The sequence below is a fragment of the Mangifera indica genome, unplaced genomic scaffold (assembly GCF_011075055.1).
Source record: "Mangifera indica cultivar Alphonso unplaced genomic scaffold, CATAS_Mindica_2.1 Un_0003, whole genome shotgun sequence".
NCBI classification, from domain to species: Eukaryota; Viridiplantae; Streptophyta; class Magnoliopsida; order Sapindales; family Anacardiaceae; genus Mangifera; species Mangifera indica.
Genome location: NW_025401095.1, coordinates 936,973 through 1,009,061, shown reverse-complemented (window position 1 = coordinate 1,009,061; position 72,089 = coordinate 936,973). Strand labels below are relative to the sequence as shown.

Below are 72,089 nucleotides of genomic sequence, written 5' to 3'. Positions count from 1 at the left end.
ATATTCAAACATACAAGGTTATCTTTGCAAAAATCAAACTCCTTGCATCAAATATGGTATCCACAAATCACCATATTCGGTTAAGGGGTCAACAACTATTGATTGCCTAGTCAGTGTGTTAGGATGTCAACCTCGGCATTGAGCAAATGCTACCATTGGAATGTGAGAGAGATAGCCCACTCATTTATCAACTATTTTTCATGATGGATGATCATAGGTCCTTAACATATAGCATATAGGACTCACAATTTTGCTACTCATTTTAATAGAAATTAATTGCTAGTCACTTTTTAGAATAAGGGTTCTTATGACATAACTAAATGGATTGAAGTCCTTGATTTCATCATTAAGGCAGTGTATATCTTCAACTTGTATGTCAAGGATAACACACTACGAATTAACATCACTAGTGTGCCACCTTATAGTGCAAGTTGTAAATTCTCCTTTGAAGTCACAATGGGGATAAACTCATGCATAGGAGATAGTGAGTGATAAAATAGAGCATGTTGCTAAAGGTTGAGGGACCTTATTCTAGCAAGTTGGAGGAACGCTGCCAATAGGCGTTCTTTGCACCAAGTGTTGCCTACCTTTGGTGGGTTTAAACTCTAGGTCATGGGAGGCACTTAGACCATAAATTTTGTCCTCTTTAAGGTGTGTATATTGTCAATAGGCTAAGTCTACACGTGTGTAGGACAATGATCATTTGGGGACTATCCTAAGATTCTCTCATGGTATATTTCAAAGGAGATTTTTTGCCTAAGGTTAACAAGTTAAGAGAGTTTGTTTGCTTTATGGTAAGCATTTAGGGAAATAGTATGCTAGAGATTGACAACAAGTTCGCATATTTGACCCCCCCCCCCCCCCCCCCCCCCCCCCCCCCCCCCCCCCCCCCGTTGACACCAAACAATTGATCAATTTTTTTGTCATCAACTAATGTATTCAAAGCCCCACCCAAGATAGACTATTGTAGCAATGTTAATGATCTAATAATGGACCATGATAGTCACTAAGGTGGTGCGAAATAAATGCAAAAAGAATATTGGATACTAGACTTTTAACTTAGTTTGGTCCACTATTCAAGAGTATATATTCATAATTATAATATTAGTAGCTGTAAGAGAATACTTCAATAAAGAAAGCACAAATATTACCAAAAAATGTCTTAAGAATAACTCATCTTTGGAAAGAAGCTTTTACGGAAACTACTAAGATGAAGTGAAACTAATCTTGAGTTTGAATGATATGTCTAATCTCCATTTGTGCTTTTGTTGTGTTTCCCCTTTTTAACTTAACAATCTTTCGAATTTATAAAATTCAGAAAAAAGATTACATTGTTATCAATCATAATTCAAAATTTAAATCCAAACATTAACTTCATAAATGGTTGCTTCAAAGAAAAGATTATGATTGAAGTTGATGAAGAAGACATTATTTTTCGTCGCGGGTCAATAATATGGAAAGGGTGTCAGTTGGTGAAATAAGTTCTATGGTCAATAGATGCTTATCCACTAGTAAAAGCACAAGTTGCTGCTTCAATAAATTAATGCTTTAGGAACGACTGCACAACTGTTAGGTTAATCATGAATTAGAAAGATTAATTAAAAAGTAAGGATAAGTGAGTAGTCCTGTTAGAACCTATTTGCAGATGAAGAAACCCACACGATAGGGGGTCTGTTTACAAGTTTTAAAACCGGTAGGTTTGTTGGGACTATTTGCAGGTTCATAAACCTGAAAGCTAGTGTTATTAGCTTAATTAATATTTTTCCTTTTACTTAGGCAACTGAAATTAACCTTAAAAGGGTTCAACACTTACATTGCAACTACCTTTATAGGAACATTTCAGAATTAACATGTAGTGGGGTAACCAAAGCTAGCTTCTTGAGCAAAGGGTGCAAATACAAGAATAATAATAACAATATCTAGAGAGAGAGAGAGCTCTTTCATATGTTTATCTGGAGCTCATCAATTGGACATGAAAATGAATTTTCAGGGAGAAAAAAGATGTAAAGGGTGAAATAAAACGGTATCAATCAAAAAGTTCCCAGGGAGGTGTGGTCGGAGGAGGGTCAAATGTCTCCCATTTTGTTGTCATAATAACTGGCTTTACTTTTTCGTTTGATATCTTCACAACATCTAGACTTTCAACACACTTCTGCACTCTCTTGCCCTGCATGAGCAAGTATTTATCAAAATTAATTGATTCAATAATATGTTTTCTTAAGAAATCAAACTTATATAAACCTGCGAAATTTTCTGAGAAGAAGCCTCTCCGTCTGCAGAAATGTTGTCCAGCTTGATAGCTTGTCTCATCAGCATCTCAATCAATGTTGTGATTTGAACTTCTGGTACCTTTATTCCATTTGAGACTGAGTTTTCAATGGCAGAAACCTATTACGTGCAAACACAATTTAATCACCAATCTAATTATACAAAAGAAAAGCTAAATGTATTTCCCACCTCTGATTAAAAGACAAATTTCATTAAGTTTTAAAAAACTGAAGGCACACCCATTATCAATTTCCATTTGTAAATTTTATTTATTTTTTTAATTAACTATTTTACTTTTTTATTAGAATTACCAAACTACCATTAATACTTAATATAAATATCAAATTATTGATATATCCTTATAAGTTAAAAATTTATCATTTAAACTTTTAAATATTATCAAAACTTTAATCAATCTTAAAATATTTTGTTTTGTTCAATACTACCAAAAAAAACCCTAAACTTATTTTGAATCTCCAAAACCCCCTAAAATTTTAAAAGGGAAAAGGACTATTTCCCACCCAACTTTTAGCCCAATTTCAAACTTACACCCATGGAAGACGAAAAACCCAAACTCTCATCTATGACCAAACTGCCATCTAAATTTTCAATTAGGGACACACTTTAAAACTTTAAAATTTTACCATTTTCCCACTCCAGGTTTTAAAAACTAACACTTTAACTCGTCCTCAAAGTTTGAAAAGTTTAGATTTTACCCTTAGGGTTTGCTTCCTTCTCTAGCCACCACCGACAGTCGACATATTTCACTGATCTCTCATCTCCAACTATAAAGGATGACCCTTCGTCGCCTAGATTTGGACGATGAAGCATCGTCCAAATCTAGAAGAACAGACGAAGGACGACACTTCGTCGTCTTGTCTGGATGATGCGACGAGCAACGAAGGATGACGAAGCGTCGTCTGGGTGGAGCGATGAAGAGAGACCTCTTCATCGCTCGATGGTACGATGAAGAGATCTCTGTCTCTTTATCACATCGTGCGACGAAGAGATCTCCGTCTCTTTGTCGCACCGTGTGACGAGGAGATGAAAATCTCTTCATCGCACCACCGTCGTCGCACCAGGAGAAGGAAGAGGTCGGAGATGACACCATAAATGACATCGAAAGATAAAGTTGAAGAATAAGGGTGAAACTGCTATTTTTGAAAGTTATGGAGGGCAGCTGCATTTTGAAAAATATGGAAACATTTGGTTTGAGGGTAAAAATGTTACTTTTCAAAGTTTAAAAACTTTAGATAAAGGTGAGATGTTAGTTTCTAAAACCTTAGGGGGGTGAAAAATAATAATCTTTATAACTTTTAATATAAATAGTAAAATAACTATTTTACCCCTTCCTTTAATAGAAAAAATTAATGAAAGTTTGTCTATGGGTGAAAATAGGGGTTTTTCATCTCCCGTGGGTGTAGGTTTGAGAATGATCTAAAAATTGGATGGGACATAGTCCTTTTCCCTTTTAAAAATTATAATTTACCTCATAATATACATTATATTACAAAAGAAAAATATAATAGAAAAAACTATTCAAAATAACATATGGGAATTTGTTATTTCTAACAAACCTGGGCGGGCAATAATCTTTTAGACTTAAAAACCAGAAAAAACTATATATTTAGTTATTTATTAAAAATAATATTATGTATTTTAGATATACATATGATATATTATTATATAATTAAATGTTATTTTATTTTTAATTTAAAATTATTTAATTATATAATAATATATTATTTATATATTTAAATTATATATAAAAATAAAAGCACCTATCATTTTATTCAATCACTAACAAACATAAGTTCATTGCATGGAGCAAATCCACGTCTAAATACTGAACGGTCAAGATTCTACACCCAATAGTGATATAATAAAGCAGCTCACATCAATTCCAGCTGTATCATCCACCCACTTTCGACTCCATCTTCATTATTCCTTTCTAAAGGCCGCCATTAATCCCTACTATTTCATCATTTATAGAAATATGAATATGGCATGTAACGATTTAGCCAATTTTATTGGCATTAAATAATTAATATAGGGTTTACCATTAACATATGTTACAAGCTTATCTGATTTGCAAATATTAAAACCTCATCAAAGACAAAAATATAGTTTAATAATTATTTCGAAAAATGAAACTAAATTATAAATTGTAGCGATAATTTGTAAAATAAGTTGCACGAAATTTAAAGTTAGCGTTGAGGGAGGCTGACCTGATCCGCCAGCTTATCAACCTCTATGGAGACATTTGAGATGGCACGATGAGCGTTTTGAATCTTTGCATTTCGACGCATCTCAATGAATCTTCTCTCAATGCTTGATGGATCCTCCATCAGTATGACTTTTGATCGGTCTTTGACCCCGCACGTGTCCAAGTACTCTCCATTTTCTCTTTCTTTCCCTCGAAAAATCACCTTCTGTTCACCCGGCTGTAATCCTGTCTCCGCCGTTAACAGCTTCTTCACATCTCCTACATTTGTCGTCGTTTTGTTTCACGGTAAAAGAAAAAGCCAGGAGTAAAAACCATGCAGAAGCAACGTAGTAAGTATCAATGAAAGAAAGCCTTACCGACTTATTTTTCTTCTTCAACATTATATAAACTTAATCACTACCACCAAATAATTATTCCTTTAAGTTCTAACCAACCAAACAGAAACTTAACCAGATCCAATCATCTTACCAAAAGTCGCCTGAGAATTCACCGAGATCTCGTACCGGGCAGCACCAAAAGCAATCCTAAGACGAAAATTCGGTGCCGCAACATCCTGTTTTTCGCTTCTCTTCTGGACCAGCATACCTCCTGGCCTCACTTCACAGTCAATCTCTCTTTCTATTGTTGTAGACGACGCCGTCGTCGTAGAACTCTTATGCATTTTACCATACACATTGGCCCTTCGCTTCATCAAGTTCATTATATAAAATATCCTCAAACTTTCCCCCCCAAAAAAAAGAAACAAGGTTCAAATATTTTCTCGGGAAAGAGAGGGAAAACTCACCTCAGGCCATGGACATATAGTTTGTTGTATTTTAATTTGCTGCCGACACAAAGAGAAGGTAACATGGGGTGTGGGGGTTTTATATGGTTTGTCATGGAAGGTTTTGCTTAAAAGACCTGAAAAACGACAGGAAATTCTTTTAACCAATAATTCATTGACACGTGTCTTTTGTCAAGTACATCGTAGTGACAGCTAAGTAGAGAGGTTGCCGACAGCTCAAGGAAGGAAGCATCCAAAGAAGGGTGAAAATAAGGGGTCTGATTTCTTTCTATGTTGGGTAAAACCAAGAACGTGGGCGCCTGGCATCTGCCGGATCAAAATAATCATATATGGGCTGGAGATTTGACGTGAGCTATGTGACGTCGTTTTATTATCGGCTCTCAAAGCTCAACCACAATCACTTTTGTCTTTTTCGTTTTTCCCCGTTAAACTATCACGCAATCGTATTACCACGCTAAAACGACAAATTTCATTTCTTATATCATTTTAAAAAATTTAATATTATTAATTAAAGAGGATGCAAAAACAAAAAATATTCAGGTAAAAATTTAGTTACTATGTTAAAATAATTTTATAATATTTATTAATTTATAATAATATAAATTTTATTATTTCAGAAGAATGTTACTAATTATATCTTAGCTCTCAAGCTCTAGGATGTATGTTTTAACCATTTATAAGATATGAAAAATCGATTATTCAACAAACTCATAATATAAAATTAAAATGAATAAAATAATATCTCATTTATTTGAAAAGATGATGAAGAGAATTAAGTCTTAAGAATCTGTAATCTCACTGTGATTACCCCAAACGTGGTAAGCTGAAATTTTGAGAGTGTATTTTACATTACATCTTGTTATTTTATTATTTACCCCTTGTTTTAAAGTAAAATTTTTTTAACCTTTTGTAAAAAAATCACAAATTAATTTTAATTGTCAAAATTCTTTCATCAATTTATAAAATATATAAGTATTATAGGATTAATATTATTTATATTCAAAAAATATAAACAAAATTTATTTCGTTTCACTAACTTTAAAAATTATCACTTTGACTCTTATATTTGATTAAAAAATTTAAAACTGCACCATTAACTTTGATCAATCCCAAACTTGTAATTGCATTAATTACGATTAAAGTAGGTTATTTTGTCTTTTTAGTATTCTAAAAAATTAACAAAATTTACTAATTGTACAAACAGAATGAGAAAAAAAAATCATTTTTCGACTTCAAGTTATATAATTCATAAAAAAGTTAGTAAAAATCATTTAAATATATAAAAAAATTATTTTAATGATTTCACATTAATAATCATTTATAATAAAATTATGTATATCTATTTTAAATATATAAATGAGTATATATTTTATGTGTATTATTATTTAATTGAATAATTTTAAATTACTGATAAAATAACACTTAATCACATTATAACATATATAAATATGTACTTATTTATATATTCAAAGTAGATACGCATAGTATTATTCAATTATTTACAGTTTAACTTTATATATATTTAAATTTTAATATTACTTTTGTTTTTAGGGGTGGATACTTTGAAATGCAAAATGACCAAAATAGGTATAATTTAAGTATTTTTTTTGTTTAAAAATATTAAAATTAATTTATTTTATAAAAAATAAAAACAAATTTAAATTTATAAAAAAAAAAATGAAATCAGGCTGTCGTTTGGCCGTAATAAGCCGATGATTATTATGATTTGTTGGTGGAGTTCACCGATTGGTTTTCGGGAAAATTTAAAAATAATGACCAATATTAAGGCATTTTGGTAAATGACCATTCCAAAAGTGATATTGAAATCTAAAGCTATAAATTACGACTTTTGAAATCTTTCAATAACATCGGTTAGATTGTTTCATAACCACTTTGGAAATATGTTTACCTTACCAAACACAGTTTGGTGATTGCTTAAAGAATGACTAATTATGGAAGAAACTAAGGGGCAGTTTAGTTCCAATTTTTTAAGATTACCTTAGTAATTTATCTTTTATTCTCTTGTTTAGTTCGTCAGTAATAAAATATTACAGTAATATTCTATTACCAATACTGACATGACATATAATATAGATAGTAATCTGATTATCATATTCACCTTAGATATTTACATATTATCAAGGTAATCTTGATTTTATTATAATTATATTATTATTTATTAATTTTTTGAGACAAAAATAAATTTATTTTTAATTAATATGACAAATAATATAAACAATATTTAAAAATAATTATATTTAAGGGCATTTAAGTAAAATAATTTACTAGTAATATTTTATTATCTTTAACCAAACATAATAATTATTTTTACCTATCAAATTTTATCAAACATAGTAATCATTTATACCTAATAATCTTTTAAGTAATTTATCTTCAAGGTAATTTTTCTATTTTGATAATAAAACATTACACAAACCAAACACCCCCTAAAGGTAGATTCAAGTTAAGTGGAACCCGAATAAATATTCAATTTGAATTTAGTTTGAATCTAGATTATTTAGCTCGAATAGGTGAACATTAACATTAACAAAATGAATAATACTATTAGAGAGATAAATAATAACGTCAAAAAGATATATAAAAATATCAAAGAAATAAATCATCAATGAATCTTTAAACATGAGCCAAATTAGAAATCTAGTTTGAGTTCAACTAGACTCACTTTAATATTGTCAACTTAATTAGCGTTTTCAACTAATTCTTAACATGATCATATTGGACTTGCATTTCTGTAAGCGCTGGCAATCCCTTTTGTACGCGCACTGATCTTCTAATGTTGTTCTTTATTTGTTCTTGCAGTGATAAGTAGACAAATAACATCTCAGGACTGTGGTGGCATTATTGAACATAGTTGTTGTTTGGGCCTTTGGGGTTGGCATCACAAATCAAGCTACTTTTGATGTCAAGTTACATGATCACGTATAATTACAAAAATTCAAATATATATCCGTAAGTTATTAAAATTAACAAAATTTATTAGTATTAAAGATAAAATCATAATTTAATTAATAATATTTAAAAAATAAAATTTTATCTCATTTCCTCAACTTAATTTTAAAAACTAACAATTTCCTCTAACCTAAGTTTTGAAAACTTAACCATTTCCACCTAGAGTTTCATTTCTTTCCTTCCTTCTTCAACGACCAAAATTCATCCGACAACCCATCTTCTCCGTTGGTGCTCTTTCTCTCCAACCACAAAGTCAACATTTTCTCTCTTTGAATCCAGTCAAATCATGAGATAAGGAGAAGACGACACACCTCCCTCCATCTATTAAAACTCTCTACCCATGTGCCCATTCATGTGTTCTCTTTGTAAGCCATCATCGGATCCTCTCCATTTCCACCTCCAAAAACCTTTCTTTGCCTATAAAATTGATTGCTTTTCCATGCTTGCGTTGTTAAAGAAGAGAGACTTAGAGTTTTAAAAGAATAGTCTTTACAGGAACTGGATGATGACACCCCTATATTAGTTGAGCTTCCTCCTATCAGTAATAAGACTCAATTCGATCAAGTCATTGTTGAGGCTCAACAACTTAAAGAATTTGTCATTACTGTTGGGTGATTTATTAGGATTTTTGGTTTATTTTTGTTACATTTGAAGCTTCTTTTTATTTTTCACTAAGTTTTTTTCTTTGTTTTGTTGATTATAATGAGAATTTGAATTCACTAGATTTATTTTGTTGAGGGTATTGAAATTTTGTTGAGTTTAGTTGTTGCACATAGAGTTTATGTGGAATCAAGAAAAGGGTGTAAGATTTAATATGCATGAATAGTTATAAAATCATGTAATCTTAATCCATAGGATCTACGCATGGGTTACAAAGTATTGAATTGAATTTAGGGTTTTAGGAATACTTGGATCATCATGCAATTTGAATCTATAAAGTTGTTGAGATTATCTATCAAGATCACCTATCCACATGCAATTTGAAGCCTCCATAAATGACGATTTTTAATGGGATAAACCATTCTACATTTTCATTGCATTAGATTTTGGAGAAAATGACCTATCTAATATATATAGTAGGTTAATTGACTCCCCCCCACCACCAAAAAAAAACAAAAATTAAGGTTCAATAAACTTCAAGACCTACATTTTTGTTGTCCACCCAAATCATAACCTTTAAGTGTATTAGGTTTATCTTTATGATCACTCAAACTCATTTGTAAACTAGCATTAGACTATTCAATTACCGATTTTATTAAACTAAAATTATAATTAATGTTAATCCATATTAGGAAATTTATAACATTCTCTCACTTGGGTAATATTAATTTTTTTTTATTTTAAGAAAACAAAAAACAATTTTTGACTCTCTGGTAATCAACATTTCAACTTTAAGTGGCAATTATTTAAGAAAACAAAATAGTCCAAAAATAAATTAGATTTTAATAAACAATTTAGTTAATATAATCACCAATAACGAACCAATACATTACTTGTATTTTCTATCAACATAAGATCGTCATTGACCATGATTACTAAAAATCAAATCAACATAGATCAAATATGGGAATGTGGTAGAAATAGCACATAACAAAGTGATCATAAACATGTGTTATGTTTTTGTTAGCCCTTTGTATGATTTCTCTTTAACATTTATGTTTTAAAAGAAACAAGAGAAATCTTTTTACTTCCTACAAAGCTTTTCTGTTTCAACTTTACTCAAGACTCATGAAACATACACATATAACTGTCATACTTAAGAGAAATTTTATCTTGAGACGCATGTTGTACCTTAACAGTATATATACGCATATATCCATATACAAATGAATGAACTAATATGATTATGAGCAATAATAAATAAGAACAAACAACAACAACAACAATAATAATAATAAACTCCCATTGACCCTTAAATATCAAAAGACCTAAACACTCTCATGTTTTCAAAATGACTTTATAGGTTAAAAGTCTTATTCCTTTGGTTAGGGTCTTAAACTTATATCAATTATGTATTTTTGTAATTTATCCTAATGTCTCATTTTTTTTATAAAGTTCTTAACTGTAAGATATTTTAATTTTGTGTGTCTCAATCTACTGAAAGTCTTTTATCTAATTGCACTGTTATCATAGTAATTAAAGTGGACACCAAGTAGTCCAAAATTGTAATCCTTCAACCACACAACCTAAGAAGCTACCCCCATAGCAAGCTTCAAAACCAATCTCCATGGTTGAGACTACTACTAACGACTACTTAATGTTTTTCTAAACAAGTATAACAATATGTTTGAAAAAAACTTGATTTTCTTTTTTTTTTGCAAGTATCTCATTATGTCTTAAACCAAAACCCAATAATCAAAACTTTGATTTGAGAAGTAAGAATTAAAAACTTTGAATATAAAAGTTATATCAAGTTTGTGCATACTTGTGCATTCATCAAGCTTTAAATAACACCATCATAAAGGATATTTCACAAGATTCCTCTTTTAACCTCATTCTTTACACAAAACTTGATGTCAAGCTTATCTCTTTTCACAACAGGCATATCACTTGCCCTACAATCTTGTATGTTGAGCCTTTTAAACACACGCTTCAAGTATGCATTTGAGATAAGCTACTCAATCTATGAGTCCTTTCATAGTGAATCTCAATAACAAGATCAAATGATAAATCATCGAGATCCTTCACATCATAAGTCTTGAGTAAAATTGATTTGATCTCATGAAACAAATTAATATCACTACTATCAACATATTGAACCATATCATAAAGACAAATTTGCTCTCATTGATCATCATATACTTATATTGGTCTAATTTGTTCCATATGAAGTCATGAACAAACGCACTTTGTTAAATCTGAGACACCACTATCAATACATCTTTTTCAATCATAAATTGACTCTTTTAGATTGCATACCAAAAGCTTTATTCCTTATGTTTTTGATAAAACTTATTGCACCATACAAACTTCCTTACTAAGACTTTCATTCATAAAGACAACTCCGACATTCATCTTAAATAGCTCTAATCCAAATAAGCTACCAATGTCATTAGGTTGTTACATGAGATCTCACACTTTATTATTAATTATAGATTTTATCTTTTACAACATGACTATAAATGCTTGTCGGATTGATAATTCATAGAAGCTTTATAAGGGTTTGATTCAACAGTATGACAAATAATATAATTTCCCTTACTGAGATACACATAATAATACTTAGAGAAAATAAATCATCCTTCTATAATAGATTTTATCATCAGAGTTTTCACAACCACGTTAATCGTATTTGACTCATCTACTATAAGATTAGTTATCAATTATTTAGTGGGAACATCCTCTAGAGTGATCTCATACTCTATTGAACTTTGTAAACCTTATTGATTCCCACTATTATTTTAGCTATAACATTATCAAACTATATATATATATATATATATATATATATATATATATATATATATATATATATATATAAGGGAAACATTAGATGGATCATTATCACATTCTCTTAAAATTGAAAAAATGTCACTTTTGATAGTGTTAAGATCCCATAACTTTGCTATATAGAAGTCAACTTTAGTATCTTGATTTAGGGCATTAAATGTCCTATCCTTTAGAGTGCTTCAATTGACTAATGAAGTGATAACAAATTTTTCTTGGATCTTGTCTTTTCTTCACAAAATTATAAATCTTTACTTAAATGGATCATTCCCAACTCAACTAAAACTTCAGGCTAGGTTCTCTTTATGTCCAAAGTGTAATACCTATAGGTACGTCTCAAGGGCAAAATAGTTTTTATTCATTAGTATATATGATAAGCATGATTATATATGATTTCTAAGTCAAAGTCCACGTTTTGGGGGATGCAGGACCATGTAGAGAGAAGTCATGCCTGTGTGTCATGCCATATTAATTGGATAAAATTGATTTCATGTAAATTTCAAATTTAAGTGACATACGGTCGTGTGCCTTAGATTCATGCTTGTGTGTGGGTAGAACATGGTTTCGGTTTATAAAAGGCATGTTGTTGTGTTTTAAGGATCATTATCTCAATCCCTAAACTCATGAAACAAAGAAAGAGAGATTTCAATTCTGATAATCCAACTTCATTTGATAGCTTCGGTGACATTCCTTAACATCCTAATAATTGGCAATTCTAGAGATAAGAAGGTCTACTTGTTATATTCATGCAATTCATGTTGGCATGATATTGATGATTTTTTTTAGTATGAGATGATATTAGTTTTAAGATTAAAGCATGATTTTTATGTGAAATTGATTTTGTCTTAGTAGCATGATATTTGGATGATCATATGATATTTGTTAAAGAACCAAGTTTTGATAGTTATTGATCGGGGCTCTATCATGTTGTGATGCATGTTGAATTTAATAATGTTGATAGATTCTTCTAATTCAAATGGCTTAAAGCTATAGTAATGCCCTTTTATTTTTTTTTTATGGCTTTTATGATTTCATGCTGGTTAGACATTAGACCTATGATGAGATGAAATTTGATTCGGTAATGAGAAGATTGCAAAACGCATTATGAATGAATTATAAACATGTTTGATGGGCCTAAAATTGAAAGGAATGTGTAGAAACCAATTAGCGTGTTATTTCAGGTCTGTTCTCCAAATTCCGAGATTCACTCTACAGTTATATTGTATGGGACACACATCCATCTGTATGGGTTCCAGTTTTTGAGTTAAGTTTTCTAATGATCTGATGAGCATTAGACATTATTGATTGATCAATGATCAACTAGAACATGTGGACTTCTCGTATGCAAGGAAGAAATAACCAAAATACCCTTACAAAGTGACACAATTGAAGAGTTTAAAAAGGAAAGTAAAATAAATATCTGAAGGGGTACACATTCGTGTTAGTTAAAATACATGCCTGTGTGTAAATAAATAGTAGCACAGAAGGAAAAACCATGAGAGGTGGGCATGTGTGAGTAAAGTAAAAAGACACACCACTGTGTGTTGAGGTATACATATTCGTGTATTTAGGATAGAAGCAAGAAAAAAGTAAAATAGCTAGACTAGAGATTGAAAGATCATCTTGAATAATATAGAGATCCTCGGTACATAGTAGTATCCTACATGCCTAAGAGTTAAGTCATAAAATAACTTGAGATACATTTTTAGGTGGAAGAGAGAACAAGCTATAGTTAGTTAAGGCTCGAGATGCACGCATGCTAGCCATAATAGGATTGTTACGAGGGGGCACCATGAGTATATATATATTCTTACTACATACCCACAGTAAGACATGTTTGTAGTAGGATATTAGACCTACAGTAGGGTACTTGCTCACAGTAGAGAGTCCAATTGAGATATAGTTTGGTGTAGTGGAATAAGGAGATAGCTTACATGGTTAAGATGTCAAATCCTTATATTCGATCTAGATCAACCAACCTAGTATATGGTTACAATTTCTAGATTGACATGCTTCCATCGAGTTTAGTAAGGTGACGTTAGATAAGAATCTGGAGAAATAGTTCTTTAGTGATCGAGTGAGATATAGTTTGACTCAAGAATTATGATATACAATCTAGACAGTCTCTAAAGTACAATATGAGTATAGAGACAATATAAATGACCCACTATCATCCACAAAGGAGTTTAATGTCAATTTTGGATAACAAAGTTAGCATAGGTCAAGTTTAAGGGCATTTTGAAAATTTCAGTGACAGTTATCAATAGAATCTTTTACTTACTGAGTGTTTTATTACTAACTTCCCTACTTTCATGTATATAGATACAAGTGATCATGATGGTTGTAGGATGAACATTAGTCAGCGGGCATAGAGCTATGAGGGCATTTTAGTCATTTCAATTTTATTAGTTTTAATTCATGTTGACTTTTATCTATCCTTGATTATATATACTATGGTTTCCAGTTTGTGGTTATGAGATTAAACATCTTTTGAACGCTTCCAATTTGGTTTTAATAAGGGCATTTTAGTAAATTTATAAAGTTTAATAATTGAGGTTTTATTCAAATGCTCTTGAGTTTATTAAATGTATGCTCAAAATAGATAATTTAGTGACACTTTCCTTTGGAGAGTAATACTTTTAGAGGGGATGTTACACAAAGACCCTAAAAAAATCCTTAGCATAGATTTACATGGAAATTTATTAAGAAAATACTATGTCATCTTGACTACTTCACACTATCGATATTCAATCACGCTTACTTCTTATCATAACTTTATTGTCTTGACTAAATTTTATAGTAACACCATTTTAGAGTCTCAAAATCTTGGAAACTTGGTAAAACATTCATTATACCCATATATAGAACTGGATTCGAATCAAGCTCGGTTTGAACGAGTCTGAAATGAGTTATATATGAGTAAGCTTGAGCTAGAGCTTGAGCTTTATATACTTGAAAAAACAAGCTTGAGCTTAAACTTGAGCTTGGAGAGAAGCAGCTTGACTCGGCTCGTGAGCCAAGGCAGACAACAAACCTTCTCTCTCACATTACAAGACAACATAATTTCTATATTCTTTCTCTTTGCTTTCTCTTAAATACCATAAAATAAGATGTGTGGCAGTGCCATTATTTTCGACTTCGTTGATTTGAAACATGGTCGAAAATTGACAGCGGAAGACTTCTGGTTGGAACTTGACACCAATTCAGACCTTTTGGGCTTAGATTATGCTAAATAGTTTGAAGCTCAAAAGCCTGACCAAGGCAACATTTCTTTTTCCATCTAGGTTTTGTTTGATCTTCTAAATTGTTTATTAAAGTTACAGTTGCTTTTTATTATGCTTCTCTTGTTAGTTGCCTTTCTTGGATATGGCAGATCCAAAATCAAATATGAAATCTTAATTAGCCCATAAATTTATAATTTCATTCATATTTTCTCAGAAAAAAGTTATATTTCTCTAAAAAGATTATTTTATTTTGTTTTTGTAATATAATATATAGTGAGGAATGAAAATGGTGAAAAGAAAAGGCAGATGAAGGATAAACCTAAGACTCAACCAGCTCAAAAGCACATGTATAGAGGAATAAGGTATAGGCCATAAGGGAAGCACACAATTGAAATCAGAGATCCTCACAAAGGAGCACGAGTCTGGCTTGGTACTACAACACAATTGAAGAAATTGCAAGAGCCTACAATGAAGCCGCCAAGCTTATACGTGGCAACAAGGCCAAGCTCCACTTTCCTAAACAACCACCACCTCAAGTTGAACCTCTGTTTAATTAATGAAAAGAAGGCAGAAACACATGAGCTTTGAACAGGCTCATTTGAGCTCGTCAAGCTCAACTCGTGATCAAGCTTGTTGAGCCTATTCGAGCCAAGCTCGTAAGCGACTCACAAGTAGCTCAACTAGTGAGTGAGCCAAATTTAAGCATTTTTAACAATAATCAAGCCGAGTTTGAGTTCAATTGAGCTCGAACTTGGCTTGGCTCAAATATAGCTCTGACCACATTAATAACTTTAATGTCCACATAATTTCCAAACCTAAATGTAGACTCCACTTACGTAGCTTTATCTATTGACCAACCTCACATCCAAAATTTATAACCTTATCTAGACAACAAGACTAACACTCTTATTATTGCTCTTTCTCCATAATCAACCATTAATTGAGCAACTAACCCTACCATTAAAGGCTCTTACTTTATGCTCCTCTTATTCAAGAACATTTAAATGTCAGATTAATAATTCTTATATCTAATTCTAAACCATACACTAGTATTGATTTGACTGAATTCAAATGAGTGTTATGATGCCTTTTAAACTCTAAGTAACACTCATTACTGTTTCAACTTCTTTAGTACTATCATACCTTGTCCAAGTTATATCACTCACTAAACTAGTAATTCCAACATTTTTGGATGTCTAGCTAATCTTAGTAAGAACCTTCTTAACACTTATGGTTTAAGGTGAACCTTAAATGAGGTAATCGACAATAGATTTTTTATGGTAAGCAATTTTAATGTAAAAGGTTTCTCCCCCTCACCATAGAATTCCTTTCATACAATTGAGTTATTATCTTAGGCTTGGGTAGTTTAACAACTCACTGGGCCAAAACAATATTTTTAATCAGTAGTGCAAATTCAAATTTTATCTCTAATTCTTTAAAGTTAGAATTAATCAGAACCTCTATTGTGATATTATTATTATTGTTCACAATAACGGATTATATTAGAGATGAGATACAATAAGCAATATCATTGGTAATAAATAGTTTGAAAACCTTATAAGATATTATCTATAAGGGTTCTAGGTGCATCATTATATAACCGCCTTTGGGTAGAGAATACAACATATAATTAGGGCTCTTGAGCATAAGGTTTCAAGTAAGAATAACAAATAACTTTCAAAAAGTTTATCATCTTTGGAAAGATAAACCCCCTAGGTTACTGCTCCTTTTTACACTAATAGGAAAAACATATATCAATTGAAAAATCACAACCACCTTTGGGTGAATTAAATTTTTCACAACCAACGTAATTCCACAAACACCTTATGCAACCATCAGCTTTAAAACATACAATAATCACCTTTAGGCATGAAATTAAATGCATCAAATTGAAAAATGTCTCTTTCACCGAATATAAAAATTTCATAAGCTTCAATGAATACACTGCTTTGACAATCAAACATTCTGATAACTTACAATAATTTCTATTAATACTTAATAATATTGTAAAAATTAAGATTTCATGAGATACAATACCAAATTATCTTTGACAATCTTAATTAAGTATTACAATAAATTCATATTAAACAATAATCAAAGTAGCTTTAAAACCGTATAAGTCATACCTTATAAGGATTCCTGGTGCATCATCATTAAATCATATTTAGGTTGAAAAATTGATGTGCTATTAGGATTCCAAACACAAGATTATATCCTTATATGAGGATCTTTAAAAAATATATAGTTTTCAAAAAAAATATCACATTTGGGTAGATAAAACTTCTTAGACCATTGTTCCTCCTCTATTTAATAGGAAAACACATATCAATTGAATAAGCTTAACCACCTTTGGGTGTATTAAGTTTTCCAAGACCAGTGCATTTTCAAAATTAACTTTATACATTAAAAATTGAAAAATACATCATTACTAAAGGGAAAATTATGTAAGTTTTAATAATGTATCACTTCGGTGATTACCATCATGAAAACTTACAAAAGTATTACAATAATACTAAATATTATTGTCTTAATTAAGATTTCATTAGATACGATACCTTATTGTCCTTAACAATCTTTTTTAAATTATTAAATGTAACCTAATAAACAATAGTTTTGATCTAATGTGGTAACTTAACCACACACAATAGAGTTGATATTATTCTTAAACTTATCACCCCTAAAGAGGAGAGTACTTTATGCCACAATATTCATCTTAAAATTAAATTCTTCTTCAAATGGAGAACTACAAGTGCCTCATATGCCTTTACATGTCGCCTTATAAAACCTTTCACATGCTCTCGTATGCCTAAAAAAACTTTAAAACCTTATAATGTGACCTAAAGAATTTTACAACTTTAAACTACTCTCACACATTAATATGTCAAACAATCCTTTACACACACACATGCTGTTAGGAATCAATTACATACTATTACATGCAACCATTAGATATAATTCACTATTTACATTCATGGTCACATTTTTATAAGACTTGTTATTTACACCTACTATAAGTCATTACTTACCTTTGGTGACAACCAACGTGCCAAAAGAACCTTTCACATGCCTCTAGAAGCATCACATTCGTTATAGCGTGCTACCAATACCCTTCATATTCTATCACGTGCTTCTAGAACCACTTCACATGTTATCACGTGCCCCCAAATCATGTCCATATGCCTCCACTATTGTGCACATGCTTTCACATAGTCTAAATCTTTTGCACACACTTGCATGTGGTGTATGTATTAGGTTCACGGGGTTATGGCGTGTGTACTTCACTTACCCTAAGGTTGGGTTACATGTACAAGGGTATATGCCTATTTGGGTTAACAAGTTTTGACTGGATTAAGTCTACCTTTATTTGACTTTGATTGGGTCAAAGATTTGTTAGGCTTTATGGGTTGGGTTTCTAGGTTTTCCTAATCTAGTTTTGACTTGTAGAATTCGTAAACCCTAATCATCAATTTTTTGACCTCAGCAAGTTGATTCCTTAATCTCCAATCATCCAATCGATTTCCATTGAGGGGTAAATTAAATTAGGGTTCATGACGATTGCTTTATTGGAGATTTGATCATTAGATTCGAATTGATATGTCATGATAGAGAAAGGAAAAACACCAATGTTGATGACTCCCTATTGCCTTCTCTGACCATTGATTTTGTCCTTGGTATTAGGGGTTTTATTAGGCATGAGCTCCGTGGCTCATGTCAAACGAGGATAAAGAGATGTAGTTGCTTGTTGTCATCAAATTAGGGCAGGTTAGGGAAGTATGATTATTTTATGTAGTAGTGATTCCAGTCCAATTTCAGTAGGAAAAAAAATGTTGTATGTTAAAAATTGAACACTCAAGATCATGATTTATTCCTTAATTTCTATAATTTGGGATTGTTTGATCCTAATTTCAAGATTTAATTCATCAATTATAACTCCAAAATTGAAATGAATCAACCCCTCATTCAAAATTTCAACCGCTAACTCTCATTAAAACCCTAGTTTAGAATTAAAATTTTATGTTTTAACTTCCATAAAATTCATATTTTTATAACCTAATATGTCAGCTCTGATATCATATGTAAGATTTAATATGTATGAACAAATATAAAATCATGTAATCTTAATCCACAAGATCTATGCATAGGTTACAAAATATTGAATTAAATTTAGAGTTTTAGGAATATTTGGATCGTCATGTAATCTGAATCCACGAAACTACTAAGATTACTTGTCAAGATCACCTCTCAACAGGACTTGGCCTTCTACTCTAGAAACCTTTCTAAATGACAACTTTTAATAGGCTAAGCTATACTGCATTTTTATTGTATTAGATTTTGAAGCAGAGACCTAGCAAATATATATAATAGGTTAATTGAGCCCTTTATCAAGGTCTAATAAACTTTGACACCTACAAATTTATCCTTTCAAATCATAACCTTTAAGTGTATTAGACATATCTTTATTGATAACTGAAACTCATTTGTAAGCTGACATTGGACTATTTAATTACTTGGTTTTATTAAACCATAGTCAAAATTAATGTAAACCTATATCAAGAAATTTCTAACAAAGGGATATAAAAATTTCCTTGTTTTAGAATTTGGTTACTAGTGATTGGACTGCAAACATGAGAAATTCATTGCACGAAACCATATAGTTGCCTTTCATTTCTTTGGGAAAAAAATTTCTGATATTCGAACATTGTTTTTTTTTTCCCTTGGGAAAGATTTTTGTGACTAATTTTAATTAGTTTGAACTATCTTTAAGTTGGCAAGTTTGATGAGTGCATCATCTTTAGAAACCAAAGGTTGTTAATCTAGGAATGCTACTTTAGTACTTTATGGGTGGATTGTTTTCGAATACGATAATCTTAAAAAAATTTAGTTTTTGCTATGTTGAAATGGTTAAGATGGACTGATTAATTTGTGAAATGAAATCCTAGGAAGGAAAAATTAAGTTTTCAAGAAATTGTTAGTTTTTAAAACTAAGGTGAGGAAATGACATAAATTTTTTAATATTACTGGTTAAATGACGACTATAATATTAATATTAACGGATTTTGTTAACTTTAATAAATGATGAGTGAGTATTTGGATTTTCAAAACTTAATAGGTAATAAGCCTTTTGCCATTATCATAATACAACAAACACAATTCATATATTCTAAACAATCAAATTAAATATACATACTTTAAGTACATAAACGAGTAAACATATGATTATGTTATTATGTGATTGAGTTTTTTAAATTAATGATAAAATAACACTCATATCATGTGTGTACCAATTTATGTGTACAAAAGTGTATGCGCATAATATTGCTCTGTTATAAATGAGTAATGTTATATATATTTATAATAAATATCAATTTAAGTATCAATGATTATGTGTTATAATATGACTGAATATTATTTATTCTTAATTTTAAATCACACAATCATAAAATCATACATTATTAGTAATACCTAAATTCATATTTATTACAAGTACACGTACTTTTGTTATTACAAATATCCATTGAAAATCAAAAGAATACATTCCTATTAGGGATATTTAAAAAAATACCACAATTTGAGTCTATCGATACATTTTTGCCACACTTTTATACACACTAACAAATATACCACAAAAGTATACAGTTCCAAAAATACCCTTGTTTTGACTAAAGTTTGATAGCCATATGACTATATTGTTCACGCATGAAAAGAAGTCTGCAAGTGATTCCCTTATGCAAAGTAAAAGAATTCCTATAAAGCAAAAAAGAAAGTTCATGTGAGTTTTGAATATAAAACTCCAAGGCTAGTCATTTTCCCCAAATTAATTAAAAAAAGTCTTCTTCTTTTCCAAGCCTCCACTGAGTCACTTTCCCCAAATTAAAAAAGTCTTCTCCCTTTCAAAGCCTCCACCATAAAGAAGAAGAAGCAACCAACGCCAACGTCTATGCCTACACTGACGAGAAGGAGAATCGACGTCAATGACGAATGTTTTATCAACCAATGCCGACAAGATCAAACGCTTCGTCAACCAACACTGATGAGATCAAACACTCCATCCACTGATGTTGTCGTCTGAATTTAACTGATTTGGAAAGAATAGCACGCCGATTTTTACAAGTGAGTGATTTCTACTTAGATTTGTTTATTTAAATTTTGTTGATGTATTTTATAAATATTGGTGTTTGGTGTTGGTGTATAAATAGATCTATAAAAAAAGGAATTTTATTGTGTTGATGTAGTTTAGGTGTGTGACAATTGATTATTGATTTCGTTTTGGCTTATCTAAGCACTTGGCTTGATTGTGATTTGAATTTGAGAAATTTGAAAAACAATAGATGGTATCGCCTACTAGCCCTCTTCGTTTAGTTAATTGTCTTTTCTTTTAACTGGAGTCTAGGTAACATAAAGTTTTATCGATCCTTGAAAACATTTTACTTTCATCACATACTCAAGATCATTATTGTCTTTGATCTCAATAAGATCCACTGATGCATTACCAATGATAAATATGTGAACATTTGCCTGACTTTGATCAAATTTGAGATGATTGCATATTTTGCCTGTAAATCCTTTAAAATCAACATTTGTGTCAATATAGATTGGTCTCTTCATCCCATTGACATATTTCACTACATTATCATCACTTGTAATCCAATTCCCTTCGAAACGAACAATAAATCTGACTTTTTCCATTTTTACCAACATGTATTGTCAAGCAAAATCAAAATTGGAAACATCTAAAGTTTCTATTGAAAAAGGAATAGGTGTGATTACCTACACCTGGTAGGCGATCTCACCTATGGCTTGGATCCTGTCATTTTATTTCTTTTCTTTCCAGAATACAAAAAAACAAACTGCAAACACCATTTTTAGTGAACATCCACATCCCATTTGACCTACCAATAAGTACTCTAACTCATTTAATATACACAAATAACAACATTCAACAAATAAAATAAGGAATAAATATTACCGTTTTTACAAATTTTCTTATATTACTAAATTTTATCATAAATCAACTACTTTAATATGCAATCTTTGGTTTGCAACTATTACACAAACAAATATAAAAAAAAAGGGTATAAATCAACACTAACCTTGATTAGGATGAACTATTTGCAAGATCTATGAAAATATATTTTGCTATTTTAATATTGAAAAGAACATTTGTTGTTTATGTTTATAAAGATGAAGATAAAGATAGTTTGGGTGTTTAACTAATAAAGTAGTATAATTGTTTTATTAAAAAAAAGTGTGGTAAAAATATGTAAGTGTGCCCAAAAAGTAGTATTTTTTTAAATATTCCTTCCCATTGTTGCTCTTCCTAAATTTGTCATCTTTTCTTATATCATTATTAATTTGAAGGCTTCATACTCTTTATTGGAAAAAAAAAAAGGAACATTTCTAAGAAGATTAGAGTAAACTCTAACAAAATATATTGAGTCAAAATAAAGCTAAAGAGCTAGAACATGGAATGGATTGGAGTGGACCTATGGGCATTACCCACTTAATGTTATTTTGAGGCTTAAATAGTAGTGATGATATAATTCCGGTAAGAGTGATGTTATACGTATTTACTTTGAATATATAAATATATACACATTTATATGCATTATTATATAATTGGATATTGTTTTATTTTTAATTCAAAATTACCTAATTAATTAATAACATACAACAAGTGTATACCCATTATGTACTCAAAATGAGTATATATAATTTTATTGTTTGCGTAAATATGTTATCTTAGGATCGTGTGGTTTCAACTAGGGGAAATTCAATTCAAGCCATACTTAGAGTTGATTTGAGTTTAAATTGAATTTACGGTATCTAATTTAAGCTCATTTGAATTTCTGTATAGTATTATCGGAGGCTTGCCGATAAATTGAGATGAATAATATTACTAAATAGATAAATGAGTTAATCTCAAATCGAACTAAAACTCTAATTCAAAATCGATTTATTCAAATTAAATTAGTTTCGATCGAATCCAACTATAATTTCAACCCATTTGGGGTGTCTTAAACCCAATCTAGTTATAAATGGAATGAAATTGAGTTGTCATAACTTAAAACTTAATTAAGAAAAATATATTATAAAATAAAAATTAAAGTAAAACAAAATTTTGCTTGATTTTAAAAAATTATCGTTCGAAATTGGTAATGTATTTAATTTTTTTTTATGAAATATAACATAAAACTAATTTACAATTTAGAAAATTTTAAAATGAAAGCCAAAAAGATTGGTGTGGATACACCATTGTCAATTTGATCAAGTGTTGATGGCGTTGAATTATTCCTAGTAACATGTCGCACTAGTTCAAGACTAGCAACTTGAGAGGTACGACCTACAAAATTGTCAGTCGTGTCAAAACCTACTTCTCACAAACTTGACATGCCTATAAAAATATAAAAAAATTATAAAAAGTTAAAAATTAAAAAATAATTTTTGTCTAGCTAGCCCGCCAAAGATCCAAAGGGACAAACATAAAAATATATTAGGTATTTCAAGAAGACTATATCAATGAGGTTCTAGACAGATTTTGCATGAGATCATAATGTTCATGGAGTGTAACACCAATTGTGAAAGGGAAAGAGTTTGGTCAATTTCAATTAATGCCTAAGAAACAATTTGGACAAAGAGCAAATGAAAAATATACCATATGCATCTTCAATCGGGAGTTTGATGTATGCACAAGTTTGCACAATACTTGATATAACTTATGCAATTAGAATGTATCAAGCTAATCATGACTAGGGGGTGCACAATTCAATTCAAATTATAAAACTAAACTGAATTGCTTAAAATTATGATTTAGTTTGATTTGATTTGATTTGTAAAATGATTTGATTTGGGTTAGATTTTTCCAAACCATTTTTTTTCAGTTCATGTTGTAATTTGAGCGATTTTCAAACTAAACCAAACCGTTAACTGTATTTTTAATATATATATATATAAAATTATGTTTGACAAAATTTTTCAATAAGTAATTAGGTGTACAATTTGTTTTTTCATATTTATTTTGCTTTTTTTTGTACATATAAATTGTACATTTATTTTATATTTATTTTACACGTGTATATTATGTTTTAAAAAACTATAATTCAGTTAATTTTATTGAATAATATATATATATATATATATATATATATATATATATATATATATATGAATTATTTTAAAAGAATTGTATTGCATATCAAAAACTCAATTTACCATATTGTATGATACAACTTTTAAAAATTAAAATAATAAATTACTAATACAATATTATAATTAAGATATCATCATTTTAAAAAATATCATAAACACCCTTATTACATATGTATATGAATTATTTTAAAAGAATTGTATTGTCTATCAAAAACCCAATTTACCATATTATATGATACACCTTTTAAAAATTAAAATAATAAATTACTAATACAATATTATAATTGAGATATCATCATTTTAAAAAATATCACAAACACCTTTAACATTTTAAAATTTTGCATATACACTCTTAATGCATTATTATTTTCTCTAAAAAAGTATATCGATTCGTATAGATAATTTGTATCATATTGTAAGATATGTATTATATCGTATGATATATTTACCGTATCGTATTAATTTGATACATCTTATGATACATATTATTTTCTATCTGTATCGTATCATATTGTCGAATACGATATTTATCGTGTATCGTATAATATTGATAACTATAGTTCAAACTATAATTCAAACTAGATCAAACCATATTTTTTCAGTTTGGTTTGAAACATAAAATGGTTTAATTATATTTAAAAAAATTTCAAACTATTTTTTTAGGTTTAGTTTGAAAATTTTTTTAAATTAGATCAAACTGAACCATATACACTCCTAATCCTTACATTAAACTATAGGGAGCGGTAAAGAAGGTCATGCAATACCTCCAAGGAACAAAGGAAGGCATGTTGACATTCATAAATCTAACTTGACGTTATCAATTATTCTGGTTTTGACCTTGCAAGCTGCCATGATAATAGAAAATCTACATTAGGATACATCTTCTTATTTGCAGGAGGAGCCATTTCTTGGAAAAATGCCAAACAAACCTTGTGACTTTGACTATGGGGGTAAAGTTTGTGTCGTGTTTTAATGAAGCAAGTGGGAGAATGTTAATAGCTTTTTATTTTATCTATTATTTGGACAAATAATATAGTTAAAAACAATTTTAACTATATTGAAACTGATAAGTATTTGAACATCTGTAGTGGTCCATTAGTTATCGAAAATCGCTCTAATGTGGATATGGTTATTCCCAAAATTTAATGTGATAGATATAAACTCCCTTTGAGCATTTTTGGTTCTCTAGTCTTGCAAATTTTGTGCCTTTGAGTATTATTGCTCTAGGCAGCAGGTTTTGTAAAGGCTAAAAAATTTGTACTCTAGACTTTCATCCACATGCAGAGGTATATCAGTTCTGCTTTTTGAAAACTTAATAACTATGGCTAGTGGAGGTACTCTTTCTATTATTTCCACAAGGCCAAAAGACTTATTCTCATCTAAGGTATAGGAAGATCTCAAACTCACACCTATTAACTTTTAAAAACCTATAGTCCCACTTATGAGGTAATTTTTGTTAAAAATTTTAGTTAGGGTTAAGAGAAAAATCGTTATTATAATATTAACATTAAAAAATATATAATTCATTGTATTTTTCCTTCTATATTTTAAAAACTAGTAATTTCAATCTCGTCTAAAGTTTTCTAATTTTAAAAAGCAACATTCCCCCTCTCCCTCCCCAAAACTAAGGTATTTTTTCTTCACCTCTTCGACCACTAACAACCTCCTCTTTCATCCTAAAGGACCTGCTCCAACCACGAAGAGAACAGACGAAGAAATGATTTCCAAATCTCCAACCACTAAACAAAGAGACATTATGTAAAATCATCCAAACATTGCTCGTCTCTTCGTTTGGTACATGCAAGTGTCTCTTTGTCATGTAAAATCGTCTCTTTCTAGACGACAATTTGGTGGTTAGACAAAGAGAATATTTTACATGACAAGTGTCCAGATGTAACTTATCTCTTCGTTTGGTGGCCAGAAATTTGGAAATAATCTCTTTGTGTCTTCTCTTTGTGGTCGAAGATCTGGAGATCATCGTCATCGTCATCGTCACTTCTCTTTGTGGGTTGAAATGGAAGGTCATTGGTGGCTGGAGATAGTAAATGGAGAGGTGAAGAAAAAAAAACCTAGGTTTGAGGGGTAAAATGTTACTTTTCAACACTAGAAAACTTTAGGTAGAGATGAAATTATTAGTTTTTAAAACCTAGAGGGAAAATATAATGAATTACATTATTTTTAATGTTAATAGTAAAATGATGATTTTATCTTTAACTCTAACTGAAATTTTAATAAAAATTATCTTATAAGTGGGGTTTTGGGTTTTCAAAAGTTTGTAGATGTGAGTTTGAGATTTCATTATACCTTGGGTGAGAATAAGTTTTTTGGGCTTTTCACAATTTTGATATATATATATATATATATTGGTATGTGTGTATATTAGTTTTCTGAGTATTTTGTTAAACTGACTACTTTTTCAAAATTTATTAAAAAAATTTATATTTAATGCAAAATAATAAATATAATTATAAATTCTTATTAAAAGTATTGAACATGTATAAAAACAATTATAATTGCTTTTGTTCTAAATATTACCCTCCTAAGGTAGAATATAAAGGTTATCATCTTAAATAAGAGTTTGGACAAACACTTGGGCTAACCTAGGTTTATTTTTCCAATGAATCTCAGCTAGAAAGAGATTTTTTACCACTGACAATATAATTTAAATTAGGCCAAAAGACTTATTCCCACCTAAGGGTGGATACGAGTCGAGCCGAACTTTAATAGGGCCTAACTCATTTTCAAAGGCTCGGCTCGAGCTCATTAAGCATGGACAAACATCGATTTGTGTTCAGCTTGTTTCATGACTTAAGAGTTTGTGATCAGTTTGCACCTAATTCGGGTTCACACAAGATTGCTATGTTGAAGTCATCAAACACTATAAGATTACTAAAGAATCGTTGCAGAAACGTTAGAGAAAGTTGAAGGCTTGGAGCAACATCGGAGCAACGCAGACCACGAACGAGAGCATTGGATGGTGAATGATGTCAGTGACGATTGATAAAGCTTGAACTTGAACATTTGGCATCACGTGGCAATGATTTTAGTCTTTAGGTTTGATTTTTTCAATTGAAATTTGAAACGTGCTTTACTATGTAAACCTTTAGGTTTAGGCACAAAGTTTTCTCAATATCCTGCCATAACATCATTTCAACTTTCAAGAATAGGTGCAACATATTTAATACAAGTGAGTCATGTTCAGCTTGCGAGCCGAGCACGAGACTTGTTCGAGTTTGAACTTGTTTTCCTTACCACTCCCCATGTTCGGGTTTGTGTTTGTTATCTCATGTTCGTTCATGCTTATTCGAGCAAAGCTCATTTCGAGCTCAAATAAACTCACTTTGAATCTAGCCTTTTCACCTAAGGTTTAATGTATCCCCAAACTCTCATCTGTTAACTTTCAAAAACTCAAATACCCAACAATTTGTCATTTATAAATTTTATTTAAACTCATATTTTAGAATTAACCTTAAGTTTTGAAATTTTATTTGTCCCTTAATCTCATATTTTTTATGTTTATAAACTGACTTACCCCGCCCCCAAGTCTAGAGTTGTAAACTCATCTTTTTACCATATACAGTTACCCCTAGCTTTCTAAAAAAATTTAGTTTCAACCTTATTCAGCTTTTGTTTTTAGATTTGTATCTTTGGTGATCTCTCTCCCGACTGGTGCACTCTTTTCCTTCTATAGTCATCTTTGTCATAGGGAGGGAAAGAAGTGAGACTAGGAGAAAGAGAAAAGGTAGGAAGGAGAGGGTCGATGGCTAGAGACGGTGAATGGTCATTGGAGAGGAAAAAAACCTTAGGTGACTTATTAAACCCAAATTAAATTGGAATTAATTTAATTGTAGGCCAAATGACTTATTCCCACCCAAAGTATACTCTTTTCTCATGTTTCCATCTATTATCTTTAAAAAATTAAATACTCATTCATCAACTGTTAAATCTTTTAATATTAAAGGTAAAATTGTTATTTTATTAATAATATTAAAAATAAACTAAAATTTTATTTTTTTTCCCCTAAACCCTAAAACTAACAATTTCTTTTAGGCTAAATTCTAAAAAGTAACATTTTTCCCTCAACCCTACATTTTCAAGCTACCAAAATCCATCTCTGACTACCTTCTTTAATCAAATTTGAAGCCGACATGAATAGGCTTCGTCGGCGTTGATCTAAAATTGGTACGAATAGAGATGCATTTCTAAACTAGGCTTCAGACGAGGAAGCCGATGAAGATTGATGTCAAACCACCCCTAACCTCTCGCTTTCCTGTCATTTTGTGCTTTGTCAAACCTCTGGTTAGACCACCCTCAACCTCTCTGTTACAATATGCCCTAAAAACCATTCGTGTTATTAATTTCAAGGTATTTCATCTTGTATATAATCTTTTAAATAATTTATTAATAAATAAGTACTTTTTTTATTCATATGCATAAATTGTTTCTTTTATTTTACGATAATATAAAGTATTCGTATAAACGTTCGGATGACTCACTTAATACAAATAGAATCATCTAAATTTTTCCCTATAGACGTGTTATAATTTTGACAATTATATCATATAGTAGGTATACTGAATATCTCCATTGAATGTCATGAGATGACATTAGTATAAGTGACAATAATGATCATGTCATTGGAGTATTAGTATGGATTAACAGTTAGAGAACCGTTTTTTGAATATGACCAATAATGACAAGTCAGATGGTCATTAAATCGTACTCAATGACTTATCGTAAGATCATACTAATGTATGAAGTAATCCTTTAACTTAAGATGTCATGGTCAGATTTGACACAAATACTTGTAATTCATGTGGTGAATATATACGAGATTAACCACATCTCATAAGACAAATCATATTGGTCATATGTTATTTGTATATGCAAAAGAATGATAATCAAGATAGAATCCATTGACTCATAAAGTATTGGGTTTTGAATACTCGTTGATTTGATCTGAATCTAAGTTATAAGGCAAACATCAATAAATGTTGGAAATTGAATCTCTGACCCAAGTATAATGTAAGTCATACAAAGGATGTTTGTTATGACATGTTTTAAATATTTAAATCGATGATTTATAAAGAACTAAAATTAGGACTTTGACAATCCATAAGTTTGAAATCGATCTAGATTTGACAATAGAAGGATATTACCTACATAAAACGTACGATTAGAGATTTTATGTTCAATGGAGTATTTCTCCATCGTGGTTTAGGGGGTATGACACATTGCTAGATATTTACCATAGTTGTTGAGTTTCCAAATACACTTTTAGATCGTCCGAAAAAAAACTCACGGCTACGTCACGATAAACCTAAAGGGTCATACCAATAAACCAAATTTACGAGAGAGAGAATTAATTATCTAGGGTTAGCTAGCACCTTCTGAAGGATAATAAGAATTATATAAAATATTATATGGATGAAAGATAACATGTTAAAAGTTAAGGTGTTAGTGAGATGGAATCAATGTGGCTAAAATATATATATATACACACAAGAAAAATCTTTAAATCAATATTTTAGTGGGCCAAAAGTAGAATTTTAGAAAACTACAACTAACCAAAAGAATGAAGTTAGTTCATTCAAAGAGAGTTAGTCCATTTTAAACTAAAAATTCTCTCACTAAATTGCAAAACTCTCTCCCTTCTCTCTACCTCACAGACTTTCTTTAGAGGTTTTGCAAGTGGGAGACTCATTTCATCATCCTATATTCATATAGAAGGCAAAGGAGTAGGTAAAATCCTTATCCTTTCTCTCTTTAGTAAATGCATACTTTGATTCTTTCTCTCTTGACATGTATGTTTATTTTACATCTATTCTCTTCACCCAATCTTTCAAAACTCTTATCTTCATATGGGAAGGTGATTTGTTTTTCTAGACAAATCATTACACCCTGATGAACGTTGCGCGACCGATTGGAGGGATATATAAGGGAGAGAGAGACTGTCAGAGGAAAAGAAAGTGTTAAGAGAGAGAGACCATTGGAGATGACGCTAAAAGGAGTGGTCATAGAATGAAAAATAAGCCCTATGGGGGAAATGTTACTTTTTAAAACTTGATCTGAGGGAAATTGTAAGTTTTTAAGGTTTAGAGGGGGAAAAGAGATAAAATTTTAAAACTAATAGATTTGGTTAAATTTAACAGCTAACGGGTCGATATTTGAGTTTTTGAAAGATAATAGGTGAAAATTTGGTAAAAAAGTAAACTTTGGGTGGGAATAAGTCCTTTGGCCTTCATTGTAAGAGACCAATTTCCCACCCACTTAGTAAGCTTCATTGCCTATCAATCCTTTCAATTTGTACCAAAGTTCAGTGCTCTTCATAAGACTTAACCATGTAGAATAAATGTAAAGATGAAATTGTAGCTGCTCTATATTTACAATTGATAAATGGTAGAGAGGAAAATACGTAGAAATCAAAATAAAATAAAATCATTGAAAGTTAAATAATATGTTATCATATGATTAAATAATCAAATAATATATTATCATGTAATTGAATTTTACTTCACTTTAATTCAAAATCACCAAATCAAATGAAAACACATCATATAAATATTAAATTAGATATTCAAAACTAAATATATATAATTTTATTATAACGAGATAAATATTTATCTATGAGCCCTAAGAATACTAGAAGGATCAATTATAATACAAGCCTTACGAATATTGTCCTCATTTTATTATTCAGAATAGTCTTAGAAGCTCAACTCCAGATTCAAAATGACGACAAATTAATACAACATAATAACTTCCCTTACAACGTACGTTATTATATTTTATTTTAGGTCAAATGACTATTTCCCATTCAGGTTGACAAACTCTCACTCATTAAATTTGAAGGAGTCAAATTTCTATCAATCATCCAATTTCATTTACGAGTTTTATTTGATTTTCTTGAAAAAGATTGTTTTTCTTTTTTATTAAAATTATGAAATTATTATTAACATTTAATATAAATGATAAATTAATAATATAATTTAAAATTTTATCACTTAGACTTAAAATATGTTAAAACTTTAATCAATCTTAAAATATTATGTATTATTTAATTCTTTGAAACGTAATTATCATTTTTAAACTATTGAAAAGTATATTAAAATTTTAGAATTTTATCAAAGCCCCAAATTTTATTAAAATTTCCAAATATATATTTCCTAAAAATTTCATTTTGAATAATCTATTTAAAATTATATTTTTGCTTTTTTAATTAACGAAATTTATTAATAAAAATATATGATAAGTGAGAATATGGGTTTTTTAAAATTTAAAGGGTGAGAATTTGTTATTTTATGAAACCTTTTTTAGCGCTTTAGATTTGGTGAGAATATGACAATCCCTAAATCTTGCCTCGTTTAAATTAAGAAGTCAAGAAGGTACTTTCTTCTGCGAAAGAATAATTATGATTAAAAGTTAGTCATAAACTCAAAAAAAATAACAAATGCCAACGAAGGAAAATTGATTAATGCAAGGGGAAACTGATAATGATACAATTTATAGCGAGATAAGGTAAGAATATATACACCATATAATAAATAATAATTATATATATTTTAAGATAAGCATAAGATGGCATCCAATTGTTGTTGCACCAGTTTGCAAGCTGCCCTCACATGTCGTTCCACCAGCTGCAAATCTTATCAAATATATTCCACCAACAATGGAATGAGTCATGTATAATTTTCCCGATGCATTTATCGACTCTAAAAATTCTCGATTCAATTCATTCGTTTGCTCCTCCTGTGACAGATTTTCATACTTGTTTTTACCTAAGCTTAACACCGATGGCACTGCTCTAAAATGTACCAGCGCAAAACTCCTTGGAACTACAACCTCAAATCTCTTGTCACTAGCCACAAGCCCTTCAAAAATCTTGGCCATCTTTACATGACTCCGTAGCAACGTCCTAAGATTGGTGACGCCATAGCTTCTTAGCACCAGCCATAGTTTCATGGAACGAATTCTTCGGCTGAGGGTTATTTGCGAATCTTTGTAGTCTACTACTTGTTTCGATTCACTGGCCTTGTTCCTTAGATACTCAGGATATGTTGAAAGAGATTTTATTAGGGCACCTGGATTTTTCACTCATAGGCAACAATAGTCTAGAGTTGTGAAGAACCATCTGCGTGCATTGAGACTGAAGGTGTCTACATCCTCGATAACATCAAGAGAATGGCGAAACTCCGGGCAAATACAAGCACTTCCGGCATATGCAGCGTCCACATGGACCTATAGGCTCTATCTTTTTACTATGTCAGATAGCGGACCTATTGGATCAACAGCAGCGTTTGAAGTCGTCCCGACTGTGGCACAAAGGAAAAATGGAATTAGCCCAGCTTCAAAATCTGATTCAACTGTGGACCAAAGTAGCACGGAAACTCACAATGGAGTGCGTTTCCACATTTCGGAAACGTTTTCGTTTCCAAAACTCTCTGAAACTTGTAGGTAACGTTTCGGGTCATTTTGAAATTTTTGAAAAATTTTGAAATGCGTTTCTTTTAAAAGAAAAATAATGAAATCAATTGAACACACATATTTTATATTTTCAAACTAGAAATGTCTTTAAATCTCATATTGAATTCATTTTCTCTCCACTCTTCGATGTGTTATTTATCTCCTACTTGACATATTATATATATTGGTGAGTATTGTTACTTTTTCTTAAATATCTACATGTGTTTGCTCAAGAACAATTTACAATAGGTTTTATGATTCTATTTTATAGTATTTTTTCTCTTCATTTTTTTTATTATTTATTTTTATATTATATAAGTTTATATGTTTTTGTTATAAAAAATTTGGTATTTATAAAAAAACCCTAAGATTTTTCATATTTATAAATTTTTTCACGTTTCCGTTTATTATATTTTTTAAAAAATACGTTTCTACGTTTCTCTGTTTCCGTTTTCATGTGACATAGCTGTGGACCGTAATGAATCTGGGGTTAGCCCAAATGGTGACAATTTGGTTGTCTTTATGGTTCGGAAATTCTTGGGGTTGATTCCCAGCAATTTGAGCAGCTTTTTGGATTGCACTATGAGTTTGATCAGTCCCATAAACAACAAGCTTCGTTATGTTCTCTCTTCCGATCTTCATGAGAATTCGATCTCTTGCAGCAGTTATTGTGCACGAAATAGCCTCACAAGTAGTTCCTTGTAATACACCCCCTCCATTGCCAGAGAAAAGGAAAGGCTTAGGAAGTTTCAGCATTTCTCCTAGCCAATCCATAACTATATTCTCCAGTTCGGTTGCAGCCGGCGATGACATCCAGTTAAACCCCACAACATTGAAGCCCGTGCTGAGAATTTCACCGAGAATCCCAGCAATGCTACCACCTGAAGGAAAGTAAGCAAAGTAATTAGGACTTTGCCAATGCGTTATACCGGGGACTATATGTTCCTGAACTTCCGGAGGATTTGTTCAATAGGCTCTGGATTATTTGGTGCAGATTGTGGCAAGCATTTCCTGAGATAACCAGGCTTAACTTGGCTTCGAATTGGGTATTTCTCTACATTCTTGTAGTAATCTGCAATGAAGTCTATAATCATGTGTCCTTGTCTCCTGATTTCCTCTGAGTCTAACGGGTTAGTCACTGAGACAGCTCCATTTTGAAGCTCGTGGTCTTCCTTGACGCTCCCCATTGATCTAAAGAGCAAACAAAACTTTCAAGTGATTTTGTGTTTTGTATTAGTGATAAAGAATCGAGGCTGAAATGAAGGTTTTTGGAATTGGGGATGAAATTGATGGTAAATGAACAAAGAGAAATTAACTATTTACAGAGTTCACATTTTCCTATAACATAATAATCATATGGTTCATGGCCATAAAGCCGAAATAAAACGAGCGTGCATGTATTAATTAGTGTATTTTAAAACCCTATACATTTGCCAAACCCGTCGCTATCGTATCTGCCCAGCCTACCAAATTTTAGGGTTGGTTTTATTAGATATACACTTCGAATTAAATTTCAAATCAAGGTAATGTTTAATGCATCTTTTTGGTCTAGGAAATTTTGTGTGTGTGTTTATCACATACGCACTACTCATAAGAATTTTTATAAATAGTGCTTAACGCATTTAAACTACCTAGAAATAAAAATAAATCAGGTTCAATTAGTCGTTATTGGATCGCATATATACTGCACAAAATTGTCTATGGCCAGACTTATCGTCTAGCAATTTAGAATGTAATATTTAGGGGCGGATTCGATTTAGGCCGTGTCTAGAGTTGGTTAAAGTTTGGATTAAATTTATAATGATCAATTCAAGTTTAAACTTATTTTAATTTGTATATAGTATCATCAAAAAGTTGTTGGAGTGAACAATATTGTTGAAAACGGATCCAAAGGTTAGCAAAATTGATAGAGTATTAAAACTTTTAGAGAAAAGATTTGGGTTCAATTTTTTGCTATACTTGTGAAATCTCGACTTATTTGGTGTAGTGATTGTGGGTTCAGTCGTTATGCTTAAAGTTTACCCTTCTAACTGATACAGATGGAATCCTTGGTTATTAAAAAAGAAATATTATCGAAAGAGTTAACAATGTTGTCAAAAAGATTAATAGTATCACCAAATGGAAAAACGAGCCGATCTCTAGTTAAAGCTCTAACTTTGTAGCTTGGCTAATTGAGATTAATTGGTTTGTCTATCTGATAATATTGTTCATCTTATTGACAACATTGTTCATCCCGCCAACAACATTTTTTGACATTATACCATAGCTTGAATGAGCTCGAGCTCTACTAGGCATTTGTAGATTTGATTTGATCTTGAGCAAGCCATAAACTCAAATCAGTTCTTATCGAATCTACTTCTATCTACCATTGTCAACACTTGAACTCCCAAGTTTAAGAAATGGTTAATGCACCAACTCTTTTTTTTTTTTTTTTTTGGGTGGGTAAATGAGATTTTCAAAGTTAATAGGAGGAAACTTGGGAAATGCGCATATTTTGTGTGGGAAATATCCTTTGGCCTAAAAAATTTAAGTAGAGTAGCAAATAAAACAAAAGTCTAAGTGTCACTTTTGGCTTTTACTTTATCTGATACACCACATGGATTTTTTAAACCAAAACATCTTTGTAATGACATATGAGAATTAAATGTTTGATTTTACTCTTACTTGTTCTTACGAGGTCTCTTATACAGTGTTTACACTAAACCAATTCTTTCTCATTTGACCCTAAAGAAATGAATTTGTCCCAATTGTTTGAGCACATTTTTTGTTTAGAATATATTAAGTTTTTTCATTATCAAAGTATTCTAAAGGAAAAAAAATTGAAAAAAATACAAAATTGTTAAACAAATAGAAACTAAGTTGTTAGACATAATTAAAATTTGATTTAGAAAGTTTGAGATTAAGAGATTGAAGAAAATGTAAAGAGAGAGACTGAGAAATTATGCTTTGAATTTGATTTAGAGAGTTCGGGGGTGGGGGGAAGAGGATTTATATAAAAACTTTTGGCCCAACAACTACCATTGCCCTGTATTTCATATAATTTTTTTCATTCTTTATTTTGTAATTGTAATATCTCACTCTAAATACATACCTCTGATGGGAATATACCAAAAGATATATGCACAATTGGATTATTTAAAACTTTAATCTATGATCATCACTATAAAACATGAAAAAAGGTAATGTAATAAAAATTAATTGTTTTTTAATCAAACTCATAAAACAACAAGTATTTGAAATCTTTGATAGAAAGAATGACTATATAAATCTCAGGTAAACCATTGTGTCTAAAGATAATAATAATAATAATAAAAATTATATATATATATATATATATATATATATATATATATATATATATATATATATATATATATATATCTAGTAAAGCTAACATGACATAAATGCCTCTCACCTTGTGCAGTTGCTTGTTGGACCCCTGTTTGTCCGCTACTCACCTCTATCTGCAAAACATACAAAAGAAAATGCATGAGTAAAACTTAGTGAGTGAAGACCTTTTAGCATCCCTGGATATTAAATTATCTAGTAGTAAAGCTTAAATTCCATTTGTAAGCTAAATGTTGTCACACTGCGACACCTTAGTGCTTTGACATGGATCATTCATGAAAACTATAGAGACCCAAGCTGGAATCAACATATTTGATGCCCTAGTGAAAACTATTATGATGTCTCGTGTACTTACCAAACGACCTATCAGGCTATCTAATTAGGAGACTTTGATCACACGAGAAAATATTTGATAACAACTTCTTCTTTTACCACATAAGCTTATCAAAACTGTTGACTAACCATCCAAAAATAGCCCATACCATGAGTATATATATGGTGCATCCTATTGATCACGTGAGGAATATCTAAAAGTCACATCCTTACCATACACATCTGAACTGAATGGGGTGGCTATGCGCCTTGGTGTCAAGTGTATAATGCATCTCATAGATATCCAGCTCTATTACTCTCACAAATATTGTCACTTACACACGTAGTTAGTGACTATCTAGTTATGTGACACTAGCCTTAAGGTTGCTAACTTTTTGACTTTGATTTGATTTGATCTGAGTTTGTGTCATCATTTATTTACATAGTTGAGCATCTCATTTATCTCTTTCTTGAATTGTTTATCCTTTATTAGCTTATTATTCTTTCTATATAAATCTCTTTTTTTATGCATATAGCCTAGGGGTATAATCATTTTTTGACTTTGTCTAGAGGTATACAATTGTGTACTTCTCAACCCACACCTCATGTGCCTCTTAAACCATATACATAGGCATGTGATACTTAGCACACGGTCTTGTATAGGGTAGATATGCACGGGGAGTTAACTTGAACACACTTTCATGTACTCGGATCCACGTATACGAGCAACATATCTTTTGGTGCATGTCATCCATTTTTGGAAAACCATACATGTGTGTGTCCTATACTATAGAATTATGCATTTCTTTCCTTAGAACGAGCATAGGATCTTCGAGTTTTCAAAACTCTAGAACAACACACGGGTGTATAGGGGCCACACACAGTTGTGTGTTGCATCTAGAAATCGCACCCTAGGGCTTTTTTATTGTTTCAATCGCACAAACAATCAATCAAACACATATTCAAGCTAATAAAAAGAATCTCTAAGTCCCCTAGACAGTTTATTTACTGAAAGTCATCTCATACAATCAACATACACATAACATCCATGACCTTATTGATCTATCAAGCCAAAATACACAATATTTATACAATCAAGGGACTAAGCTTTTATACGATTTCTCATAATCGAATATATAGTCACATACATTATAAAACACATTTTGTTCATGTTTAATTAACTATGGATTATGGATAGAACGGATAACTTCACGAATTTCATAATCAAGTAAAGAATTTTGCTCCATTTACTTGGATTCCATGGAAAACATCTCCTTTGCATGGTTACGATGATTTTGATGATTGGTGGTGACTCTCTTACGCAACCATAGACTCCTCTCTCACACTTTCTCACTTTTGAGTGGCTGGGAATGTAAAAGAATGTGTGAGAATTATGATTGATCGTGTTTTATTTTTATCTCTAGAATGTTATACACAAGCATGTATGGACCATACACAATCGTATGTTTAGTTGCACAACTAAAACAACTTCTTGTTTTGTTGCAATCATAATTTGCTCCACTTATTGACTTTTGCTGATCATACATAGTCGTGTATGCCTCTATACATGGACGTGTACCGCTAAATTCATTATTCGTCATAATTAAAAACAAAGAAAAGATCGAAATGCCCTTGAACTTACCTGTAGGTGCTACAATAATATACCATTAAAATAGTGAGCTATTTTAGGTTAACCCATAAGCTTGATTTCCAGGCCTAGAATACTCATTGGCTAGGCCAAATAAGGGGAGTTTAGCCTATGTCATGGGTTGACATGGCCCCTTAACCATGTCTCATTGAAACTCGAGCTTAACTTTTTACATCTAACTTGAGTTTAAGCTAGGTTTTATCAAAACTTGTCAAGGTTGAGTTTAGGCTCAAACTTAACTCCCTTAAACCAAACCAAAATTCAATAAACTCAAATTTCGGCTTGACTTAGTTTGAATTTTAGGTATTTACAAGGCTCTAAATTTTCTACCCAAAATCCAGACCAAATTTAACTTGGACAATTTCATGCCTATAAAGTTTAATAACTCCTTTAGTGTGTGACCCATAGACTTTCTACTAAGTCTATAGTGATCGGATTTGTGTTGAGCTCTCAATCTAACATCTATTTAGACATAAACCAAGATTAACCTCTAGTAATACTTCATGGCCACTCAATTAGTATAGGTCAACATGTGACTTTTTTAACCTATCAATTATACGGTTACTCATATAATTCGATCCTTTCGTCATATGATATTTTCTTCGAGGCTGAGGTATAGATTAAGTGTCTCTTTCATGACTCCCTGAATAATATAAATTGACTTCCATTAATGACTGAATAGTATTGAATCAAACATCAACTTAATCTCATTGTGACCATAGATTTAATTGGTCATTGACATTTGTTAGTGGATCCTAAATGAAATATCAACTCTCGTGTTTAAGAGTGACAAATCTTTTATTGATCCATCATAGCTTTTGTATATATCTTATAATGAGCAATCACTACCTTCATAGCAATCTTCTAACTGAACTATATTAGGCTAGTGTCAAACTATATTAATCCTTATACAAGACGATATGGTGAATTCAAGTCTAAGGATCACATGTATCTTTGTTTACTAAGAGGATACTTTTCATAGACATTGGAACAACCATCTATACGAAATTTTCTTGGCGAATGAGTATGGTGGACACATCTATAACATGCACTCATATGTTGCAACAAGTTGTCAATAAATAACTTTGACATATAAGAATTGTTATCATCTTTCGATGAGGTCATTCAACACTATAATAACTTTATCATTGTTACCCATGCCTTTGTTCATGTTAATATTAGAGTTACGAATGTTTTAAAAACAACCACCTAATATGCACATAGAGTTCTCACAATCAAGTGCTATTGACTGATCCTTTTATCACGATTCAAATATTCTTAAGACATTTATCCGAGCATATATTAATATGCTATCACAAAGAAAGAAAGTCATAGGAAATTATAAATATCACATTTATTAATGAATTTGTATTACCATGGGATTGGTTATAGGGCATCAATCCCAAAACTTGTATAAAAAATTTCACCATTCCATTGTAGTAAAATGATATTAATTAAGCATAATGAAGATAAGGAAGAAGAAGTATAGAAAATAAATGGATATAAAACTGAAAGAACTTAATGATACAAAAAGATTATTACAAGGAGGAAAATGAAAGCAAGAAAAAGGAAAAATCTTTTTGTTTCTTACAAACTATTTTGGAAGGGTGAATTTCAACACTAGTGAAATACAAATGAAGGAACAATTATTAGTAGTAGTGAACTACAAGTTTCATGTTAATTATCATACGAATGTTGTTTAGGTTTGAACAATAAAGTTGTATATATTTTTCCTTATCTTTCCATAACATCCAAAATTAAATATTTTTTTAGATTTGTTCCTATACTAAGAGGTGTCAGGTTAGCCTTTTGTTGTAGTCCAGTTATGTTATAGTCCAATTTTTATGCATTAAATGTTGGATTGGATCTTCAAAGTTCCCTTTAACATTTTAGAGCACTAGATTATTTTACAACAAGTTCAAGAGCTATTTTGATTTGACTTTTGGATCAAAATTAAGTACAACTCTGCGTAACGAAAGATTACAAAAATGCTTAAGTAAAGAAGTTAATGACACTCTAAATGTAAAATGATGATTTAAACTCTTAGCATATGTACATTTTTGGTATTCATCACATCCCCCAAGTAGGACTAGATACAAACCAAGTTGAACCTAAACACCTCCTAGATTGAATTTGGCTTGAATGAAAAACGAGGTGACTCAAGTTTGGCTTAAGTTTGACTTAAATGAAAACTTAAGTTTGAAGTTCAAAGCATGACTTGAGTTCATGGTTGGGATTCATAGTTTAGATTTGTAGCTAGTATTTATGTTTGAGCTCACAACTCATTGATAAAACGATATCGTTTTATCTAATAATAAACAAAATGATATCGTTTTGATAATTATTTGACATGATTCAAATCGAGTCATAAGCTCAGCTCAAATAGATTTGAGTCATCTACTTAGATTGCTAGAGAGCTAGATCAAGTCAAATTCCTTCCAACTTATGTTTGACTCAGTTTTAAAAACAAACTATCCCTCTAACTCAAGCTTAAATAGACGCTACCCCCAACCAACTTATTATCAGTCCTTAATAGTAAAACATTATCAAAATTTACTTTCAAGTTTATCATGATATTTAAGCCATTTATCTATCCAAATAAACAAATCCTCATAAATGACTAGCCATTGTCTTCACAAGCCTCAAGAATAGGTTTTTCAATAACCTTACCATTACGAAGAATGATGGCCCCAAGGGATAGTATGATGACAAAAGTGGGAGGTGTCCAACCATGAGAGCATGAGTTCGAAACTTACCAGTGATATATCAATATCAAACTTTCGACTTCCTTGATATAGTTGTTGTGGAGTCGATTACTAGACCTTCTAAACCGCTACCATTATGAAGAATGATGCCCTTAAGAGATAACATGAGTGGCAAAAATGGGAGGTGTCCAACTATGAGAGCATGAGTTTGAAACCTACCAGTGACATATCAAATTTAAATTCTTAACTTACTTAATACAATGGTTGTGGGGTCGATTATTAGACTCGAAGTTTCACTTGTCTTGCCTATGAATAAAATTAACCCTTAATGTTGACAAGAGTTTCTTTTTTTTTTTTCCTTTTTTGGTAAGTAAAAGTATATATTAACAAAAAAGCAATAAGCCTTCCAATAGGAGGACTCGGGAACAGCCTACACTCAATCTTTCTAACAGGAAAGACAACCCAAGATGCAAGCTAAGGCTAACCAAGGCCTCCACAATAAGAACTAAGATAGATTAACATGATCTCCTCTACAAGAGTTTCTTTCACATATGTTATAGAGTTTTTTTTTTTGAACGAAAAAACTTTTTTTTAAAACTGGGGAACTCTGCCCGACTTTGCTAGACAAGTAAACCCTTCCTTGTCTATTAATAGACTCAAGCTAACCTCAAGGAACCCTTCATAAGAGAGTCTTTTCACTTAACCACTCAAGTTAACCCCTAGGGTCTACTATATTTAGAGTTAACTGAGTATTGATAGACTCTTGCTTTTAAATGAATTCATGAGAATTTGAAAATTTTGTAGAATTATCATTCCTCTAGTTAAACTTTGGATAATTTCTCTAACCAAGATTGTAAGTTATTGAATATTAGTTTGAATGGGCTTGTTCATGAAGACATTCCCTATAGTAAGGCAAGGTTAGGCAATTGTTGGTAGAATGATCATTGATTTCACGAATATGACATCGTTTCTTGAACAAAATTTAGTTGATCACCTTTTTTCATTTCCAATGCCTCCACACCAAACGATTTCAAACTTGATTATGAATATAAAAAAGAGAGTTGTGGGTACTTTCATAAAGCCCCTAAATTCTGATTATTTTATTAATATCCCCTAAATTAAGTCCATAAATTAATTTAAAAAGCGTTTTAAATAATATTAAGAAGTTGGTTCTTAGAACTTGCAGAAGAGTTAAGTACAGAACAAGATAAAATTATATTTAATTTAAAATTTTGTGAGAAGCCTTCTCTGGTAGATGTGGAAATTAATAAGCCGTCTAATTTGACCCAATCAAATTATAAGATGAGATAACAGCTTGCATCAAGAACTTGTATTCTTATTAATCTAAAGCCATTTCCTAATCCACAATACTAACATTAATAAAAGGCCAAATCACTAGTACCCACCTAACGTTTGATGAAATGAGATCTTCCGGTCCTTTAGCTTTGAAAAAAGTCAATTTCACATTCATTTGTCAAATTTTTTATAAAAATATTGAAAAGACAAAAATCCCACTAAGTAAATAACATTGAATCCCTAAAAGTTTATTAAATAATTATTACACCCCTAATTTATATTAATTTTAATTAAAAATTACTAATACAAGTATATATAAGAGTGTCAATGACATATAATTATATGTTTGGGTAGATTGTAACTTTTTTAAATTTTAAGGGTGATAATGAAATTTTTAAGGGCTTTCTAAAAATTTGAAAAAATTTTATGGTGTTTCTTAAATTTTTATATACGTCTCAATAGTTTTAAAAATTATAACTACACCCCAAAAAATGAATATAATGCACATATTAGAGATATAAATATTATATTAAAAACCTTTAAAACTATAAATATATTTGTAAAATATATGACGTGAATATAATAATTTCCTAAACAAGATAAGAGAATGTACATTTGTCATCAGTAAGCTTTAAAAAATAATATTATACCCCCATTTTTTGTTCATATTATAATATTTGGATAAAATAATATAAATGTTTTTAACTATTACAACTAACGGTTCATTTAACAGATGGGTGGGAAATTGATTTTTTCAAACTTGAGTGTAAGAGTATGTTTCATCAAACCTTGGGTGGGAAGTCATTCGGCCTTAATATACTGGAGTCACTGGTTCAAAAATTGACAAATACAAATTTAAAAGTTAGCAGCCATTTGTCCATCCTCTAATATTATAGTAATTAAATACAATAAGCTATTACCAAGGCTGACCCTGTTGTAAACGTTTTTTATCTGTTTCTATTGACTATTCAAAATTTTCAAGGCAGAAAAACTTAGGTCAAATGAAATGCCTGGAACAAGGTCTCAGATATGTATATATATATATGAACCCAATACAAAAACTTGATCAGTTTCTTTTTCCTCTTCAAACTTCAAAGGTTTTCCATTTTCTTATAAATAACAAGTCTTTCTTCTTCAAGGATCAAACTTGTGCTATAATGGAGATGTCACCTATGAGAAATGTAAAAAGGGATCAGAAATCGAGTGCAGGAAGAAGCAGAAGGAGGGTATGGAAGTTGAAGATAAGTCTCACATGGAGCGCCATCAAGAAGGCAATAACTGGGAGCTTTAAGCCTCATTATTTTCATCTAAGCTGCGGGCCTGGCATCAACCAACTCTCCGACCTCCGAATCCATCAAGATTCCATTAACGCGCCTCCTCGTGCAAAAAAAGATCCCACCAAAACACTGGCCGCCCTCCTCCTGAAGCCCTATTCAGCTTCTGATTTCATCGACTATGGCGACCACATGACTCCTACTAAATCCCCAAGAGAAAATATCTCAACAAACTGGCGTGAAATCCACGGCCAACAAAACTGGAATGGACTTCTTGAGCCTCTCCATCCGTCGCTCCGCCGAGAAATAATCAAATATGGAGAATTTGTTGAAGCAACTTATGACGCCTTTGACTTCGATCCCTTGTCGGAGTTTTGCGGGAGTTGTAGATACAATCGTCACAAGATTTTTGAAGAATTAGGCCTCACTGGAAATGGCTACAAGGTAACCAAATACATTTATGCCATGTCTCATGTAGACGTGCCTAAATGGTTTGAGAGGTCGGGATTGGGGCGAATTTGGAGCAAAGATTCAAACTGGATGGGGTATGTCGCCGCGAGCAGCGACATGGAAACTAAAAGAATTGGCAGAAGAGACATAGTCGTGGCATGGCGTGGCACTGTGGCGCCAAGCGAATGGTTTATGGATCTCAAAACAAAGCTAGATCGATTGGGACCTAAAAACTCAAGAATCAAAGTCCAACATGGGTTCCTCAGTATCTACAAATCCAAGAGCGAGAAAACAAGGTATAACAAGTTAAGCGCCTCGGAGCAAGTGATGGAAGAGTTAAACAGACTAGTGAATTTTTTTCAAGGAAGAGGCGAAGAAGTGAGCTTAACGATTACAGGCCACAGTCTCGGCGGTGCATTGTCGCTGCTTAATGCATATGAAGCTGCAAATACATTTCCGAATTTATTCATTAGTGTCATCTCTTTCGGGGCGCCAAGAGTCGGCAACATCTTCTTTAAAGAAAAGCTGAGTCAATTGGGAGTGAAGACCCTTCGAGTTGTTGTGAAAGAAGATATTGTACCGCAACTTCCTGGAATTGTGTTCAACAAAATTCTTCGGAAACTGAATCCGATAACAGAGAGGTTGAACTGGGTTTACAGGCATGTTGGGGTACAGCTGAAGATTGTTCAAGTGATATCCCCTTATTTGAAACATGATTCGGATTTATCAGGGAGCCATAATTTGGAGCTTTATCTCCATCTTCTAGATGGGTATCTGAGCAAGAAATCAAAGTTCAGATGGAATGCAAGAAGGGATATTGCATTGGTAAATAAAAGTAGTAATATGTTGATAGAGGAGTTGAGAATTCCAGAGTTTTGGTACCAATTTCCTTATAAAGGACTTATGTTGAACAAGCATGGAAGATGGGTGAAACCTGGAAGACTACCTGAAGATGTTCCTTCTCCATTTCCCACTGAAGCATCAACTCATGTCTCAGTTATTTCTGCTTAAGTAAGTCTTTCTGAATTAATAATAGGTATGAATTTTAAACAGGTTTTTTAATTTTGCTTTATTTTTTTATTTGATTTCTAATTCACGTGGAAGATTGTACTCTTTCACAGGAAATGTTTATACAGTGAGTTTTGGTTGCCAAAACTTGTAATTCTTGCTCATAATTGCAGTGGATTTTTAAGAGTTTTTCTCTTTTAGTTTATTACTATTAAAATCTTAGGAATCAATGAAGATTGCACAGAAGATGGGCAATGGTTTAAAAAAAACAAAAAAAAAGGAGATAGTGGGAATGACATTTCAAAACTAAATTAATCATATTAAATAAATAAAATTTTAAATTTAATTATTGATTGGATGAGCAAAGTTTTATTAAAGGTCAAAGTTCATTTAATCATTTTCAATTGAAAAAAAACAAAGCGCAATAAGATAAAAGATAATAGAACTTCTAAGATTTGTGCCTATAATAATAAAATTATGCCTTTAATGCATAAAAATTGCATTAGATGCATGTTTTAAAAGAGAAGCACTATTTCACACCCCTTTTCGAAAAGATCCCACCCTCAAATTTTGACTATGATATTTTTCTACTTTAATCAAGTTAAAATGGGTTGTTTTTAAGATAGTTTGCTTAAGAAATTTATAAAAAATGAAAATCTATTTACCTTGGTTAATAATTATAGAGAATTAAAAATTATAAAAAGTTATCAGTAAGATTAGAATCTTGTTTCTAATTGTTTGTAACTATTCCTCTTAATTGTTGCTATCCTTGCGTGGTTGCCAATCAACCTTTTCCCATCTCTAAGATTACATTAGTAGTTGCTCCTTTGTTATTGCCACCTTCTCCTTCTCCTTCTCCATCGATTTGTTCTTCAACTCCAGCAGCATCTCCCTTTTCGATCTTCTTCCCATAACTCACATTCAACCCACAATTCACACCTTCCTCTTTGATCACCTTCCCACAAATCGCATCCAACCAGCAATTCACATCTTACTCTTCTGTCTCTTTCCCACCTCGACAACTTCTCCCTTTTTGATCTTTGTCGATTTACTTCCAACCCACAACTTACATCTCATATCTGAAAGCCACTAACTCTAGTGTTTTCAATGGTCAAAAAATGAGGGGAAAATAAAGAGAGAAAAAAAATATAAAGTAGTTAGAATGAAAATATATTTTTTTTTTCCCAAAAGACTTGCTCCTACTCAGGGTATAGTGAAATTCTGAAGTTATATTTTTTAACTTTCAAAAACTCAAATAATCACTCATGAAGCAATTTTTGTTAAAAATTTTAGTTAGAGTAAAGGATAAAACCATCATTTAACAAAAAAATTTAAAAACTAAAACTCTATCACATTTCTCCCCTCAATTAGAAATTCTCACTATTCTCCCCTCAATTTTTTCTTCAAAGTTTGAAAAATGGTAATTTCCTCTTAAGGTTTTTTCTTTTTTTCTCCAACGACAATTTGTCATGTCCGACCGTTGTCGTCCTCCCTTCCGCCTTATATCTCCCTCCTAGTCTCTCTCTCTTTCCTCTGTAACCACAAATTGTCTGGACGCGTTATCAATTCGCGGCCAAAGAGGAAAGGGAGAGATCGAGATAAAGAGATAAGGTAGTAGGGACAATCGATGATGAATCGTCACCAGAGAAAAGAGAAAATAAACCCAAAAAAAATTATCATTTCTTAAACTTTGATTGGGGAAAATTGCAAGTTTTTAAACCTAGGGGAGAAAAAAATGTGGTAAAACTTTAATTTTTTAAATTTTTAATAAATAATGATTTTATCCCTAAACCTAACTAAAATTTTTAACAAAAGTTATCTTATAGGTAGGTATTTAGATTTTTAAAAATTAGAAAATAGAACTTTGAAATTTTATTATACCTTGAGTGAGAGCAAGTCTTTTGGCCTTTTTTCTTTTCATATTATTAGTCATATAAGTGACTAAACCTTAATATATATTTTTACGAAGTGACAAAAATATTCTTTTATTGTAAAAACTAATGTTGGACTTTGATGGATAGGTGGAAATGAACTTTTCAAAGTTATAGGATGATACATGCTATTTCATCGAAGTTCAAGTGGGCAATGTTCCTTGGCCTACACATGTTGATAAATTTTGGAGTTTATAAAGCGACGGGCCACAAAATGTATGGCCTAGAAACCAAAAGCCCTTATAATTTCAACCGTTGGTTTAGTTAAACCGTACAATTTCCGATTCCCGTATAAAACAAAGAAACAATTTGCCACCTGCTCCAAATCAGGTCAACTTCTAGGATTCTTCTTTTTCTTCATGTTTTACAACATCTATTGAAGAAAGTTATCCAGTTTCTGATTAGTTGTGGGTCGCTTGGTATGCAATTAAATTTTGGCACTAATTATTGACACTATACAAGAGAATTAACAGTACAGAATATCAAACTTGTTCGTTGCATAACATTAAACAAAATACCAAATGCTGCCTAATAATTTACCCCCAACGAGGACCAGTCACAGAAACACAAGCTATATTACAAACTCAGTGACTTCGACATGGACTCTATCAACAAATAATTAATCTAACTTCAGACAAATGATGCTGACCGTGAAACTTGTGATAGAGCATCCTCAAACTGCTCTTCATCAGGCTTGTCGTTGTGCAAGCTTGGTGGGATGTACAACCGGAACACCTCCTCCATGTTAGGCGTTTCCTTCAGTTCTTGGCAGACAACTTCAAGTGCCGTGTTGCTGAAAGATCTATAGAATTTCTTGCTACAAACATAGGCAAAGAGCAATGACAATATGGGAAGTGGAATTAGAAGTGGTGTATAGTAGAATTCCTTCACCCCAAGGTAACCAAGCATGGTAACTTGGTAGAGTAGCAGAGCAGCAACAATTCGCTTAAAAATGTGTGGCCATATTCTTCCATAGCTCTCATATGATGGTACATATACTTTGAGTGCCTGTTTGTTTGTTAAACAACAAAAATAGATATGACAAGAAAAAAGATTAAAAGTTGAGACTAAAGAAATGAAACATGTGTGTAAGAAAGAAAGAAAACTACCTGGTTCCTAAGGATCAGCCATCCCAGGGCAAAGTACAAAACACCAAATGGGATAATCAGAGGAGCTATGACAGAGTAGCAGAGGACAATGGTTAAGATAAGCAAGTCACTAGGAATTCTTGTTCCATAACCAAGATCTCCCGGAAGCCAAGCTTCTTTCACCTCAGCTTCAGTCTTGCAAAGATACTTCCTTTTCAGATGAAATATTATGAGAGGAACTATTCGAGATAACTCGAGCCCATACCCAACAAAGAACCTGAGACCCAATACATATAGAAAAGTTAAACCTCCTGTTATATAAAGTTATTGCAAGCAATACTAGAAAATGATGAAACATGCAAGAAATAAGAATTATCAAAATAATACCAAAGAGGAAACAAACAGAAAACTAATAGGAAAATGATGCAATTTAAAACAAAAGGAGATGGGAGAAAGGGATGAAACAATAAAATGATAATATGTAAGATTTGATCTTACTTCAGAGCCACAAAGGTCAGAAAGAAGGTTGCATTCACAGGAAGGCCATTTGCTAGTATCTTGACGATGGAGTTAGGATCCTTCTCGATGCTTTTGAATGTAGTGAACAGTGTTCCACCCAAAGTGACACCAATAAAAACATTTAACACGGTAAAATAGAAATATTTTCCTGATGCAGCCCTTACTGCATGACTCTCAGAAGGAATCCCCTCAGCCTTTGAAAGAAACAAAAGAAACTTGGGTAACAAAGCCAAGAACACTATAAGTGCAATTTGGGGGAGATAAGCTTCCAAAACTGTCGTAATTGCTTCTATATTCACAACTGGCTTTATAAATGGAAGAATTTTCTTTAGATTATCCAAGGTTGTCAATGCAGAAATTAACCCAATTGGAATCATGTAAAACATAATGGTCAGAGCCACAATAAAGTAAATCAAATATTGCCTTGTCTGCCTCTCAAAAAACTTGATTTTTAGGTTAGTCCATAAGATTTCACCAGCTCCAGGTGCATCCATGACGGTCCATGTGTCAACCATTTGGGCATGAAGACTCTGAGCAGCAGAGGCTGCAGACACCCTACTGGTGAAAAAGACTAGAGCAGCACCTAGCTGCTTTTCCCTTAGGGTGACCTTTTGTTCTGCTTCCAGTTTTGGGGTTAACTCACTGATCTTCTCCTTATAGTATTCTATTGCCTCAACCTTTTTACCAATGAGACCAAGGCAGCCGGTTCTGGTGGTTGGTTTTGCTCCTTCTGGCTTGCCAGTTTTTTTCGACTCTTCATATATTGCTTCTGTACGTGCAAGCTTCTTTTTGTAACCTTCCAGTTCTTCATAAATTTTGTTAACCTAAGTGAAACAACAAATGTAGACTTGAAATCAAAAACAAAGAGAACAGTATATGGTATGGCAGCACCAAGAGAGGAACATAGCATTCACATGATTACAGGCACTAATCATCTGACCTACAAATCAACCTATTTTCTTTTATTGCATCTAGAATATTATTCAGCATAAAAACATTATTATATTAATGTCATAGGCTTGAATATAGTAATTCAAGACTGAAACTAAGAAACAGCAATAAAGAAGTAAAAATGCAACAGTGGAAATAAGAAAGAATCAGAACAAAACAAACTTGATTCAAGCACATGTATTGAGCTAGAATTGATGCTCATATAATAGCATTAAGAAAGGTGTTGCAGAACGACTATGAGGAAGTTAACACTGCACCTCTTTGTTGTTTGTGACCACCATTGATCTGTAAAATGTATCAGGATAGATAGCTTTAAAATATGAATCAACCTGTTCCTTTATGGATTGACCTTTAGGAACAGGAGGTAAGTCTCTAACAAGAACAGCAAATTGCTGAGGTCTCAATTCAGGGGACATCAAGGCATTCGCTCTCAGAGTAGAAACATGATTGTATGCTCTCCATAACAGGTAATAGGAAACAAAAGAAACCCAGTAGACTGATAATAGGAATCCCCACAACCTTGAGCTCTTCTCCTGCACATAAAACAAGAAACACAATTTTAAGTACCAATATCCTTCTCGCGTAATAATTTTCTTAACCACGTTATGTCATTAACTCGCAACAAAGGAACAAAGAGAAGAAAACCAATTAACACTAGCTCATGAAGAAGTTGTAAGGCTTACTTGGACATTTCCCATGGATAATTTGTCAAGATTGCTAAAAGTCACATTGCTTGTGGTAGTCCCATTGCTTGAAGCATGAGTGGACTTCCTTATACTGTTATCAGTTGCAGCAAGTGGTAGAAGAACTGGTAGCAGAATAATGCCGGACAAAACAAATATCCCCAGCACTGACACATGAAATAAGAAATTAGAATGCAAAAATATGGGTGAATATAGTTGAACAATGAACTTTCATAGCCCTGTGAATTTAGTGTTAGAATGGTTTAATTGAAAATTTAATTAATAAATACCCTGTATACCCATTTCCCCCTTTTAAGTTGGAACACTTCTCGATTAAATTTAGTTGCGATTCTCATAAATGGATAATGCATTTTTCTACCCCCACAAACTTGTTTAAGAACAATAAACATCAACTCACAGCAAAATTGGATTCAAAATCTGAACAATAATTCAATTTATCTTTTTCGTCTCATTTATGGGATGGATAGATTTACCCTGTTTTACATATTTAAGCATTTAAGAAGCTTTTTTCCCTAGTCCAACAATGGCTATATTAGAAATTCCAAAAATTTGCATACATCAAAATTCTAACGTCGTCTGAGACACGCAGATAAAGACAAAGAAAGAGAATTTTTAAATGAGACTTCTCAACTTTCAATTTTAGACAAAGAAAGGTAACAAATCACTTAAAGTAAGCATTTTTTAAGTTGGTCTAATTAGTATTAAGGACTCTCTGTTTGTTTTCATCTTCAAACTAAGCATTTTCACAACTTCAAACAAATAATAATAATAATGAAAGAAAGACAATTCATCCCCAGAATAATTTCAAATTTCCATTTCGTAATTCATGAAACATACTGGAATTCAGAAACTAAAAACCTTAGAAAAAAAATCATAAAATAAAAAAATTCAGAAAATAATTGAAAAAGAACAGAAGAAGAGACAAACCAGTGCTCATGAAGACGAAGTAGACAGCAGTGTCCAAGCCAGAGATTTCAAGAACGTCTTGTTCGGAGGAAGCCATAACCTCCCGGATCCAAGCAAAGGGGTTCCGGCTGGCGGAGCCCTCCCATGGATCTAAACCCTTCAATATCCGATTGGGGTAATAAACGACGACGTTTCCTGGTTTCCTGGAGAGCCACGTGAAAAGAAACATCAAAATTACGAAAATAACAAAGGAAGTTCCCAAGGACGTCACGAACGAACTGAAATCCATCTCTCTCCCTCAGAGCTCTCTGCTTGCTTGGCTTTGAGCTATTTGTATACAATGAGCAGTTAAGTAGAAGTAGCCGTTAAGAAGACATTGAAGAAGAAAGATAAAAATGGTAACGGTATCAGTGGATTTAAAGCGAAGCAAAATGAAGATGAGGGGCCAATCTGTTGCTTTAAATGTGAAAAGGACAACACTTTACAAACAAACAAGAAAATATCTTCAAGTGTCCGGTTTACCATGGCTGTATTTTATTTGATCATTTATTTTTCTGAGTGTTTTCCAGAGTGAGAAAGGTGACGACAATGGAGATTTTTATGAAAGAACAAAAAATTAAACGTTTGTGAAGAGTAATAATATCATGAAATTATAAAAATAATTTTAAATAATATATTATTATTTTAATTATGTGAAAAATGCTACAGATTTACTTATTAGTATTGTTATAGGATTGTATCCAGATTTCATAAATATTTGTCAATCAATCATAAAGGCATAAAGCGTATATGTGTTTTATTTTAAAACTTATGCAAACTACTTGTAATACACATTTACGAGAGTTCAAAAACATAAATACTTATTAGTGAATTAATTATTATTAAAATTTTTTATTAAAATTAAAGATAAAATTATTATTTTATCAATAATATTAAAAAATATATAATTTTATTTTATTCTTTATAAGTTTTAAAGTCTCGTATTTTATTCCAATCTAAACTTTGAAAAGTAATTTTTTTCTCAAATTTTTTGGATTTTTTCCATCCTTCAACGATAGTGGTTGCCATTAGCTCTACTTTAGCCTCTCTATCTACCAAAGAGGGAGACGAAGTCGATGGAGATAAAGAATTTTGTTGTTGTCGACGAAATCATCTTGTTTCTTTTTTGATAGAGAGATAAGACAATTTCATCTCTTCTTATTTTTTATCTTTGTTGATTTTGTTTCTCTCTTCAACAGGCGACTGAGTTAAAAGGTGAAAACAATGGCAATTATTATCGTTGTAAGAGAGAGAAAATTCTAAGAATTTGAAAAAAAAAAATTATTTTTTAAAATTGAGACTGAAATTAAAGTATGAGTTTTTTAAATTAAAAAAAATAAAATTATATATTTTTTAATATTTGTTGAGAAATATAGTATCTCTCCGCGTAAAATTAGCGTAAAATCTGCAGATCCGGTTTAAGAAGAAATTTTAATGTAATCTCTTTCATGTTTTATTTTTTATTTTTAAAATTTGGCTTAGTCGACAAGGAACACGTAAAATACGCTAAAAGAACAAGGAAAATAACATACAACCACTTCATTTAATTTAGCATTATTTGACTCCTCTCATAAAATTATTTTATAAATATTTCTAAATAACCATGTGATAGGGAAAAGGCCACGTCATTCTATTGGATGAGATTGTCTCCCACACCAATCATGCAATCTATATCTAAAGGTCAAAAGTTATCTCCCTCTACGATTAAGAGCATCTTTAAACTTTCACAAATTGAATTTCGAAAATTAAAATATATTTTTATGTATTAAATTTTATTATTATTATTAAAAATAAAATTATCATTTAGAGATTTTATTTAAAAAAGTTTTTAATTTTCAAAATTAATATATTTTTTTTAATTTTATATTTTTCAAGTTTAAAAACTAAATCTCCTAAATATGGTTGAAACCTCTCATAATTCTTCTATTTATAATTATCTCCAACTTTTTAAAAAATTTCAATTTCACTTTCTATTCAACTTCAATTTCTATATCGTCATAAGCACCTTTTTCCCTCAGTCTCCAACATCTGCCTTTGTCGAGATTAAGCCACTATGACATGCTTCCTTCATCTTCTTCCCATTTCTCTTTCGTTCGACACAAATTATGGTTCAAATAAAACAAGAGTTCTCGTTTGAGTTCAATCAAATTTGTCGACGTGAGCCACCAATGACAAAAGCTGAAACTAATGACAAAAGCACAATAGACCGAAACCCTAAACCCTCCCTCTCGATGATTGGAAGAGACTCATAATGAAACCTGAGAGAGGAAAAGACACGTGACAATTGGAAGGGAAAACGTTGTGTGAAAAGTGTGTTAGTTAGAGAGAGAAATCTCTACGAATAAAAGTTAGGCTGACAAGAGAGAAATCATTAAGGAGAAAGATTTGGAAATTAAACTAAAAAGAGGGTGACAACTATAAATAGGAAAAAGACGAGAACTTATAATTTTAAATTTAAAGAGAAAAAAGTTAATTTTTAAACTTAAAAATTATAAGATTAGAAGGTAAAAAAAATTAGAAAACGGAAAATAACTCTAAAATATGAAATTAAATAAAATTTTTAAATAATAATTTTATTATTAATAATAATAACAAAATTGTATTTAATTTTTAAACTTTAACGGGTAAAAAGTTTAGAGATGCAACCGTAGGTAGGAATAAGTTGTCTGGCGGATCTAAGATTATATCCAATTGCACAGTCCACTATGGCCATGTGTCTTTTCCATGACATCTTTCTTTTTATTTAATATATAAATGTAATATAGGGTCATTATCTGCCACCTCTCCTGAGGTTCGAGATTTTTCCTTCATATCCCTCATGTATAAAAAATTACATTGGCCTCCCTTTGTGTTTCACAATGTTTTAAAAGCCCCCTTAGAGCCATTAAGTAATAATCAAATAACATTGGATTGGGTTAAATGTGTCAAATTAAGTCTAGAACCATTAATAAAAACTGAAGAAATACAATCCATTGTATTTGTACATTATTGCATGATTGGCAAAAGCTTCACATACTAAATTATAAGAGAACATCGTCAAATTTTACAAGTGACAAATAATAAATCCTTATAAATCCATCCTTTCAACCTTCTAAATTTGTTGGTAAATGCCACTTTCATCACCTATAAATGTACTAATCAATGACGACAAATTGACACAAAGATGAAACTTTATTAGAAAATTATTGACAAAACACGATACATCACTATTGATTTTATATTCAACTTCTTTATATCTATTGGATAGAGCCTCTTCACTATTGAAATAATTATCAATCATATTTGTTATTCAACACAAAATACTAACGTCTTCACTATTTTGAAGGTTAAGGAAGACATATAAATAATATTTTGTTGTTGTGAACCTTTCAACATCAAGAAACGGTTCTTAAGAGAGGTATTATACATTTTCTTTGTGAAGTGAGAAGAGAGGTTGGAGCCAATTTTTATAGCTTTGGGGTGTGAGGTAAAAAGTAAGACCTCCATGGGAGTTATGTAGTTTTTGTATTTAATGAATTTGAAATGGTATTAAAAAAGTACTTTTTCCTTCCACCAAAGGGTAATCTCTCACTCGCTTTTAGCAATGGAATTCGACCCTTTAGATCAAATTCTATTTACCTTTCCTGAACAAGAAGAAAATATTTTTAATAAGAATAATTAAAATCTTTATAGATAGAGATAAAAAATGAAGATAGAGATAAATATATCATCAATTCATTTTTTTTATTTATCCGCTTTTTAATATTTTTTTGTGTATTTCTTAAATTTTTTAAATATTAAATTATGTTAAAATTAAAAATTATTTTAAATATATTTGATATTTAATAAATATTTTATTATTTAAAAAAATACAAAGAAAAAGTGAGAGTAAAAAGGAAAATAAACAAATGACAAGACAACAAAGGCTCTCGATCATCACCGCACTGAAGATGAGACGTGATCGAGAAAGGGTATTAGGACATCCGACCTCAAAATGGCACTTGCCATTCCCAGCCAGACTCAGATTGAGATTGATTTTAGTTTTCATGGAAGTCCTTTTTTTACCCCTTCGTCTTAGCACGCCAAGTGTCACATTATAGAGCTATGAGACGTGGCAGGATCAGGGTGGTGCCGACAGGCGAACGGATAAGCCGGAACCACATAGATGTAGGACCTAGAAGCACGTGGGTGGTACATAGTAGCGAAAGTTTTGGAGCGTGGGTCCCGCCCTTAAAGATATGTATTGGAGGTTAAGAATGGTAGTTAGTGAAAGCGAATAGAAGTAAAGTTAGTGGGCCCCAGTTTCTGACGCGGAGGAAATCACTTTTGTCTTTTGAGCCCGGTCCGGTCGACATAAAAACATGTTTTGAGAAACCAAAATTTGCACCTCTTGAATTATTTTGTTCTAAATTTTTACTCAAATAAATAAATTAATGAAAAATAATAAAAATTGCAAAAAAGAAAAGTTACCCAAATCATAATTATGTTAAAGAAAAAATATATATAACAGTAAAAAAAGTATAAAAATTATTTTAATTTTTAATAAATTAAAAATGAAATTACAAAACCGTCGTCACTTTGAGCAAATGTTTTTTTTCTTCGTATATTTCTCCTTTCTTCCTTTGTTGTCCTTTACTCTTTTTCTTCATTTTTTTTTTTTTTCCTTTTCTTCATTTACAGCTGGTAGGTGCTACCTTTTGGCGGCTGCAATGGCTAGATCATCATGACAACTAGAGCAAATAACGAAAACAAATACAAGTGCAAACATTGACATCTTGTGTGAAAAGATAGTATTTTATCAATCATTTATATATGTATTTATTATTGTCCTTGAAAGTATTTTTGACATTCAAAATGTTTGAAAAAACTTGTTAGAAACAATAAAACTATCTAAATACAATTTTAAATACTCAATTAAATATTCAGATAATGTGTCATCGTATAATTAGAAAATTACATGATAATATATTATTTAAATACTTAATTAAATATTAAAAATTGAGTCCATACAATATGACTCGATTAGAAAAGCCTAAAAAGAAAAGGCAACCATAAGACTTAAAAAAGGGTCACAAGAAAAAGTAAAATCATTGAGGATAAAATCCATGAGAATTGAGTATACATTAAGAATGAACAACTGGGCCCAATAGTTTCTTAATTGAATCAATTCTCCACCCTTTTTCATTCTTTGTTTGATTGGTGATTTTGATTGTCCATAAGATTCTTCCTTTATTAACATAAAAAAATTATAACAAATTCATATATAAAATTGCAAAATCTTTGATGATTCAGTGCGCTTATGTGAATTAAATGAACATAAAAGCAAATATATAAGCCTCAAAGCATTTGCATCCACTAAAACTTGATATTTCCAAGAGTGTGACATGCATTTCCATATACAATATACTTGCTCAATCTAATGAATACTACTACTAGTGGCAAAAATGCATAAGTCTCCCCCAAGGCACCCACTTCCCAGATCCCATATTCAAAATTCATCAAGGAGGTAAATAGAGGAACAGTGGTATGATGAATAAAGCAATAAGATTTGCCTTTTGTCACCTTAAGTTGCAGCATTGAGCCCGACCTCGCACCAGCTTGTCCCAGAGACAGATCATCTGTCTTGGCGATTGGTAATGAGCAGTGTAATAACCTTCCATGCATCCATATTGACAAAACTTCCAGCTGTGTGAGTATTGTACAGGCTTTGTGCTGTTAAATTGTTCAACCCACATTCCCATACTCACATCCTCCATCTTGAACAGCTGCCACCAAGACAAGATACTATTCCTTAATCAAGGCAGAAACAAATGAATGGAAATTGATAATAAAACATTTGATGTTACCAACCTTTAGGCTCTGATTGCTGTGTTTGGAGCTGATAAACTTGGCAATATCACTGGAAATAACATATCCAGGTCCATTGGCATAGGGAGGGTATACTTCTTCTGGCCACTCCTGTAACATTATCAGACAACAATCTTTGAGATGAAGCAGAGCATAGATGAAACTTAAACAAAAACATGATAGAAAAATCCTCTTTTCCAACAACAAAAGACAATTAACCATCATAAAAACAATCTTGGACAAAACTTCTAAATTAAATTATTTTTTGTAACCTACTGCCAAGTATCATATCGCATAGAACTTCAAGGACTCTGATAAAAGAAGCCAAAAATAAATGGACAGGTTATGACAGTCCAAAACCCCATTCATGATATAGTCTGTTTACATGTGAGTTATTGATAATGAAGACATTGACTGGAGCCATGATAAGAAAATGGAATGGAGCTCCTCAACTTTTTTTTGGATTATTTGGAAACCAGTTAAGGGTTGAAATGGCATAGGAAAGTAGCATCGGTGAAACAAAGAGAGAAGACATTCAAGTTACTCAAAAAGTGTATCTGTTTCTTCTTAGAATAACTTTCACATGATGCAGACAGTAACAGATCCTAATAAGAACTGCTTCAAGCCTATAAGTGAAATTAATGCTACTTATCTTGAGGACTGTACTTACAAAAACCACCTCTGGAATATCTGATTCAACTAACACCACAGTGTAGTTAGCACCAATTAAGTTCATGCATGATAAATTAGTTGGTGAAGGACTATCAAATCTCAAGAGATTAAGCCTGCATTTTTGGATAAACAGTTTCAACATAACTTTGCACAATTTGTAGATATGCATGGTCAGATACTATGAGTGCTTTATGATATCTTAGCAGGCAAAAGTGTAATATCTATGCACCATTGGATTAGTATTATCTCCGGTGAAAGAAGACAAAGACATATATATAGAGGAGAAATCAAATGATGAAATATAACAAGTCAAAAATTCACAACAAAGCACGCAGGCTAGCACACCTCATAAGTGACTGCCCATTTCCCACTTCGCAAAGGACGATGTACGAAGTTGAGATTGCCCATATAAAGAGAATTCTTTTGAGAGATGCCATTGATTTCTTTCAAGACAGTATCCACCCTAACAAATGTGTCATCATCACATTTCATGACATAAGCCGCTGTCACATTCTGAATCTGTATCAGATAGTAATACAATCAGCCCAGAGAAGAACAATTTAATCCAGGGAAAAACCATAAATGAGAAGAGTATACAAGAAAAGCACCTAAAAGAGATGCAATTAATTAAGACTAAACATAAAAATGTTTTGACTCACCCCAAACTCACAAATGGCAATGGTTTTAAGAACCACAAGTTCATATCGATCCATAAAAGGCAATATGATAATGTCACCAAAGTATGCAGCTTCCTTCTTCAGCACAGCGTTCACCTCCTTTCTTGGATTCTACAAGTTGCCCTCATGAGTCAGTGGAAATTATGTTTAACACAAACTGTGCGTTAGTACATATCACATTCTTTTCTTTTCCATATTATTTTTTTTACATAAGATACTGAAAATTTAATATTAAATTAGTAAAAAACAGGTACAATTGTGGTCAATGCAACTATAACAGTAGATAAACCTTGTTACCACAGGAACCTGTTGTTTCTCCCCTGAATGATAAATCACCTTCACTTTTAGGGTGATCAATGGCAAGGAGAATGGGAAGTTAAGGATGTGAAGGATGAGAGTATAGATAAATGTGCAACCTGAACACGTGGTCTCTATCCAGACAGAAAAATAGATACTGTAATTGGAAATCTATGGACGCTTATTATATTATGTTTAAAATGATCACTTTTTCAGGTGAGGTTGATAATTCAATGTCAACGACAGAGTTGGGATAAAGAAACTTAACTCTTCCAATTTTATATCAGCATAGAAGTTCTATTGATTTAAGGTTGAAGGCATATCATGCCTCAGTAAAATTTAGATCAGGCAGTTAATTTGGCAAAAAATTGACTTGATTTTTCACCTAGAATATTATGTTGTGCTAGGATAGAAATTGATACAACGATTTTCAAAATGTATTTAGCTTATATTATGTTACCAGGATGCGCTTCATGCAGCACTTTTCAACAATGGATTAGATATAGATCTAGCAGAAATCAAGCTTCACTACTATCTTTGATTGCACTTCTAAATAAGTGTATTGTTATCAATACCTCCATCTCCATGAAGAACTATCAGATTTAAGACATCACTATAAATGTAGATACATGATGGTTTACTCAACATCAATTGTCGATGTAGACATTATTGCAATGATCCTGAAATTCATCATCCCTGGAACCTAACGATGTTTGATACTTGAGGAGAAGAAATTCATACCAGTGCAACAAAGAAACGGGCAGCTACATTTGAATGTTTGATTGCTGAAGATTGCATCCAAGTTTTCCTAATTGACATGCGTTCTGCAAAGTGATTAGTAGCAGACAGAATTCCAATAAAGAGTTGAACAGGACTTCTACGTAAAGAATCTGCTTTCCACTTTGGTGACATTTCCAGAACTCTTTGAAGTGAGAAACTTGGATGAGAGGCTGGAAGATTGGTTGCATAAACTGAATGAACATCCACATCTCCTTTGATTGCTAGACCTGTTGCATCTTCAAGTGTAAATCCCTGGAGGCAGAGTAGAAAATAAGATCAGAAAAGACAATTTCCAGCTCAACAGAACCAAAAAGATAGGTTAAGAATCAAAACACCATATTGAGATACCATTTTTTTTTATGATACAGACTAATATATTCATATATAAAAAGATTTACAAAATGGTATGGTGTCCATAAGCAGACCATAAAAAAATTGATCAAAGTTCAAAGGACTTAAAAAAAAAAAAGTGATCAATATGACATTTGAAAGGACCTTGAGGTCAACAAGTATATATCGGGAAATGTCTATAAAATGACTTCCATCTCCCAACTATGATGACCACAGAAGAAAAAACACATTTCAGAATTCAGAAGATACTGAAACTCATACATAATAAGATACCAAATTGAACAAAAGATTGGCCATTATAATATGGTGACTATGAGAACCTATGCCAATGAACAATCTATACATTCTAAAGTTTGACCAGCAAAAGTACAATGGGAGGTATAGGAATTGTCAGCGACAAGTGAAGGATAATGATGATAACCTATTCAAAAAGTAAATACATTCTGATAACTAATAATACTTCCCAAATAAAGCAACGGGAGGGTGACACCAAGAATAGACAAAGCATAAAAGAAATAAATTTTGTTATTCAGTCATAGAGAGCAGTTAAGAAAATAGAATAGTCATCCAATTGGTCAACATCAATTAGACCTATTTTATCAAACTATTATGGGGTAAGCATCCCTTCTTTCTTATAATCAGCAACATACCATTCGATAAGGGAATGAAGTCACATGACGTCCCCCAACACTAATATGGAATCCATCAACACCAGCTCGCACTGTCAGGACAAAGAGTCGACCCTCAGAAAAAGGAAATGGCCAGGTAACTTCTGGTTTCTGCTCACGCCCTATAAATCGCTTAAACCAAGAGGCTGTTTTGGAGTCCTTTGAGTCTACAATATCATTCCGCATCCACTTTTCACATCTTAGAAGTCCATCAACTGCCAAATACATGCATCAAGAAATTGTTACACTCAAATTTGAATTAGGAGAGCTCCAAGGAGACAAGGGAAGAAAAGATACAAGTTACACTGCATCATAAACAACCATATAGTTTCCTAATGAGCATGCAAATGCACACAAACTTCCCACTATAAATGCACATGGCATTATTTGGCAAGAAACAGCTTGAAATTAACATCATACCAAAATATGATAATATAAACAAAACGAAAGTGAGCTCGTTTGTCAATCATAAAAATGCATGGCTAACTTCAAAACTCCCAAAGCCATGCCTCTTGTATATTCAGGAAATCAAGTCCCTTTCTTGTTTACTAGAAATCCATTAAAAAAATATTCTTCTAACATCAATATCATTTTAGACCAAAAAGAAAGCTAGCAATTAGTTTCCTATATATAACTATAGATTTATTAATTTTTGTTATGTTTTACACTGGACTGTCAATCAAAGATGTTCTCATGAACTTTTACACCTATGATAGATTTAGTGAAGGTCACAAATGAAACAAAGGGGAGGTAAAGAAAACAAAAGGGGAAGCTATTTACAGCATAATAAATCTTACCAAGCATGTCATCATCTTTCTTGGATGGTAAACCATCACATCTCTGAGCTGACCCCCATTGCATTCTGTAGCATGTATTGTGCTCAATGACTGGCCGACGGCTCCAATCTCCTTTCAGTCGAGGATTCAAATGTAGAATTTTTGGTGGATCCTCCCCAACAACTGATTTCAATCCTTGCAATTCAAACATGAATTGTGAAACCTTAACAATCCCATCACCACCCCTCATTCTTGTAAGCTGGGGCACAAACTCTTGATGAGCATAGTGAGGAGTTCCCACCACTGTAATAGAAGATCCAGCAGCAAGCCCACAAGGAAGAAACATTAACCTGTCCCCACTTGCCAACTCTTCTCCACTTTTAGATATCCAAGAAGGACAAGACTCAGGCTTCCCCTCAAAAACATCACTCTTAACAACTTCCTTGACATCAACCTTATCGACTTCTTCCCATGCCTTCAGTCCTATTGTCCATGCCTCACTTGCCATTCTCTCAAGAACTGACAACTCATTAGTCCTACTCCTTCGCTTCATAATCTCACCTGTTATTCGACCATATCTGAACTGAAGTGGCTTTATAGGTTTTGACCCACCTTTTCCCTTCTCCAGATGCACCTTGCTCGGCATTAATGGTGCCTCTTGATTTTCATTATCTTCTAGTTTTCGGTGAAATGTATCTTTATAAACAGAACTAAGAAAAGGCTTACTCAAATCCAAATCTCCATTATCCCCAATGTCTCCATTCAACCCGGCATAATTATCATCTTGACTCAACATAACCGCAATTTCCAAAAATTGAGGGAATTTAAATGCTATAAAAACTAAGTATAACATGCCTATACCCAACAACAAATGCGGCAATCTAAACCTCCTAACAGTACTGGCCTCACTTTTAATTCTCTTCATCTCGCAAAATCCAACAAAAAAACAACACAATATACTTTACAAGAACCAAAATTCTGTCAAATAATGCCTCCAGCAATACAAACTACACCAAAAACAAAGCAAAATCAAATGGATCCAATTCTTCGGAACAAAAACCAATTTCAGTACATCAATGCAGATCAATAAAACCTAGAGAATTGAGTTTAATCACGTAATGTAAACGAAAGCTCAAACCTTGAATTTAGTGATCAACCGAAATCGCCAAATGAGTAAAAGCCATTAAAATCTTCGGGCCACAACCCCGAATTAGTTACCATCTAGCAGGCATTCTTCCAAAACTTGATCACAAAACAAAACAAATCCCACCATAGAAACGAAGAATAGTTGAATTTGTGCTCAAACCGTAATAAGTTGAGCAAATCAAGAACCCAATGGCAGGTGGGTGAACATAACGGAGATGGAGACAAAAATCTGTCTAAAGCGCATATTTGTCAGCTAAGGCAACAAACAAGTGTTAGAAATTAGGGAAATTATTAAAAATAGGCAAAATTAAAGAGGTCAAAGCAAGATTGCCCAAAAAATTTAGGATTAAGCAAAAATACCCAGGTTTTGTGAAATGACGAAATTGCCCCCATATATAAAGTCAGCAAATTTTCACTGTACAAGCGATAGAAAATTCCAAAGCTTCCCACCTCCCACGGCAATCCCACGGCGAACGTCATTTCCGTCGATTTTCTTTTGTTCTGGCAACCGCAAATGGCAAATAAGATTAGTATATCTCCTATAATCTTTTTTGGATCAAGTTATTGTTGATATTATTGAGATTTGGTTGAGAATTTTGGGTTTGAAATTTTAGGGTTTACGATTTGAACAATGCTTAAAATATTTTGATTTTTGGTTGTTTTGGTTGAATTGATTGAGGGGTTTTATGTTATACAACGTCTAGCTTTGATATATATGAAAATCGGAGGTCGAAACGATCAAAATTTGGCCGAAAATGGTTGTCGAACGGATCGACAGTCTTGCCGTGGGAACAGCGTTTCCCACGGCAAACGATTTATCCCACGGCAGCTGCATTGACAATGGGTTTTGGGGGGGGGGGAGGGGGGGGGGGGGGGGGTAAACTGGCTTTTTTAAAACATTGGGGTGTCGGGGAAATGCTTAGCCCACGTCGGGCTTTTCTGAAATTTCACACATTGTCGTGGGAAAAGCAAAATTACAAAACTGCCCCCCTTTGTAAGCATAGCAAAATTTCATTTCTTCCTACGGCAACTTGCGTTTTCACTATGCATTTCCACGAAAATTCCAAAAGCTTTCCACCTCCCACGTCAATCCCATGACGAAGGTCATTTCCATCGATTTTCTTGCTTTTCGACAACCGTAAATGGCAAAGAAGGTTAGTATATCTCTCGTAATCTTGTTTGGGTCAAGTTATTGCTGATATTATTGAGATTTGATTGAGAATTTTGGGTTTGAAATTTTAGGGTTTACGGTTTGAACAATACTTAAAATGTTTCGATTTTTGGTTGTTTTGGTTGAATTGATTGAGGGGTTTTATATTATACAACGTCTAGCCTTGATGTATGTGAAAATCAGAGGTCGAAACGACCAAAATTTGGCCGAAAATGGCTGCCAAATGGATCGGCAGTCTTGCCGTGGGAACGACGTTTCCCACAGCAAGATGAATTTTCCCACGACAGCGTATTGGGCATGGTTAGTTAGGGGGTAAAGTGGGTTTTTTAAAATGTTGGGGAGCCGGATGAGATTCGTTACAACACAACGGTTTTTTTGGAAATTTGTCATATAACAGTGGACCTTTTCAATTAAAGAATTTTCATGAGGGGTTAAATTGAGAATTTTCTTATCTACGGTTTCTGATCGTGTAGTTTTCGAATTTTATATCCGTTTTTTCTGTTTTAGGTTTTTCTATATGTATTTTTCAAATTTTAAATTCGAGTTTTCGAATTTTGCTGCTTTTTGACACAACTTACGATGTAACGACGTAATTTCAACTTAATATTTCAATTTTTTCGTTTATAGGATATATCGATTCGTTTTTTTCAATTTTTCAAATGATTTTTCAAATAACGACATTCATAGGTATTTCAACTGATAGAGTTCGAATTTTAGTTCCGTTTTTTCGAATTTCACAATTTCAAGATACACAGATTTGTATTTTGAAGATTTTCGATCGATTTTTCTATTATTGTCACTTTAAGGTATTTCAACGTATAAAATTCGAATTTCAGTTCCGTTTTTCCGAATTTCACCATTTTAGGATATATCAATTCGTATTTTACGAGTTCCGAACGATTTTTTGATTATCGTCACTTTAAGGTATTTCAACGTATAGAATTCGAATTTCAACTTCGTTTTTCCGAATTTCACTATTTTAGGATATATCGATTCGTATTTTCATGATTTTCAAACGATTTTTCGAGTATCGTCACTTTAAGATATTTCAACGTATAGAATTCGAATTTCAGTTCCGTTTTTTTGAATTTCACCATTTTAGGATATATCAATTCGTATTTTCAAGATCTCCGAACGATTTTCTGATTATCGTCACTTTAAGGTATTTCAACGTAATGAATTCGAATTTCAATTCCGTTTTTTCGAATTTCACCATTTTAGGATATATCGATTCGTATTTTCATGATTTCTGAACGATTTTCTGAGTATCGTCACTTTAAGGTATTTCAACGTATAGAATTCAAATTTCAGTTTTGTTTTTTCGAATTTCACCATTTTAGGATATATCGATTCGTATTTGCAAGATTTCTGAACCATTTTTCGATTATCATCACTTTAAGGTTTTTCAACGTATAGAATTTGAATTTCAGTTCTGTTTTTTCAAATTTCACCATTTTAGGATATATCGATTCGTATTTTCAAGATTTTCGAACCATTTTTCGATTATCGTCACTTTAAGGTATTTCAGCGTATAAAATTCGAATTTTAGTTCCGTTTTTTCAAATTTCACCATTTTAGGATATATCGATTCGTATTTTCAAAATTTTCGAACAATTTTCTGATTATCGTCACTTTAAGGTATTTCAACCTATAAAATTTGAATTTTAGTTTCGTTTTTTCTATTTTCCGTCATTTCAGGATAACTTGATTCATATTTTTTTATTTTCGATCGATTTTTCGATTGTTAACATTCTACGAAAGTTGAAGAATCAAAACTCGAATTTCAGTTCTTATTTGTTAAGTTTTTTCATTTCCTTTTTTATTATTTGGTATTTTTCATCTTTTTATGTTTTTTTTACTAATACATTTGTTTACATATTTATTTTTATGAATGTCTAACAAATTTTACGTGATTGTTACAGGATATTTCTCACAAAAGAAGACGGGTTGACAGCGAGCTGCACATTCCCGATGAGTCCAGACACTTTCGGGTAGACGCGATATCTCGTGCACAGTGTACCACATTATCTCGAATTTCTTCTACATTGACCCCGCGTCAGCTGTGACTATTTGAAAGGACATGTTTCGGGTCCTTTCTTCGTTTACCCGAAACCAAATTTTACGGGATATTGGTTCATGCATTTCTACTACGACAGTTACATCCACCCTTTGCCAGAGACAAGTTTTGGTTTAGGATTAGCAGGGTTGATGTGAGGTTTAGCCCGTTTGAGTTTGCGTTGGTGACAGGGCTTTCGTTTAGCCGTCGGACTGATGTTTCTTCATATATTCCTCACTCCTCCGGACATAGGATCAGATCTACGTACTTTCGTGATTGTCCGAAGGTGTAGTATCATGACATCGAGCGTGTTTTCTTGTCGAGGCCATGGGGGGATGATGATATTGACGCTGTCAAGCTCGCCTTGTTGTATATTCTACACATGGTTTTGTTGGGGAATGATCGACAAAAGAAGGTGTCCACGGAGTACTTACAGTTAGTTGATCATTTGGACGGGTTTAATTCCTACCCTTGGGGCGTCGCTGTATGGCAGATGACATACGATTCTATGTCACAGGCGAGTGAGAGAGTCTGTTCCAGACAGATGCAGAAAATCTGTAAATACGACCTTTACGGATTTTCTTTCGCATTTCAGGTAAGTTTTATATTATTATTTATATATATTAATTGGCAAAAATATAAATTGATTTATTTACATTGTAAATGATTATATTACAGTATTGGATATATGAGACTTTAGAGACGTTACACGATTGGATTGACCTTGTCGATCTCTATGCGTCCCCACGGATGTTGAGGTGGCGTACGTGAGACGTCCCTGTTTGGACTCATATCGGTCGTATTTTCACTAGTGATCCAGTATGTACTAGTAAATTAATAAGTCGATTAATTCATTATATGTTACAATTATTTTGACTTATATATCTTCATCATTAGGAGGATGTCACATTCCCTCTTCGTCCATCAGTGATCGAGGAGGGTTTACCGTGGTATGCTGAGATTCGTGAGTACACCGGTTTACTCGATGCTGATTCCTCCTCATTTTCTTTGGTCCCGACCGCGACTGGAGACGGGGCTCCTCTATCCTTGGGACCTTCAGATGTACCCGTAGAGACTTCTGAGACACATGAGGAGCCTATTCAGCCTCTTGTTATGGAGCAGCCTATATGTTCCCCTGTTGTTCAGAGCCCACGGACGACAGACTATCATGGAGTGAAGGACCACCCTAGCATGGAGGAGCATCTTGGCGTGGAGGACCGCACTACCTATCATGCCATCGAGCAGTATCCCCTACTCGTATCACCTAGTATTTCTACATCAGATGCTACATTAGCGCACTGGGGTGCTACGATTTTATGTGAGATATCGAGTTTTCGCGACGATATCTCTTCTCAGATGACTCAATTACGTGACAATATCTATTCCCAGATGACTTGATTAGAGGATCGTATGACTCGTTTGGAGGACATCGTCACGCGTACATATCCAACCCCCATCATTGAAGTTGTAAAACTACTTCTAATTTATTACTTATATAAAATGTGTTCAGTGTTATTATTCTGACAACTATTATTACAATCGTACAAGAGAGGGACGACGTTATTGAGATGACCTCCTCCATTGATACCGCAATACCATCCCATCAGTCACATGAGGTACGTATATAATTTCAAATTTATATTTAATGCCCAATGTTGTTATTATATTACAATATCGTTATATATAAAATGTCACTGAATAGATTTAATATTACTATTATCTTAGGGTAGTCGACAGGATGGGGCACCGGTTGACCCTTCGGTGACTTCACCGATCTGATCTGAGGTATGTCACTTATCATTATAACTTAATTTTTAATATTATTTTGTTATCGATTAATTCATGGTACATATTTTTATAGGGTCTTCGTCATGAGGAGGGTTTACCGATCGGATCTCCTATCATTTTAGATCGTCCACTGGAGGTATGAAAATTATTGTTCATATGATATTTTATATTAAATATCATTAACCATTTTTTCCTTTTGATGCATATAGGGACTCGACATTGACATATCATCGATCGAGGGTTATCTCCGAACACTTTCCCCGGAAGTTCAGGTTATGGGGATTTAAGAAATATCATTGATCAATTTGTCTTTAATATTATATTTTTTTTAAATGATGTTTTGTCTCTTTTTCAGGATGAGCGACTCTGGTTACTTGCTGATATCCCGAGCTCAACTAAAAAGCTTGTGGATATTAGTTCACAGGAGGAGGACTTCCACGAGGATGTTTCTGAGACCGTTCACATTGAGGTTTGTCAATTATAATTACTAAATAAATATAATTGATAAATATATGTCACTAAGATGTTTTAATATATAATTATGCAGTCTGTCGACGGAGCACGCGCTGTTGACTTGACCGCTTCTCAGGATTCTCCAATTAAACCTCCTCCCGCATACCTAAAGAAGGTAACATAAATCGAATAATGTGTATGTTTTTGTTGAATGATATAATGAATTAATAGTTTTTTGTAACATGCAGTTGGTTCGTACAGCACGTGGTCGAATCGTCCGGAAGGGTCCACTGGTTCACACCCCGTATACAAATCCACTCAGAGGGAAGGTGAAATGGTAACTCAGGACGATTCCATCCTCTGTGCCAGACCGTGAGGAATCTTTCCTCACATGGTATACCAGAGCTATGGCTTCGGACACACATGATGTGTACTTCATAGGATCGAAGTAGAAGGACAGCTTCTAGAGGCTTGTTGTAGAGTCGCACGAGTGGTTGACTGACGATGTGAGTTGTCTATACTATATAATTTGGTAAATAGCTAGATATATTTATTAATAACTAACACGTGAACTTGTTTATACCATTTTAGCATGTGGATTCTTTTTTGGCTTTATTACGTCGGCAGCAGGACGATCACCAATCGACTATCTCACAGCGGTGGACGACTGCCCACACATTCTTTGGAGGCCATATTGAGATGGCCTGGAAGAGTTGACAGACCACACCGATTGGTGAGTTTGAGTTTTTAGGGCTTTTCACGAGGATGGTTGATGCAGCGTACACCCCGAGATTGTTGTACAAACCATGGGGGATGGTCGATTAGGTAGAGTTTATATATATTTATATTATATTCAATTGGTTAACGACAACGATAAGTAACTAAAATATCTCATTGTTTATAGGTTTTCATCCCTATAAACTTCGAGAACGCACATTAGGTCGCCGGAGTTATAGATTTTCGTGAGTGGTTGATTACGGTATATGATTCAGAGGTTTCATATTCAGGGAATATAAGGACTCTGGAGCAGCGCATGCTACCATACATGACCTTTATTCTCGCATTATTAGAGGTGACCAGTTTTTGGACAGCTTCTGGGAAGACTCCACGACGTGATCCCCTCACTTTGCATCGAGCATTGGATGTCCCCCAGCAGGGATTGGGCTTCGGTGACTGTGGCGTGTTTATGTTACGATTTTTTAAGTGTTTGGTGTTATCACGGAGCTACGTTTTTCCCCGAGAGTCGTTTACCGCTATGCGTCGACGGTTAGCGACGCAGTTGTATTTTCATTGTATCGAGTAGCTCACGGATGTATATTTATCGTTATTCTTATGTTTAGATGTATATATTTATTGTATGTTTATATGTGTACGATATACTTTATTTGTGGTTATATATGGCTATGTATCGTATTTGATTTCATTTTTTAAATAATATTGTCATAAAAAAATAATAAAAACGTATGATTACTCAAACATTTACACACTTGAAACAATTAGAGGAAATAAAGTAATACTGAAATAACTCATACGAAACACTAAATTTATTACATCAAATAACAATACAATTACACGTTTGAAATAATAATAAAAATACATCGGTTACATAAAACTGAAGTACAACAATGAAGAATCATATAACAAACAAAATTGAGTATAAGCATGTCAAGATCTCGTTCCTTTACCTTTTGTAGATGAACGCTGTGGGGCGGAGCTCGGGACCGATGCTGGGGATTTACATTGGGTTCGTGTATGCCCCAGTTCATGGCAACGACTGCAAATCCTCTGTGTAACAATTTCTCCTTGCGATGGACGTCGATTTCTGTTGGATAGACGACCTGGACGACGACTATCGAGGACGGGGGGCAATATAACTCTGTCTTCTGGTGAGTGTAACCAATCACATTGATTTCCAAGAGGATTGATCGGTTTCTGATATATTGCACGGTAAATGTCGGTGCAGAAGAATGGATGAACTCATCCGTGCACATTCATGAGTCTCATATGTCGTGCAACGACAATGACATGCTTGCACGGAATACGTGAAAGCTGAAACTTTCTACACGTGCAAGACTTGTCACCAAAGTCCACAATACCCATGAATCCACCAAATCCAACAACCTGATACTGAGTAGGTGTAATCAGTCGAACATCCAGACTTGCAGACTTTGATAGACGATTATTGATCTTATCTTCCGCCCAAGGGGTGAGAAAGTTATGACATTCATCTATAGTTTGAAAAAAAATATTAAGAACGCATTTGGTAATATGATTAACAAAGTGGAAAAAAGTACATGAGACAACTTTTAATTAATATCGATTTGATACTTACTTGCATGGGTTCTCCTCTCGTAAAACCATCGTTGCATGGTACCACGAATAAACTCCAAGAGCATGGTTATAGGTAAACCCCGTGCATGTCTGACAAGGGCATTAAATGAATCAGCAATATTTGTGGTCATGATGTTGTATCGATGTCCTGGAAAGTATGCTCTACTCCAATGCTCAAATCCGACATCCCGTAGATAAGCTCCAGCTTGGGGGTTCATTGAGTCAAGGGATTGCATCATCGAACCAAATTTAGGTTCTGTGTATGATTTTACGGCTTTCCAATATGCAGCCGCAACTTGTAAAATGGTAAAAAATATGAAAACTCAGTATAAGCAAAATGTATGAAAAGGATAAACTGTTATAAATTTAAATACTTATTTACACTATACCTTTGAGTCTCGTTTATACTTTGCCCGCATGTTACACAGAAGATGATGACAACAACATCCATGGTGGACATCTGGAAAGACTTCAGCCATTGCCGAGTAGATAGCATGATGTCGATCTGAGATTATTGCAAGCTCAGAGAGGTCAGGGATGCATTCTTTAATTCTCATAAGAAAACAACACCACGTGTCGTGATCTTCTTTTTTGCCGACACCGAAACCAATAGGATATATCTGATTATTACCATCAAGAGCGACCACAATAAATAAATGCCCCAGATATTGACCTTTAAGGAAAGCAGCGTTAATGCAAATAATAGGGCAAAGATATTCTCTGAATGCACGAACGGAACATCCTAACGCCATGAAAAAATTCGTAAACCGATAGTCATCATCTGTTTCAATAGCAGTAACGGTACCCGGATTAGTACGTTGTAGATTGTAGCAATAATCTGGTAAAAGCATAAATGATTCCTCCGGTGAACCCCTTAATGAATTGATAGCCTAATTTCTTGCCCGCTAAGCCTGTGAGTACGAAATATCAATTTTATATAGATCGACGATGTCCACAATTATTTCTTTAGGCCGATAAATTCGATCAATCATCACAAACTTTGATCTCATTAATTGACCTAAAGCTCGGGCCCCAGCTTGTCTGTGATGTGGCATGATTTGATCAATTAAACATGTGTGGGTAGGATTCATAGAGTTGATCCCCCACACATCACCGACAGTGGACTTGGTTGCATGTATATACCACTTACAATTTTCAGTCTTGCACTTAATTTCCCACCGTTTCTTGTCAAACTTTTTGACACCAAATTGAAATCCTTTAAGTAAGGCGAATTGCATCACGACGTCTTTTAATTGGACTTTATTATGAAAAATATCACCAATCTTGACACCATTCTCCTCTCGGATCGATCTGGAACCACTTGATGATGCTGATGGCTGTGGAGGAAAATCAGGAAGCCACCTAAATGGATCAGTGGGGACATTGTCAAAAAATGGCCCAGAATAATTTCCATCACCTAAAGTAGGATCTTCAAGTTGCAAACTATCCATACCCTCGGTAACTGATGCCATATACTCAGGCTCTACATCTTCTGAAGGAATGTCAGGCATATCATTTCCATCAAAGTCACCCCAATAGGGAACTATATCTTTTTCTCCATGAGCCCATGAGTTTGCAATATACAACAGGTCATTACTGAAATCAATCAACTTTTCCAAATCGTATTCTTTTTTGACCCAACTACTTTCTTTTTCATCTTCATCTTTTTCCTTCTGCCCTTCAATTGGGGTACATGTAACAAAAACAGGAATACATTCCTGAAAGTACTGGGACATATCAAGAAGACCTTGGACATCTTCATTATTTTGGATCTGGATGGGGCAATCGAGCTCAATTTTTCTTGGCTTCATTGATACTTGAATGTAGTTTTTCATTGGATCAATACTGCAAGACTCCGCCAAAAGCTCAATAAATCCCTCGAATGTTGTTCTATAAGGGATTTTAATCAATTGTTTGGCTCCTCCAACATATTTCATTGTGTTGTTGTGCCCTTGAATCCATTCTCCCTGGTAACGAACCGATACATAACCATCCATTTTAATTATCAATCCTGCAATGACAAGTTTTTGAAGATAATTATTCATTTATAATAAAAAAATCAATAATAACTATGTAAAACAGTCGTACAATTATTAATAATTTAAAAAAACTCCTCATGTTTTTCTAATATTTTATTTGTCCCCCTATAATTATTTAACAATTTATATAACACTTTCATATGTTATCTTATATCAAAATGCACTATCTGTTTGTAACATTCCATTTAAAACGTTTTTATAATATCTATACTTTGGAATAGATATTCAAATTCTATACTTTGAAATACTTTAAAATGTCAATAATAAAAAATTTCTTCAGAAATCTAAAAAATACTAGTGGATATATCCTAAAACGATAAAATTCAAAAAAAATTGAGCTGAAATTCGA

General features: G+C 32.5%; 4 protein-coding genes and 1 pseudogene across 4 annotated transcripts; 1 reads left to right on the top strand and 4 right to left on the bottom strand.

Annotated features, from left to right (window-relative positions):
- Window positions 1-1,786: 1,786 nt before the first annotated feature.
- On the bottom strand, window positions 1,787-5,341 carry LOC123205277 (BAG family molecular chaperone regulator 2-like). Its single transcript, XM_044622199.1, has 4 exons — window positions 4,964-5,341; window positions 4,497-4,753; window positions 2,242-2,388; window positions 1,787-2,167 (listed from the first exon to the last, which is right to left on the bottom strand). The coding sequence occupies exons 1-4, from the start codon at window positions 5,193-5,195 to the stop codon at window positions 2,027-2,029; spliced, it is 777 nt and encodes a 258-aa protein (XP_044478134.1). The 5' UTR covers window positions 5,196-5,341; the 3' UTR covers window positions 1,787-2,026.
- Window positions 5,342-31,629: 26,288 nt separating this feature from the next.
- Window positions 31,630-33,717, bottom strand: LOC123205350 (annotated as a pseudogene).
- A 9,279-nt stretch (window positions 33,718-42,996) lies between these two features.
- Window positions 42,997-44,771, top strand: LOC123205266 (phospholipase A1-Igamma1, chloroplastic-like). Its single transcript, XM_044622184.1, has one exon. The coding sequence runs from the start codon at window positions 42,997-42,999 to the stop codon at window positions 44,572-44,574; it is 1,578 nt and encodes a 525-aa protein (XP_044478119.1). The 3' UTR covers window positions 44,575-44,771.
- Window positions 44,772-46,924: 2,153 nt separating this feature from the next.
- On the bottom strand, window positions 46,925-51,071 carry LOC123205306 (CSC1-like protein ERD4). Its single transcript, XM_044622240.1, has 6 exons — window positions 50,692-51,071; window positions 49,744-49,910; window positions 49,318-49,593; window positions 48,089-48,933; window positions 47,612-47,867; window positions 46,925-47,510 (listed from the first exon to the last, which is right to left on the bottom strand). Exons 1-6 carry the CDS (start codon window positions 50,957-50,959, stop codon window positions 47,133-47,135), a joined length of 2,190 nt encoding a protein of 729 aa, XP_044478175.1. The 5' UTR covers window positions 50,960-51,071; the 3' UTR covers window positions 46,925-47,132.
- A 4,928-nt stretch (window positions 51,072-55,999) lies between these two features.
- LOC123205351 (hydroxyproline O-galactosyltransferase GALT2-like) lies at window positions 56,000-62,165 on the bottom strand. The gene is made up of 8 exons (XM_044622301.1): window positions 61,895-62,165; window positions 60,778-61,763; window positions 59,963-60,195; window positions 58,923-59,213; window positions 57,867-57,995; window positions 57,553-57,726; window positions 56,539-56,646; window positions 56,000-56,453 (listed from the first exon to the last, which is right to left on the bottom strand). Exons 2-8 carry the CDS (start codon window positions 61,679-61,681, stop codon window positions 56,247-56,249), a joined length of 2,046 nt encoding a protein of 681 aa, XP_044478236.1. The 5' UTR covers window positions 61,682-61,763; window positions 61,895-62,165; the 3' UTR covers window positions 56,000-56,246.
- Window positions 62,166-72,089: the final 9,924 nt, after the last annotated feature.

Coding starts and splice junctions, on each gene's coding strand:
- LOC123205306 (XM_044622240.1), bottom strand. CDS start 50,959: ATGGATTTCAGTTCGTTCGTGACGTCCTTGGGAACTTCCTTTGTTATT. Junction 49,911..50,691: donor CTTCGTCTTCATGAGCACTG/GTTTGTCTCTTC, acceptor TTCATGTGTCAG/TGCTGGGGATATTTGTTTTG. Junction 47,511..47,611: donor GGCTGATCCTTAGGAACCAG/GTAGTTTTCTTT, acceptor ACAAACAAACAG/GCACTCAAAGTATATGTACC.
- LOC123205351 (XM_044622301.1), bottom strand. CDS start 61,681: ATGAAGAGAATTAAAAGTGAGGCCAGTACTGTTAGGAGGTTTAGATTG. Junction 60,196..60,777: donor GAAAGATGATGACATGCTTG/GTAAGATTTATT, acceptor TGTATTTGGCAG/TTGATGGACTTCTAAGATGT. Junction 57,727..57,866: donor TTGCCATTTGTGAGTTTGGG/GTGAGTCAAAAC, acceptor TATCTGATACAG/ATTCAGAATGTGACAGCGGC.
- LOC123205277 (XM_044622199.1), bottom strand. CDS start 5,195: ATGAACTTGATGAAGCGAAGGGCCAATGTGTATGGTAAAATGCATAAG. Junction 2,389..4,496: donor TTGATAAGCTGGCGGATCAG/GTCAGCCTCCCT, acceptor TGCACGTAATAG/GTTTCTGCCATTGAAAACTC. Junction 2,168..2,241: donor CTTCTCAGAAAATTTCGCAG/GTTTATATAAGT, acceptor TTGCTCATGCAG/GGCAAGAGAGTGCAGAAGTG.
- LOC123205266 (XM_044622184.1), top strand. CDS start 42,997: ATGGAGATGTCACCTATGAGAAATGTAAAAAGGGATCAGAAATCGAGT.